Genomic DNA, 72,089 nt, shown 5'->3' on the forward strand with positions numbered 1-72,089 from the left:
AGTAAGTTGCTACCATTCTCTCACATATAGCTCCAAGTGGATATCAGGTTGTATGCATTTGTGTGAGGCTCATAGTGGTTTTGCGTCTTGATTCGATTTCTTGCTAAATGCTGATGATCCGGATGATTAGATCGTATATTATAATTCTATGGATGCGTATGAATGTAATGATGCGTTTAGATTGTGGTTTGGTGAAAATCTTTCAAGTTAGGATTTATGATTTGAATTCGGTTAGGGTGATAGAAGAAGAATCAATGAGAATTAATGCCATATTCATAATCTACACGAGAAATCGAGTGGAAAGGTGTGATCTTTTTAAATTTCTGGAAAACTTGAAGAAATCTCCGGCGAGAGTAGCCCGGAGAAGACGACCGGTTTCCGGCGTCTGAATCTGAGTTTTGTTCCCTTCTCAGATGGCACGTGTCCTGCATGTACCAGTTCTTTACTTGCATGGCTTGGTTTTGTCGTTATGTACATGATTGGGCCGTGTAGTGTCATCTCGTGATTGGCCAGTATAGGGTTTTGTCTTGTTGTGACTTAAATATGGCTTGACCAATTGATCACATGTGTATGACTATGTTACTCCATAATAATCACGTATCACATAATAGACACAATGCTGAATGATGATAATCAAATAAAAATGAAAATAGGATGAATATAGGTGAATAAAATAGAAGTGAGCGTTGGGCCGCATATGGCTGGGCCTGGAAGTTTTTCTGAATCACACCTCTGTTTTGCTAATGCACCACTTGTTATTGGACCAGGCCTGGACGCCTTGCTATTCCCACACCCCATTTTTAGGCCCTGTTTTACCTTTAACTAATTTTCTAGTTCAAATGAAAATGCTTTCACACCCCATGCTGTTAATCAAAAACTAAAAATAATAAAAATTGATTTTCTTTTATTTCTTTTGCATATCAATTCATTTTTCTTTTAAATAAAAAGTAACAAAAAACATTTTTCATTCAATTAGACTTTCAGAATTCTATTTTCTTTTAATTGAATTTTAATTGTTGTTTTCCTTGATTTTTGATTAGTTAATAAACCATAGAAAATAAATAGATTTTGTTCCTTTCTATTAGAATTAGAATAACATAGATTTAGAAATTAGGAATAGTTTCCTCTTTTCATCCTTTTTCTTTTCAACACTAAAACATCTAAAAATATTCAAATAAAATCCCCTTTAAAAAATACAAAGAAAATACTTAAAACATTAATAATCAAAGTGAAAATTCTTAAAAAGGGAATGGAAGCTTGAACATCCCTTGCTTAAGGGAATGTTCGAGTGCTTGGATCTCCCTTGCTTAAGGGTACCATTCAGGCGTAAGTTCCCAACTTCTAAAAAGCACCAACCAAAGAGTAACTCGAGTTTCCCTTGCTTAAGGGATTTCCTCGAAACGCTCAAAATCATTCTCTCACCTCCTTTCTTAAGGGCATTGTTATCTCCGCTCCATTGCATCCTAGGCTGTCCCCTTATGCAAGAGCGCGAGCGTTAACTCCGCCCAACTAAAAAACACAAAAACAAACAGAAAATCGTGAGCCAAACTACGGCGCTCTGATTCCTGAAAAGGATACGTAGGCATCAAGTCGCGGGGCTTGAACGAGCACACTTGTAAATAATTCCTTCTTTTCCCCGTATTTCTTTTGCATTCATTCATATATAGACATAGACATAGTACACACCCTTTAGATAGAAACAAACATAGGTGGATACCATCGAGTACGATGGGCGTGAGGGGTGCTAATACCTTCCCCTCGCGTAACCGACTCCCGTACCTTGATTCTCTGGTCGCAAGACCCTGTTCCTTCCTTTGTTAGGTTTCCTGATATTCCTTTCCCTTATGGGATAAATATATTGGTGGCGACTCTGTTCATTTTTCGCGAGCGTGCGACACATTCCACTCGTCACATCAAACAACATATCCATGAGCATAAGCATTATCCCATGCATCAAAGCACCCAATTCATTACTCTGGTGCTAAACTACATTGTCCGCCTGCTTCTCGGTAACCTTACCGATGACAGTAACCTTGCTGTTGGTTTATTTCCAATCACCTGATTGACGTATCCCGGTAACCTTACCGATAACAGTAACCTTATTGTTTGTTTATTTCCAATCACTTGATTGACGTATCCCGGTAACCTTACCGATGACAATAACCTTGCTGTTTGTTTATTTCTAATCACCCGTTTGATGTATCCCGGTAACCTTACCGATGACAATAACCTTGCTGTTTGTTTATTTCCGATCACCCGATTGACGTATCCCGGTAATCTTACCGATGACAATATCCTTATTGTTTCTTTATTTCCATTCTCCTGATTGATGTATCGCGGTAACCTTACCGATGATAGCAACCTTGCTGTTCATTTCACTCATAAAACATATACATACGCATTAGCATATCCATATCATCTAGCGCATTCACATACTACAAAAAGCCCAGTTTCCAACCCTCGTGTTGTGATAGGTTTGTTTTCCGACCCTCGAGTCGTGAGTTTCCAACCCTCTTGTTGTGATAGGTTTATTTTCCGACCCTCGAGTCATGAGTTTCCAACCCTCGTATTGTGATTGGTTTATTTTCCGACCCTCGAGTCGTGAATGTCTGACCTTCGAGTCGTGAGTTTCTAAACATATCGTTTCCTTTCCGACCCTCGAGTCGTGAATATTTGACATGCTTTTTCTCCGACCCTCGAGTCGTGAGTCTCCAAGCAAGTGAATCTTTTTCATACAAGCAAGCAATCTTCTATGCAGGTAAACTTGTCCGAACCGGGGCAAGTGGATCCCATTGATGCAGGTGAGCTTGCTAGAGCTATAGCAAGTGATCTTTTTGGGGATTAATCATAACTACGATAGTAAGTAGGTGTGACCAACTGCGACGACTTACCAGAGCTATGGTAAGTTGGACACACCATCTACGATAAACTTACTTCAACTACGATAGTAAGCAGGTATAGCTAACTGCGACGACTTACTAGAACTATAGTAAGTGGGTCATACCATCTATGATAAGCTTACTCCAACTACGATAGCAAGTAGGTATGGCGAACTGCGACGACTGACTAGAACTATAGTAAGTGGGTCATACCATCTACGATAAACTTGCTGAAACTATGATAGTAAGTAGGTACAACCGACCGCGACGAATTACTAGTACTATAGTAAGTGGGTCCTACCATCTACGATAAGCTTACTCCAACTACGATAGCAATTAGGTATGGCTAACTGCGACGACTTACTAGAACCATAGTAAGTGGGTCATACCATCTACGATAAACTTGCTGAAACTACGATAGTAAGTAGGTACGGCCGACCGCGACGACTTACTAGAACTATAGTAAGTGGGCCCTACCATCTACGATAATCTTACTCCAACTACGATAGCAAGTAGGTGTGGCTAACTGCGACGACTTACTAGAACCATAGTAAGTGGGTCATACCATCTACGATAAAATTGCTGAAACTACGATAGTAAGTAGATATGGCCAACTGCGACGACTTACTAGAACTATAGTAAGTGGGTTATACCATCTACGATAAACTTACTCAAACTACGATAGCAAGGAGGTATGGCTAACTGTGACGACTTACTAGAGCTATAGTAAGTGGGCCACACCATCTACGATAAACTTGCTGAAACTACGATAGTAAGCAGGTATGGCTAACTGCGACGACTTACCAGAGCTATGGTAAGTGGACCACTCCATCTACGATAAGCTTACTCCAACTACGATAGTAAATAGGTATGGCTAACTGTGACGACTTACTAGAACTATAGTAAGTGGGTCATACCATCTACGATAAGCTTACTCCATCTACGATAGCAAGGAGGTATGGCTAACTGCGACGACTCACTAGAGATATAGTAAATGGGCCACACCATCTACGATAAACTTGCTGAAACTACGATAGTAAACAGGTACGGCCGACTGCGACGACTTACTAGAACTATAGTAAGTGGGCTCTACCATCTACGATAAGCTTACTCAAACTACGATAGGGATTGGGTATACCAACCGCGACGACTTACTAGGACTATAGTAAGTGGGTTACCTACAAAATGCAAAAGCTTACTAGCGCTATAGCAAGCTGATTATCTTCTACACGGCAAACGGCGAATCCTCGCTATTGCTAGTTACGTTCATGCATCACGTTAGTTCCTCGGCAGTGATATCTTCAAAATTTAACCAACAACACACAAAGGTTTTATTTTCCATACTTCAAATAACATAACTAACAGCCATGCATCATTCAATTACATACCTCATTCATACATTGCTCTCATTTATTTTGAGAAGCTCACTGCATCATACATTACATGCATCATGACATTGCATAAGATTAAGGTTGCCTTTTTAGGCCATGCTACAATCAAAACACGTGATTCCTTCCAAAAAGCATCTGCTTCACACTCAAAGAAAGAGGGGTATTTACCTTGGATGGCATCTTTAAGCCCATCTCCCACAGAACTTTTTCCCAATAAAAGCAAATTTCAGGGCATTTCAGTGTTCAATCATCTTCTACTTTTAGATCACGATAGGTAGACGTGCATATCTGACTCTTCAGGTTTAATAGGATTGAACAGGGGCAGCTGTCATACCCCAAAATTTGCCCATCTCATTTCATCTTCAAGGGTTCAAGGTTCAAGGGTTTATTCAAGCAACATTCTCCTAATCGAGGGTCTCCTAAATTAGGGTTTGCATTTTATCAAAAGAGTTTGAATTTCCAAGGCCTCAAATGGATCTCAAGGTATCTTATATGTCTCAAGGCATCTCCATGTCAAAAGTCAAGCTTCTATTCCAAGGATTGCTCACTCAATGGCTCAGATGATCAATAATCGACCATGTTGATCTAAAAGTCAACTATAGTCAAAATACAGTCAAACTTCAAGATTTTTGGTCAACATCAAGTATGTGAGGTTATATCCATCATTTGATCAAAGGTTGATCATGATCCATTAATAAAAACTCAGAAATGAACAAATTAAAAAGGTTCAAATTAGGGTTTTTTATAGGAGAAAGTCAACTCAACTTTGACTGGCCATAACTTCCACATGGAGCATCCGAAATTTCTCACTCAAAGCCTATTTTGAAGGAAATTTAATCCTCTACAACTTTTTCTCTCACAAGCCAAGGCCAGAAATGCTTCATTTGGGAGATATGGTACAAAAGATTATAGGTCCTTTTCAAAGGTCAACCGAAAGCTGTTTTTTGTCAAAGGGCATATCATCAAGATAAAATCTCCAAATGAAAAATATGTCCCAAACTGGCTTGTAGAGGACATCCTGAGGTTTCCAAAAAGTCCTAGAACTCTCTCATATCTTAAATATTGAGGGAGATATGCTTTGTCTAAGTTGGTCGATTTTGGATGGAAAGTGTGAAGCAAATAAAGGTTAAAATTGAATTTCTTCCAAATGGGCCTAGCTTTTTATGCTTGAAACCTGTTCCTAATATGGTCCACGACCCCCAAGCCCATCCTTGCATTTTTCCATTATGTATTTTATTTATTTTGGATTTTATTCGTTAAAAGTCAAATTAAATCAAGAGTAAATCAAGTAAAAATCAATTAAGGAGAATGAAGGGCTTGATTTGATCAAAATCAATCAAATATGAATCTTAAAAACCAAAAGAAATATTGGATTATGATTGATTAAATTGGACGCAAATATAGAAGGTTTTGATATGGTTTAGAAATCTCTTTCAATCACATGCCAATCTTCATAATTTGGAAGATTTGAATAATAATTGAAAACCTAATTCATAGTGCTATAAAAACAGAAGTAATCCAAGGCATTAGGGGGATATTTTTGGACAGGAATTCGGCCTCCAAGACATACACAAAAGCTTCAAAAAAGTGAAGAAATTTGATTCTCGGATTTAAGGATTAAGACCAATTCCAGAAATTCTATTGATCCAAACACGGTCCTGGGCGTTCTAGGAAACTATTCCAATCATCCTCAGGCCTTGAAGTATCCAAAAGCACGTACCCCACGTATATGGTTTGCCGTCCCCAATCCAACTTCGTTTTCTTGCTTTTGATTATTATAATTTGATTTTTATGGCATATTGGTGTTATTCATGGTGTTTGCAACATTTCTGATTGGTTTAATTCGAGTTTTAGAGCACGAATCGTAAGGTGCCATGGCTAGGGTTTAGAGCTCAGGAAATTGGGGACGTTGCTTTTCAGTGAAAATTAGCCCAAATTAAGGGCTCCATCGAATTCAGGAGATGATTTTACCTTGATCTAGGTCATTGTCTGGAATTTATTTGTATTATTTTCTTAGTTTGATTCATGAAGGTTTATAGCTACGCATAAAAACCGTGGCAATAAGTTGTACCAACAACACTTGTCTGTAGGTAAAGCCCTGGTAAAGAAAAAAGAGGAAATTAACGAAGAAGGTGACTATGAACAGTACAACGCGCTTCTTGTGTTTTTGAATTTCAAATATGAGTTTGTTTTAGACTTATAGTTATGGGCGTGTCATCACATCAGCATGGAAAGGTAGCGCAGGTGGCTAAGGTGTATTGTTGGTAAGCTAAAAGACCTGGGTTTGATCCCCAGGTCATGTGTGTTTTCTTATTTAGTTTCTTAACTTGTTTTGCTATAACAAGCTCAAAAATCCTGCGCTGCGCATCTCCTGGGGACTATCATGCACCTTAATGTCTCACCATCAGATCTCGTCAAAATCAGATCTAACGCCCTAGAATTGCAAGGTGTACCATGGAACTCCAAAGGGCAGCTGCACAGGATTACTTCCAGGTTCTTTTATTTAATTTTATTTACTTTATTATTTAAATTGTTTAGGTTAAATATTAATTAATATTGCTTGATTTAGTTAAACTATTCAATTAGAATTAGGTTAGTAAATTAGGGTTAGGCTAAAGACTAGGATTAGAATATTTTCCCGATTATTTCGATTTGCCGATTTAATTTATTTAATCACTTTAATTATTAAAAATCATAAAAACCCAAGATAGTTTTATCAAGGTATTAGGGTTTGCTCAATCCCACTGGCCATTGGCCACAGTATTAAGATTAAGGTTTTCTAACCAACTTAGGTTTTATCCAAACAATCTTAGAATTTTATTCGCTTCGATTAAATCAATTAATCGCGGTGGGTAATAATCAATTATTTAATTAATAATTAATTAATAATTAATTAATTAAATATAAATAAAAATAACATTTATTTGGCTAAAGGGTTCCAACCATCTTATTGGTTGCGATGATTAGCCTATTTTTCTCTAAAAATTCATTTTTATTTGTAATCGAATCTATCGATTACGAGGGATAATGATAAAAATTAAATAATTAATTCTATAAAACATATTCATTTGTTATTAGTGATAATTGAACCTATCAATTAGAACTGGTAACAATACCCTTCAATCCGTTAACTATGGTGATCAAACCTATTGATCATCGCAACTAACGGTAACATATTAAAAACCAGGGTTGTACGCCCAACCTTAAAACACTTTCCAAAACCTTTTCAAAACTACGATTTATCATAACTACGATAAGGCAACTCAAAAAGCCTTCAAACCATATCAGATCAAATTCAAAGGGCGTACAACCCTTAGCCCAAACTACGTTGACTCTGATTCTCCCTAAGGAGATACGTAGGCACTTGGCAACAAGGCGAGTCCTCCTCCTCCAAACTCAAATCATGTTCAAATAATTAGCCTTTAACTCTATTAACTGTCTGTCATTTTTCTTTATTTTAGCCATAAAACTGTTACCTTAGATTCAAAGCCATAGGAAAGGGTTAAGGGTGCCTAACAACTTCCCTTGACCTGATTATAATAATCTTACTCAGATCTTTAAAACTGCGTAGGGTTTCCTATTCGCCCTGATAGAATAGGTGGCGACTCTAAAAACATTAATTTTTAGGGCAGGTTGCTACATTAATCTCAGGGGGAGACATATTCACACACTCTGATTATATGCTTATGATATATCTGTGTAATTGTCTTTGTTCATCTAATATTCTGGACACAAATTCATATCAATTTATATGTTTTTTTCATCATCAAAAAGGGGGAGATTGTTAGAACAAGAAATGTTCTGATCAATATTATGTGTTTTGATGATAACATTTTGTATGAATTTTGTATAAGACAATTTGGTACTCCAATCCTTTGCATTTTCCATTTCAGGAAATATATAAAGAGTATGCACAAATCAGCACTCAGAAGCACCTGACTCAGAAAGTTCTGGATGGCTTCATCAAAACATGCTCTGGAAAGACATCAGAAGATGGTCATGCAGAATCATAACATGAACTAAAAAGCATCAGAAGAACGGAAGTCAGAAGAACAAGCTCTGAAGTTCTGATGATATCACGCTCAAGCTCATCAAAGTCAGAAGACAGAAGATGCTCTGCACCAAGCTGATTGACTCTGATATTCAAACGTTGTTATCTACAAAATATGAGTCCAGAAGAAAGTACAAGATGAAAGGCTGATACGTCTAAACTCTGACTGACAAAAGGAACGTTAGAAGCTTCAAAAGGAAAAGTCAGTAAAAGCAGCAAAAGCAAGGCTCGAGGTAGTTGACAAAAGGAACGTTAGAAGCTTCATTCCTTTTGTTCTTACTTATTTTCTTCTTTCTTTTCTTCTTTCTTTTCTTATTTCTTCTCCTTCTTATCTTTCCTTATTGCTGGGAGATCTAACTTTCTTTTCGTTCTTCTTTCTTTCTCTTGCACTAACTCTGGAAATTGATTAGAAGTAGTGGCAAGTTTTTGCTTGCTTATCCATATAGGATCATAGCCAGAACCTTCCGCCTTGTGCATAGCTATGTAACAAACAACAACATCTGGATGTTCATTTCTGAAGAACAGCTCAAAGTCTGCCAGAGCAGTAGCTTTTCTGGTCAGAACTTCAGTGTCCACTTGGGGAGTAGCACTAATGGTCTCAATTAAGCCCATCTTCTTCAGATTGGTAGCGTTCATGGTGCTTCCAATTGATGTATAAGGATCCTTGATAATGCTAGCTTTCTCCAGATCCTCAACTATCTTTGTTTGAACCTGAAGATCTGTGATGATCCTTCCAAAGGGAATAATGTTTCTCTTGTACTTAGGGTTCTTCAATCTGGATTCATCTCTAGATCCCTTCACATGATTCCACATGTGGTTGAAGATGATGAAGGGAAGATCCACTTTTATCTGTTTACCAATACAATACAAAATGTATTATTGATCCTTGTTGACATAGTCGGGGAAAACAATTGCCTTTCTATGATAGATGCAACCCAGAAGAATCTTAGCCCAGATTCTGTAAGGAGTCTTCAGTTCCTTGATTTCTGTAGACTCTTTCCCAGACTTGTAGATTTCTTCATACACATAATTCCACTATGTTCTTCCTACAACTGCTCCAGAAACACCTTCAACGGTTTCCAACCCAAACAGTTTCCTTAGAAGATTTTCAGTGATGGAGAACAGTTCACCATGAACAATAGACAAAATAGCTTTAGGCATGACAGTTGCATGTGAAGGATAGAATAACACTTAGAAAGGGGGGGGGGGTTGAATAAGTGTGACTTTAAAAACTCTTAAGATAAAAACAATTGCACAATGATTTTTATCCTGGTTCGTTGTTAACGAAACTACTCCAGTCCAACCCGTTAGAGTGATTTACCTCACCTGAAGATTTAATCCACTAATAAACCTTGATTACAATGGTTTTCCACTTAGATACCTTCTAAGTCTTCTAGAGTATTCTGATCACACCTTGATCACTCTAGGAAATACACTACTTAGAAACTTCTAAGTCTTCTAAAGTCTACTGATCACAACTTGATCACTCTAGGAACCTTTTACAAATCAATGTAATATAAATGTTTACAAGAGTATACAAATGCTTCTTAAAAAGCTATAATCACAACTGTGATATTTCTCTTAAGTTCTAAGCTTAAATCTCACTAAGATATTACAAGAGTAGTGAGGTTGAAGATGAAGTTTGAGAGCTTTTGAATTTGACAGTGTTGCAAGAGTTGTGTATTCAACTTCTCATCAAAACTTCTATTTATAGGCGTTATGAGAAGATGACCGTTGGGAGCATTTAATGTGCTGCGTGATCCATACAGCTTTGCATTTAATGTTTCACTCTTTTGTCAACTACCTCGAGCCTTGCTTTTCCTGCTTTAAGTGACTTTGCCTTTAATAGCTTCTAACGTTCCTTTTGTCAGTCAGCGTAGCCTGTCACCTTGTACTTGCTTCTGATATGATCTTTGTAGATACAACGTTTAAATATCAGAGTCATTCAGCTTGGTGCAGAGCATCTTCTTGTCTTCTGACTTTGAAGTGCTTCTAGCGTGATACCATAAGAACTTCAGTGCTTCTGCTTCTGAACTCAAGTTCTTCTGATGCTTCATAGACCATGTTCTTATTCTGCTTGACCATCTTCTGATGTCTTGAGAGAGCATGTTCTGATGTTGCATACAGGAACCTTCTCAGTCAGTGCTTCTTATGCTGAATTGTGCATACTCTTTATATATTTCCTGAAATGGAAAATGCATAGGATTAAAGTACCACATTGTCTTATACAAAATTCATATATAATGTTATCATCAACACTAAGAATATTAATCAGAACAATTCTTGTTCTAACAATCTCCCCCTTTTTGATGATGACAAAAACATATATAATTGATATGAATTTGCAATCAGAATATCAGATGACTAAAGACAATTACACAGTTATAGCATAAGCATATAAACATAGTGTGTGAATATGTCTCCCCCTGAGATTAACAATCTCCCCCTGAAATAAATACTAGAAGAATTTATAAATAAAAGACTTCCCTGAGTATTTTCAATTTCAGTCGAGACGTTCACATCTGCCTAGAACTTCAGAACATTCAGAGCTTTTGCTTCTTGCTTCCATAGGACAGCTTCAGAGCTTCTAATTTCTTCTTGAATTATATCATGCTTGATTGTATCAGAACATTCTTGAATGCATTAGAGCATCATCAGGGCATCTTTACATCCTGAAATGTTTCAGAACAAACTAGACAACAAAAGTCAGAGCATGAATGAATCAGCACATTCTTTTAAGAAATAACATTTATCAGAGCAAACTTTGGTAATTTCTTAAAAAGAATATGTATCAGAACATATGAGAGATAAGAATGTATTAGAGCATATTCTGCCACGAGAATATCAGAATATTCTTTCTTCTTGCTTCTGATCTTGAAGCTTCATAGCACTAAGCTTGCTTCAATTCCAAGAACATGCTTCTTTATAGAATTGCATTTCCCCATGTATTTGCTTCTTATGTTGAGATTTTTCAGAATGTCTTCAATCCTGCAAAAAATCTCAAAGACATAGAACTCGCAAATAATGTTAGGAATGTTGAGACTTAATCCCAACAACTGATATAGTAAACCAAATCAATTATCATGTTTATCCCCCTTTTTGTCATAACATCAAAAAGCATTTAAAAGATTCAGATGAAAAACAATATGAGAGAAGAAGATAATATTTCATTGATTCAATAAAATATCAGAAGATACAAAAAGATAGAAGCAGATGCAAGAAACAGATGCAAGAAACAAGAAAACAACTAAGACCAAGACACAATACGACTAGCCTAGCTTAGAAACTATTTTGGCCAGAAGGTTTTGAATCTTAGAAGTGCTTTCAGTCTGCGTCTTCATGAATGAGCGAAACTCATTGTGAGTATCCTCATGCTTATCCAAACGAGAAGCAAAATCAGCTTGATTCTTTTGAAGAGCCTTCATGGCGTTCACCAGAACAGAAGGTTCAGCAGAAGAAGCTTCACATCTATCGTTCAAAGGAGTAGCATGCTCAACATCAGCATCAATCATCAGAATATCATCTTGATTTTCCTGAACAGGAAGTTTCTCAGCAGGATGATTCTCAGCAACGTGATTCTCAGCATCAGCTTCTGACATAGAAGCATCTTCAGCATATTCTGGAGCAGGGATATCAAAATCAAAATTTGCAAGAGCCTGAAGGATCTCAGCCATATTCCTTGGAGGTGTAGGAGCAGCAACTTCTGATGGGTATTCAACAGCTGGATATACCATATCTGGGTCTTTCTCAGAGGGATTCTCCCTTTGCCAGTTGAATAATGACTGAAAGTCTCCAGTCAGAACATGAAACTGAGGCTTCCATACAACCATAGCAAGAGGCTGCACTTCCTCAAGTTCATCGACAAATTCTTTCTCTTCAAGAGATCTCCAATTTCTGATTGGATGATAGTACCTACCATCATCAACTTCTAAGAAACAACTAGGAGAACCAGATGCCTCAGCCAAGCATCTCTTCTGGATGTTCAGAGCATCAATCTGAAAGTCCTTCTTAAAGATATTCCATAAGCTTCGAAAAACAACATGATTTAACTTGGAGTCATGAGCAGCTTTCAAAGTTTCCATCCTTGTTCTGAATTTAAGCTTTAGCAGGTAAAAGCAGATATCAATAGTGAAACGATAATCAGGGTACAGAAGGCAATAGGGTTTAGATTTTCTTGACAACAAAGCAGGGGTTAAAGAAGGTGGAGAATCTGAGAAAACGGAGGATGAAGATGTGTTTTCAGAAGGTGTTGGGGGAATGGCATTTAGTGGTTGAGAGTTCAAAATTTGTATAGAAGGAGGTGGTTGGTTACTATTTGAAATGGTGAAAGAATTGTGGGGTTCAGAAGGAGGAGGCTTTTTCTGAGAGGAACAGGAAGAAGAATCTGCACGAAAAGCTTTATGAATATGCTCAACAAGAGATAGCTTTCTATGATAGAGAGATCCCTGAATAATCTGAGCCCAAAATCTATAGGAAGGCTTCAAAGAAGTAGTGAGATGAGATGCAGATCCAGAGGAAAACAATTATCTATCAACTTTCTCCCAATCAACGCTTCCAGGAAGAGCACCTATGATTCCATCTATGTCATCAAGACCATACAGCTTCCTAATCATCTTCTCAGTCACAACAACTTCATGCCCTAATACGAAGGAGATGATAGCAGTTGGAGTAATTGTTGCATGAGTCCAGAAATCCTTAACCAAGAGAGGATAAACTGGTCCAACCAATCTTTCAAAGTAGTTTGACCAACTTTGTACCAGCATTGCAGCCTTGTTTTTGAAATCATGTTCCAAAAGATTTTCAAAATCCACCATAGTTTCGCAGAGAACTGTTAGAACAAGATTTGTTCTAATCAATATTCTTAGTTTTGATGATAACAATGTATATGAATTTTGCTTGAGATAATGTGGTACTCTAATCCTATGCAATTTCCATTTCAGGAAATATATAAAGAGTATGCACAAAATCAGCGCAAGAAGCACTGACTCAGAAGGTTCAAGTATGCAACATCAGAACATGATCTCGCAAGACATCAGAAGATGGTCAAGCAGAATCAGAACATGGTCTATTGAAGCATCAGAAGAACTTGAGATCAGAAGCAGAAGCACTGAAGTTCTCATGGTATCATGCTAGAAGCACTTCAAGGTCAGAAGACAAGAAGATGCTTTGCACCAAGCTGTTTGAATCTGATTATATTCAAACGTTGTTTATACAAACATCAGATCAGAAGCAAGTACAAGATGGCAGGCTACGCTGACTGACAAAAGGAATGTTAAAAGCTATTAAAGGCAACGTCAGTTAAAGCAGGAAAAGCAAGGCTCGAGGGAGTTGACAAAAGAGTGAAACATTAAATGCAATGCTGTACGGATCATGCAACACATTAAATGCTCCCAACGGTCATCTTCTCAAACGCCTATAAATAGAAGTTCTGATGAGAATATGAATACAACACTTTGCGCAAACATACAGAAACGCTGTCAAATTCAAAAAGCTCTCAAACTTCATCTTCAACCTCACTTCATTACTGTTGTAATATCTTAGTGAGATTAAGCTTAAACTTTAAGAGAAATATCACAATTGTGATTATAGCTTTTAAGAAGCATTGTAACACTCTTGTAAGAATTTGTTTACATTCATTTGTAAAGAACTAGAGGAGATCAAGTTGTGATCGGATTCTCTAGAAAGTCTTAGAGGGTATCTAAGCATTGTGTTCCTAGAGTGATCAGGTTATGATCAGAATACTCTAGAATACTTAGAGGTTATCTAAGTGGAAAACCATTGTAATCTTGTGTGATTAGTGGATTAAATCCTCGGGTGAGGTAAATTACTCCAAGGGGGTGGACTAGAGTAGTTTAGTTAACAACGAACCAGGATAAAAATCATTGAGCAAATTGTTTTTATCTTAAAAGTTTTAAAGCTACACTTATTCAACCCCCCCCCCTTTCTAAGTGTTTTTCTATCCTTCAAGAACTTCCAGTTCATCATAAGGGATAGAACAAGTCTTCAAGGGAAGATAAGCATATTTTTGTTGAACAAGATGTGCCAGAGACATTTTGTGTTGAAAACTTGAGGATGAAATCAAGAATGCACTCTGAGATTCGGTTTAGAAACTAGGGTTTATGCAAAAACGAGAAAGAGAGAGATGAACGAAAGAGACAATGAATGAAGAGAGAGAATGTAAAGAGATGAAATGTTATGGAGATGTGTTTATATAGAGACGGATTTGAAATGAAATGCAATATGTGTTTGAATGAACAAGGTTACAGAACAAAAAAGAAATGCATTTAATGAAAAGTGACGTTAGGAGAGATAACGTAATATTTGAAATGATTTGCACAGTTACCTAGGGCGGCGTCTCATCAACTACACGCATGCTTGTCCAAATAGAGTGAACACGTGTTCATATTCTGGAATAGCCGTGACAGCTGTTTTGCTTTAAAAGAGATTCTGAATCAACTTAGATAATGAAACGTTAGTAATAACAGAATCAGAACTTCTAATTGATCAATATCAGAACTTCTTATAAGAAGATAAGACAAAATCATTTCAGAACTAATCCATACATCAGAACTTCTCATCTTCTCATTTTGGGCCTAAATCCATACTGATATTCTTTAGGAAAGATCTTGTTCTGATAGGATCTTCTTTCTTTCCAGGAATGACATCTTCTGAGTGAGCAGAGTTGAGTCTAGAAGATCTTCTGACAGTTGGCTCTTCAGAAATTCTGAGATTCTCTAAAGAAGCAGCAACTTGATCTTCTGATACTTTTCTTCTGGGTTCTTCAGCTTCTGAAATTGAGATATCTATATCTGCAAAATTCTCAAACTGCTTTGGCTTTTCAAGACCAAGCTTATCATCAAATCTAATATTGATTGATTCTTCAACAATCAATGTTTCAGTATTGTATACTATGTAGCCTTTAGAGCGTTCAGAATATCCAAGAAGGAAACACTGCTGTGCCTTAGAATCAAACTTACTCAGATGATCTTTTGTATTCAAAATAAAACAAACACATCCAAAAGGATGAAAATATGAAATGTTAGACTTTCTGTTCTTCCACAATTCATAAGGAGTCTTATTAAGAATAGGTCTGATAGAGATTCTATTCTGAATATAGCATGCAATGTTTATTGCTTCCGCCCAGAAATGCTTAGCCATATTGGTTTCATTGATCATGGTTCTGGCCATTTCTTGTATAGTCCTATTCTTTCGCTCTACAACTCCATTTTGCTGTGGAGTTCTAGGGCAAGAGAAATCATGGGCAATACCATTTTCTTTGAAGTAAACCTCAAAGAATCTATTCTGAAATTCGCCACCATGATCACTTCTGACCTTTATGATTTTACACTCTTTCTCAGATTGGATTTGAGTGCAGAATTCAAAGAACACTGAATGAGACTCGTCCTTGTGTTTCAAGAACTTTACCCATGTCCATCGACTATAATCATCTACGATGACTAATCCATATTTCTTCCCTCTGACAGATCAATGTGCAGAAGTTCTAGCGACCTAGAGGAAGAAGCAACATTCTTAGATTTGAATGCAGGTTTGGAAAACTTCCCTTTCTTGACATGCTTCGTAAAGAGCATCTGATTTATATTTCAGATTAGGGAGTCCTCTAACCAGATTTAGTTTGTTAATCTGAGAAATCTTTCTAAAACTAGCATGGCCTAATCCTTTGTGCCAGACTCATTGCTCTTCGCTAACAGACATAAGAAAAGTTACCTTCTGATTCTTGGAACATAGACTTTTTTCCCGTCATGTGCCGCGAGCACCCAGAGTCCAGGTACCATGACATGTTTTGCTTTGTCTTCTTTGCTGCCAAGGATATCTGCAACAGAAATTATCTTCTCCTTAGGTACCCACATTTTCTTGGGTCCTTTCTTGTTAGTTTTCCTCAAGTTCTGATTGAACTTTGGTTTAGCATGGTAAACAACAGGAGGTACAACATGATATTCCTTAGGTTGAGCAACATGATATTTTCTATTTTGTGTCTCATGCTTCTTAGTGTGTGTAACTTGAAAGCTTTTAGCATGTGAGGTGAGCCTAATATCATGGGAGTGGCCATACTTGAACTGATCATACAATGGCTTGTATGTGATTTTCATATCATCTACAGGTTCAAGTTTGTATGGGGTATCACCCTCATAGCCTATGCCAACTCTCTTGTTTCCACTTACAACATATATCATGGAGGCAAGTTGACTTCTACCAATACCTCTAGATAAGAATTTCCTGAAACTCAAGTCATATTCTTTAAGAATATTGTTCAATCTTGGAATAGATTTTTCTGAACCAGAAGATGACTCAACATCTTTGGATAGTTTTAAAACTTTTTCTTTGAGTTCAGAATTTTCTAATTCAAGCTTCTTAGTTTCAGATACAAAGAGCTTTCTCAGCTTTTTGTATTTGATACTAAGCTTAGCCTTGATTTCAAGAGTTTCAGCTAAACTGGAAGCTAGTTCATCTCTAGATAGATCAAAAAATACCTCTTCAAAGTCAGAGTCTGATTCTGATGTAGATTCTGAATCAACATCCACAGTAGCCATCAGCACAATGTTTGCCTGCTCGCCTTCAGAGTTTGATTCTGATTCTGATGAATCTTAATCATCCCAAGTTGCCATAAGAACTTTCTTCTTATGAAACTTCTTCTTGGGCTTCTCCTTCTGAAGCTTTGGACACTCACTCTTGTAATGTCCTGGCTCATTGCATTCAAAGCACGTGACCTTCTTCTTGTCATTTCTTCTACTTCTAGAAGATTCTCCTCTTTCAGGCTTTTTGGAACTTCTGAAGTTCTTGAACTTCCTTTGCTTACTTTTCCAGAGTTGGTTTACCCTTCTGGAGATCATGGACAGTTCATCTTCTTCTTCTTCTGATTCTGATTCTTCAGAATCTTCTTCTTCAGCCTGAAAAGCGTTAGTGCATTTTTTATTTAAAGATTTTAATGCAATAGACTTACCTTTCTTTTGAGGTTCATTAGCATCCAGCTCTATTTCATGACTCCTCAAGGCGCGGATCATCTCTTCCAAAGAGACTTCATTCAGATTCTTTGCTATCTTGAATGCAGTCACCATTGGGCCCCATCTTCTGGGCAAGCTTCTGATGATCTTCTTGACGTGATCAGCCTTTGTATATCCCTTGTCAAGCAGTCTTAATCCAGCAGTTAGAGTTTGAAATCTTGAGAACATTGTTTCAATGTTTTCATCATCCTCCATCTTAAAGGCTTCATACTTCTGGATTTATGCAAGAGATTTAGTCTCCTTGACTTGGGCATTTCCTTCATGAGTCATTTTCAATGATTCATAGATGTCATGGGCAGTTTCTCTGTTTGATATCTTCTCATATTCAGCATGAGAAATAGCATTCAGCAGAATAGTCCTACACTTGTGATGATTTTTGAATTGTTTCTTTTAATCATCACTCATTTCTTGTCTTAACATCTTTGCTCCTCTAGCATTTACCGGATGTTTGTAACCATCCACAAGCAAGTCCCATAAATCACCATCTAGACCAAGAAAGTAACTTTCCAATCTATCTTTCCAGTATTCAAAGTTTTCACCATCAAATACTGGTGGTCTAGTATATCCATTTCCATTTCCATTGTTGTGTTGATCATTTGAAGTAGATGTAGAAGGAGGAGGAATAACATCACCCATATTGACTTAGTGTTTTTCTCACCCTGAATATTTTTCTAACACGGTTAAGTGCTTGCACCTAGAACCGGCGCTCTGATGCCAATTGAAGGATAGAAAAACACTTAGAAGGGGGGGGGGGGGTTGAATATGTGACTTTAAAAACTCTTAAGATAAAAACAATAGCACAATTATTTTTATCCTGGTTCTTTGTTAACGAAACTACTCCAGTCCACCCCCTTAGAGTGATTTACCTCACCTAAGGATTTAATCCACTAATCAACCTTGATTACAATGGTTTTCCACTTAGATACCCTCTAAGTCTTCTAGAGTATTCTGATCACACCTTGATCACTCTAGGAAATACACTACTTAGAAATTTCTAAGTCTTCTAGAGTCTACTGATCACAACTTGATCACTCTAGGAACCTTTTACAAATCAATGTAAAATAAATGTTTACAAGAGTATACAAATGCTTCTTAAAAAGCTATAATCACAACTGTGATATTTCTCTTAAGTTCTAAGCTTAAATCTCACTAAGATATTACAAGTGTAGTGAGGTTGAAGATGAAGTTTGAGAGCTTTTGAATTTGACAGCGTTTCTGTATTTTGCGCAAGAGTTATGTATTCAGCTTCTCATTAGAACTTCTATTTATAGGCGTTATGAGAAGATGAACGTTGGGAGCATTTAATGCGTTGCGTGATCCGTATAGCTTTGCATTTAATGTTTCACTCTTTTGTCAACTACCTCGAGCCTTGCTTTTCCTGCTTTAACTGACTTTGCCTTTAATAGCTTCTAACGTTCCTTTTGCCAGTCAGCGTAGCCTGTCATCTTGTACTTGCTTCTGATCTGATCTTTGTAGATACAACGTTTGAATATCAGAGTCATTCAGCTTGGTGCAGAGCATCTTCTTGTCTTCTGACTTTGAAGTGCTTCTAGTGTGATACCATAAGAACTTCAGTGCTTCTGCTTCTGAACTCAAGTTCTTCTGATGCTTCATAGACCATGTTCTGATTCTCCTTGACCATCTTCTGATATCTTGCGAGACCATGTTCTGATGTTGCATACTTGAACCTTCTGAGTTAGTGCTTCTTGCGCTGAATTGTGCATACTCTTTATATATTTCCTGAAATGGAAAATTCATAGGATTAGAGTACCACATTGTCTTATACAAAATTCATATATAGTGTTATCATCAAAACCAAGAATATTGATCAGAACAATTCTTGTTCTAACAGCATGAACCCAGAATTCTTTCACCAAATCTGGATAAATTGGTCCACACAAATCATAGAAGAAAGCTTGCCATCCTTGAAAAATCATGTTATCCTTTAGATGAATGTCATGTTCTTCAAGATTGTTTAATTCGACCATCATTTCACCGATAACTTCTAACTCTTTTAACGGAATAAAACAAGTCTTCTATGGAACAAGTTGTTGTTGCTGTTGATCTTGATTTTGTGGTTGAGAAGACGAACCATCATTTTTCTTAGATGAAGAAGCCATTGAAGCACAAATGAGATTTCTAGGTTTCTTTTTAGGGTTTTTGAAAAGAGAGAATAAGAGGCAGAAATGCATAAAGAAAGAGATGATGAATGCATGAAAAGAGGGAAAATGAATGAGAGATGAGTTTAAATAGCCACGGACGCAAAACAAAATGCAATGAAATTCTTAGAATGAATAGTTACAGAATGCAGATAATCAATCACATTTAATGCTGAATGAAGTTAGGAGAGATAACGTGAGATTTGAAAAGATTTACACAGTTACCTAGGGCGGAGTCTCATCACTGCACGTATGCTTGTCCCTTCAGAATGAACCCGTGGTCATCATCTGGAATAGCTGGTGACAGCTGTTTTGCTTTAACAGATATTTTGGATCATACTTAGACATATGAAACGTTAGCAATAACAGAATCAGAGTATCTAAATGATCAACATATCCAGAACATCTGATAATAAAATAAATACACATTTTAAATCTAATCCATATATCAGATCTTCTCATCCTTTCATTCTGGGCATAAATCCATACTGATGTTCTTCAGAATGAACTTAAACCTATCTACAACAAGGGGTTTTGTAAAGATATCAGCCCACTGATGTTCTGTATCCACAAATTTTAAAGAAAGAACACCCTTCTGAACATAGTCCTCTCATATATCTGATAATCTTCTAGCTGACTTTTCATCCAGAGCATCTGTGTACTACATCTAGCAGCAGCAACATATTCTTCTTCTGTAGTTGAGAGTGCAATGGTAGCTTGCTTCTTGCAGTACCAGGAGATCAGGTGACTACCCAGAAACTGACAGCTTCCAGAAGTACTTTTCCTTTCAACTCTATCTCCAGCGTAATTAGCATCACAGTATCCTACTAAGTTGTATTCTTCAGATCTTCTGTAGACTAAACCAACATTAGTAGTACCTTTCAGATACCTAAGAATTCTCTTAACAGTTGTTAAGTGAGATTCTCTAGGATCTGATTGGAATCTAGCACACAAGCATACACTGAATAAAATATCAGGCCTAGAAGCAGTAAGATATAGAAGAGATCCTATCATACCTCTGTAGATCTTCTGATCTACCTTCTTGCTTACCTCATCCTTACCTAATACACACGTTGGATGCATTGGAGTCTTTGCTTCTTTACTTTCTAACAGATTAAACTTCTTCAAAAGTTCTTTCACATACTTGGTCTGATGAACATAAGTTCATTCAGAAGTTTGATTAATCTGAATGCCTAGGAAGTACTTGAGTTCTCCCATCATGCTCATCTCAAATTCTGCCTGCATAGACTTAGAAAACTCCTTTCCAAGTGTAGCATTAGATGTTCCAAATATAATATCATCAACATATATTTGACAAATTAAAATATCCTTTTTAAAGGTTTTACAAAAGAGAGTTGTAACCACTTTTCCTCTAGTGAAACCATTATCCAGAAGAAAAGAACTTAATCTATCATACCAAGCTCTGGGAGCTTGCTTCAGTCCGTATAATGATTTCTTAAGTTTAAAAACATGTTCTGGAGACTTAGAGTCTTCAAAACCAGGAGGTTGGTGGACATATACTTCTTCATCTATATAACCATTTAAAAAGGCACTCTTAACATCCATCTGATACAGAGTGATGTTATTATGAGTGGAAAAAGAAATTAATAAAAGAATACATTTTAACCTGGCCACTGGTGCAAAGGTTTCTGTATAGTTAATACCTTCTTTCTGACTATAGCCCTGAGCAACCAGTCTGGCTTTGTTTCTGATGACATCACCTTTCTCACTCGGCTTGTTTCTGAAGACCCACTTTGTTCCAATGACGTTAGATCCTTTAGGTCTTGGAACCAGATCCCAAACATCATTCCTTGTAAACTGATTTAACTCCTCTTGCATGGCAATTATCCAGTCAGCATCTTCCTAAGCTTGATCAACACAAGTTGGCTCAATCAAAGACACTAGACCAAATTGACATCCTGCATTGTTCTTCAGGAATGCTCTAGTTCTGATGGGATCATCTTTCTTTCCAATGATAACATCTTCTGGATGAGCAGAGTTGAGTCTAGAAGATCTTCTGAGTGTTGGCTCTTCAGATATTATGAGATTCTCTAAAGAAGCTGCAACTTGATCTTCTGAAACTTCTTTACTCTTGGTTTCTTCATGATCTGAGTTAGAGATATCTATATCTGCAATATTCTCAAACTGCTTTGGCTTTTCAAGACCAAGCTTATCATCAAATATGATATTGATTGATTCTTCAACTACCACCGTTTCAGTATTGTATACTCTGTAGCCTTTTGAGCATTCAGAATATCCACGTAGAAAGCACTTCTGAGCTTTAGAATCAAACTTATGCAGATGATCTTTAGTATTCAGAATATAGCATACACATCCAAATGGATGGAAATATGAAATGTTGGGCTTTCTGTTCTTCCACAATTCATAAGGAGTGTTATTTATAATAGGGCTTATAGAGATTATATTTTTTATATAACATGTTGTGTTAATTGCTTCTGCCCAGAAATGCTTAGCCATATTGGTTTCATTGATCATGGTTCTGGCCATTTCTTGTAGAGTCCTATTCTTTCGTTCTACAACTCCATTTTGCTGTGGAGTTATAGGACAAGAGAAATCATGGGCAATACCATTTTCTTTGAAATAAATTTCAAAGAATCTGTTCTCAAATTCACCACCATGATCACTTCTGACCTTTATGATTTTGCATTCCTTCTCAGATTGAATCTGAGTGCAGAAGTCAAAGAACACAGTATGTGACTCATCCTTGTGTTTCAAGAACTTTACCCATGTCCATCTGCTATAGTCATCTATGATGAATAATCCATATTTCTTCCCTCTTATTGATGCTGTTTTGACTGGGCAAAAAAGATCAATGTGCAAAAGTTCTAGCGGCCTAGAGGAAGAGACAACATTTTTAGACTTGAATGCAGGTTTTGAAAACTTCTCTTTCTGACATGCTTCGCAAAGAGCATCTGATTTATATTACAGATTAGGGAGTCCTCTGACAAGATTAAGTTTGTTAATCTGAGAAATCTTTCTCAAACTAGCATGACCCAATCTTCTGTGCCAGACCCACTGCTCTTCACTAACAGACATAAGGCAAGTAACCTTTTGATTCTTAAGATCTGAAAGATCAATCTTATAAATGTTGTTCTTTCTCTTGCCTGTAAATAGGATTGAGCCATCCTTCTAACTAATAGCTTTACAAGACTTTTGATTAAAGATTATGTCATAACCATTGTCACCTAATTGACTTATGGACAATAAGTTATGAGCTAATCCATCTACTAAAAGAACATTAGTTATAGAGGGAGAGTTACCAATGCATATGGTTCCAGAGCCAATGATTTTTCCCTTCTGGTTCCCTCCAAACTTTACTTCTCCAGCAGATTTAAGTTCCTGGTCTTGGAACATAGACCTTCTTCCCGTCATGTGTCGTGAGCACCCAAAGTCCAGGTACCATGACATGTTTGTATTTTGAGCTTTGAAGGAGATCTGCAGGAAATTATCTTATCCTTTAGGGTTAGTCCTTCTCAAGTACTGATTGAACTGAGATTTAGCATGTGGTTTAACATAAGATTTCCTATGGTGTGCAACAACATTTTTCTTTGTGTGTGTTATGTGGAAACTCTTAGAGTGTGATGTGTGTTTAATATCATGAGAATGTCCATACTTGAATTGTTCATACAAAGGTTTGTATGTGATAATCATCTCATCAATAGGTTTCAGTTTATATGGGGTTTCACTCTCAAAGCCTATGTCTATTCTCTTGTTTCCACTTACACCATATATCATAGAGGCTAGCTGACTTCTGCCTATACCTCTAGATAGAAACTTTCTGAAGCTCAAGTCATATTCTTTCAGAATATTGTTGATGCTTGGAATAGAATTTTCTGAACTTGAAGATGATTCAACATATTTAGTTAATTTTAAAACTTTTTCCTTAAGTTCATAATTTTCTATTTCAAGTCTCTTAGTTTCAGATTCAAAGAGCTTTTTCAGCTTTTTGTATTTGATACTAAGATGACTCTTGACTTCCTGAAATTCAGATAAGCTCGAAACTAAATCATCTCTAGTGAGTTCAGAAAATACCTCATCAGAGTCTGAATCAGAGGTAGACTCTTCACCAGCTTCAACTGTTGCCATAAGTGATATGTTTGCCTGCTCATCTTCAGAGTCTGACTCTTGATCAGAAGAGTCTGAGTCATCCCAAGTAGCCATTAAGCCTTTCTTCTTTTCAAATCTTTTCTTGGGTTTTTCTCTCTGAAGCTTTGGACATTCATTCTTATAGTGTCCAGGCTCTTTACATTCATAGCACGTCACCTTCTTCTTGCCAGATCTTCTGTGTCCAGAAGATTCTCCTTTTTCAGGCCTTTTGAAGTTCTTGAAGTTCTTGAACTTTCTCTGCTTGCTTTTCTAGAGTTGATTTACTCTTCTGGATATTAGAGACAATTCATCTTCTTCTTCTTCTGATTCTAACTCATCAGAATCTTCTTCTTCAGTCTGAAAAGCGTTAGTGCATTTTTTATTATTAGATTTTAATGCAATAGACTTACCTTTATTTTGAGGCTCATTTGCATCCAGCTCAATCTCATGACTCCTCATGGCACTGATCAGCTCCTCAAGAGAGACTTCATTCAGATTCTTGGCAATCTTGAATGCAGCCACCATGGGTCCCTATCTTTTGGGTAAGCTTCTGATGATCTTCTTTACATGATCAGCTTTAGTGTAGCCTTTATCAAGAACTCTCAATCCAGCAGTCAGAGTCTGGAACCTTGAAAACATTGCTTCAGTGTTCTCATCTTCCTCCATCTTGAATTCTTCATATTTCCTTTACTTGAGCATTACCCTCATGAGTCATCTTTAAGGATTCAAAGATATCATGAGTTGTTTCTCTGTTTGTTATCTTCTCATACTCAGCATGAGAGGTAGCATTTAACAATATGGTCCTTGACTTATGATGATTCTTTAATTCTTTCTTTTGGTCATCACTCATAGCTTGCCTTGTAATCTTGACTCCACGAGTGTTTACAGGATGTGTGTAACCATCCAACAATAAGTCCCATAAGTCACCATCTTGACAAAGAAAGTAACTTTCAAGTTTATCCTTCCAATACTCAAAATTTTCACCATCAAAGACTGGTGGTCTATTGTAACCATTGAAGCTACTGCCTCCATTGTTACCATTGTTGTTTTGTTCAGGAGTAGGAGTAGATGAAGTTGTTTCAACCATTTTGACTTTGTGTTTTTCTCCCTGAATCTTTTGTCTAACACGGTTAAGTGCTTGCACCTAGAACCGGTGCTCTGATACCAATTGAAGGAGTGAAAAACACTTAGAAATGGGGGGGATTGAATAAGTGTAACTCAAAAACTTGGGAGATAAAAACAATGAACACAATTATTTTTATCCTGGTTTGTTGTTAACCAAACTACTCCAGTCCACCCCTGACAAGGTGATTTACCTCAGTTGAGGATTTAATCCACTAATCCAACTGATTATAATGGTTTTCCACTTAGATACCCTCTAAGTCTTCTAGAGTCTACAGATCACAACTTGATCACTCTAGGAAATCTTTTACAATCAATGTAAAATAAATATTTACAAGAGTTTAGATTGCTTCTAATAAAGCTGTAATCACAACAGTGATATTTCTCTTAAGTTCTAATTCTTAAACACTCACTAAGATATTACAAATATGTGAGGTTGAAGATGAAGTTCTTTTTTGCTTTTCAGTTTGATAGCGTTTCTGTAAGTTTTGCGCAAGTGTTGTATTCTGCTTCTGAATGGAACTTCTATATATAGGCGCTTGAGAGTAAATGACCGTTGGGAGCATTTAATGCTTTTCATGAATAGTACAACGCTGCATTTAATGTTTCACACTTTTGTCAACTACCTCGAGCCATGCTTTTGCTGCTTTTACTGACTTTGTCTTTTGTAGCTTCTAACGTTCCTTTTGTGAGTCAGAGATTTGACGTTATAACTTTTTCATCTTGTACTTTCTTCTGGACTCAAAATGTGTTGAATAGACATTTGAATTTCAGAGTCTCTAGCTTTGGTGCAGAGCATCTTCTGTCTTCTGACTTTGAAGAGCTTTGAGCGTGATACCATCAGATCTTCAGAGCTTGTACTTCTGACTACCATCTTTTGATGCTTTCCAGTTCATGTTCTAATTCTGCAGGACCATCTTCTGATGTCTTGCCAGACCATGTTCTGATGAAGCCATCCAGAACTTTTGGGTCAGTGCTTCTGAATGCTGATTTGTGCATACTCTTTTATACTTTTCCTGAAATGGAAAACGTAAAGGATTAGAGTACCACATTGTCTTATACAAAATTCATACATAATGTTATCATCAAAACTAAGAATATTGATCAGAACATTTCTTGTTCTAACACATTTTTATAGTGTACTCACCATAACTTTTTTAGGTTTAAGGTGAAATCGAATTTTGAGTTGCAGGGACTTTCAAGCATATCTAAGCATCGCACTAGCTTCCCGGTGGTTTGCTGAAGCTAGCTGAGTCCTTGATACATTCCCAGGTCCTCTCAATCACTTTGCTCGACCCCATTTTCAGAGGTATGTGACTCAACTTTGAGCTCCCTCAAAAGTAGCTCAATTCATGTGCTTCTTGTTACCAAAAGGATCTATTTTACATGTTGATTAATAGCCCTAAGATTTTGATCATTGATTGCTCATATTAAGAGTTTAATTTTAAATTTCAATTTTAGGGTTCATCACTGAATCTCAGAAATTCTCATGATTAATTGTGTTTTAGTCATTATTAATTGCATGGGTGAGTTCGTGTTCAAAAATGGATCTGAATGCAATTTTACTTTGTTCAATTTGGTTAAGATTTGAGAAAGTTTGAAATTTGACCATGGATGTTGTTGTTGTGTTCGTTGCGAGGAAGAAGATGATGGTGTTGGCGCCATCTCTTCAGTTTAAAAAATAACTTCTCTTTATTTTTATTGAAAGGAGAAAAACCAACTGAATGCGTTCTCATATCACCCATAGCACGCTGGCCCAGTGGTAAGCTTTTGAGCTATTGGCTTTAGGGTCATGAGTTCAAGCCTTGTGAGGACAATTTCTAATTTTTTTTATCACTTGTTTATTTCCTTTTTTTTATAACTTTGAAAAATCATAAAAAAAAAGGGTCTTTTTAATACCTTATTTTTTGTGTGGTTTATTTATTTTGTGTATTTTAATACTATGTTAAAAAATCCCAAAAAATATTTTATTTATCATTATTAAAAAATTAATCAAAAAAATTTTCTTTTATGTTTAAAAAATCAACTAAAAAATTGTTTTATTTTGATTGTTTCTTTTATACAACTTTATGAAGGTTTTTGTTTAGGGTTAGGTTAGAGTGTCTTTCACTTATCTACGTACCCTTAGACCATTTCTCTTAAAGAAATTGGTATTTAACAATTAAAATCAATTAGGTTTAGGTGTATGTTTCAAAACCCTAATTTCTAAAACCCTAATTTGAAAACCCCTTAGGTTTAAAACCCTAACAAAAAATTTGCAACATGTTGACGTTTGTTTATCCATGTTTATCTTTGTACCTACTTGTTGATTTTCTAATCCATGCTTTGTACTTAAATGTTAAACCTTGTCTTGTATATAGTTGTTGATTTTATATCCATGTGATTTGGTACTTGCTATTATTTTGATTATCTAACCCAATGTTTAATCATCACATTAATCATTCATCATTCATACATGATTTGAATCCAAGGGCTTAGATACATTCATCTCTTGCTTGTTAATACTCACTTGTTTGTTCTTGTACATACATGAGGTATTTATTGTTAATTATTTAAGCTTGACGTCTTGTCCAAAAGGATGGGAATGATATTGACTAAATTGTCAAGGTACTTAAATTCTTTTCCAATCTCTTTTATGTTTGTGTTAATTATTTTAAAGCTTTTCACTTGTTTATGGTTTAGTATTGTTAAAGCTTAACCAAACCCTTTTGTTTTGAAACCTTGGTATTAAGAATAGAATTATTCCCGGTGAAACTATTCTTGATCCATTGATCTTGTTTTTAAACCTTGGTGTTAAGAGATGAATTATTCCCGATGAAACTTCTCTTAACCCATTGACCTTGTATTTTAAAGCTTGGTCCTTCTTTGATTTGTTTTAAAATTTGTTAAGTATTTTAAAGCTTGGTCCTTCTTTGATTTGTTTTAAAATTTGTTAAGTATTTTAAAGCTTAACCTTTTAAAACTTATTAGGTATTTTAAAGCCTAATTCCTTTTCCAAAATTGTTAAGTATTTTAAAGCTTAACCTTTTAAACTTATTAGGTATTTTAAAGCCTAATCCCCTTTTAAACTTGTTAAGTATTTTAAAGCTTAACCCTCTTTTAAAAACTTGTGAGTATTTTAAAGCTCACGCCCAAAAATATTTTGGCCCCTTTTTTTCCTTTTTTAAAAAAAAAAAAGAGGAACTGTAACACCCTTCTAAACCCCCGCGGAAAAAAATATAATATAATATAATCAGAGTAATAACACATCAAGGATGCTACAATTATTAAAAATAAATAAAAATACCAATGTCGTTTGTCATGCTTTATTAAGATTAAACCAAACTTCAAACATGTGTTCATTACAGCGGAAACTTATTTTAAACAATGTTAGGAACATATCCAAACAGATCCACAATACATAATCCATAATCAAAATAGCAACAAAGTATCTCAAGTAACGCTAAGACTAATCGATCCCAGTGTTACAATCAGAGCATGACTCGACACGAACTACGGGCTAGCCTACAAGCTATCTTCACCCAATCAAGACGCCGCTACATCCTTAATCTGAAATCATCAAAGTAAGGGTGAGTTTCATTCGAATTAACAACCATTATACAATCATAAGCAATAAAATATCATAGCAATTATCATCCACTCATCATACATAAAATCGGAATTTGTTATAACAACCAAACATCAGTACATAAGCATATTCTATCACTCCACACAATCATTCAGTCATATCATAATGTAATGCAATGAATGAACTGACACTAATGCATGTGGTACCATCCATGGGATAAACCCATCCAACCGATCTTTTTCATCACCAAGATACAGTTTTATCCAGCACAAATTCCACACAATGGGAATTATGCCCACCATTTTGATCCACTTTCATCACCGGGATCCATCACCAAAAATGTATGCCAATGAATGCAACATATAACATGCTTACAACATCACCAATCCGATGTAACACATCATCTCATTATCATCACCAAATCATCACCAATAAGCATGTATATATATATTCTTAGCATTCATACAAACATATCACACGCATACACGAAGTCATCACCCAATAAATAATATAATCACAAATAAACAACTTGGACTTTACGTCCATACCACCTATTCATCGTATAGGCCATTAACTCAGCTTCGCAATGCTCAAAACGGCGCATAAATCGGATACTCAGGTCAAAAGTTATGGGATTTTAAAGATAAAACATTTTTAGAAAAAATGCTGCAGAACCCGGGTTGTCCCTACATGGGAACCGGTTCCTGGCAGCTTCCCAAAACACGCCTCTGATTTTTACTATGGGGAACCGGGTTGTCCCTACATGGGAACCGGTTCCCAGCTACCCAGAATCCACACGCTCTGTTTTTTATAAGGGGGAACCGGTTCGTCCCACATGGGAACCGGTTCCTACGTACCTGCACAGCAAAAATCACCCTTCTTATCGTAATAACCCCATCCCATTTTTCCCAATTCATATACAAACGGACATAGCACACAATATCATCAATTTCCACATCATTACACATTTCAGACAAGTTTTATACATGTATCAACATCATATATCACAAGTATTAACAAAAATCATGTAATCCATACAATTCCATCAAAACCTAATCAAAATTCCCAAACCCGACACGTACGAATGAACTAAACGATAATCCTAATCAATCCTACTACCTACAACCGCATAAGGATCACTAACCCGAAGAATCCCCCCTTACCTCAGAGTCGAATCTTCGAAGTTCTCCTTCCCTTTAGGCTCTTCTCACTTTGACGTGTTCTTCAGTTCCAAAATCTGCTTCTTCTGCTTCTGCTTCTCTTTCCCCAATTCCTTTATTTTATGAAAAATAAAATAAAATATTCTTAATGGGCTTGCTTAGTTAACACCCCCCCCCCCCCTTCTACTAACTATCACACTCAGCCCAATACCATATTTTATCATTTTTCCAAATAATTCCCACAAATTATTAATTCTAATAATTTAATTAATAAAATAATTAAATTAATACACCAGAATTAACGGGGTGTTACAACTCTCCCCCACTAAAAGAGTTTTCGTCCTCGAAAACATACCTCAAACGAAGAGTTCGGGATAAGAGTCTTTCATCTGACTCTCCAGCTCCCACGTAACATTTCCACCTGCAGCTCCTCCCCAAGCTACTCGGACTAAAGCTATTTCTTTACCACGTAGTTGCTTTATCTTCCGATCTTCAATTCTCATAGGCAACGCCTCAACTGTCATATTATCTCTCACTTGCACATCATCTGCCTGGATTACATGAGACGGATCCGCTATATATTTCCTCAATTGAGATACATGGAATACGTCATGTAGGTTTGCAAGTGTTGTCGGTAAAGCAATACGATAAGCAACCTCTCCTACTCTTTCCGTAATCTGAAATGGACCAATGAAACGCGGCGTCAACTTCCTTGACTTTAATGCTCGACCAACACCCGTCGTAGGAGTTACTCTCAGAAACACATGATCTCCCTCTTGAAATTCAAGTGTTCTCCGCCTCTTATCATGATAGCTCTTTTGACGACTTTGAGAAGCCTTCATCTTCTCCTGAATCATCTTAATCTTTTCCGTCGTCTCTTGAACAATTTCTGGTCCAATCACTGCACTTTCACCAGATTCATATCAACACAGTGGTGTCCTACACCTTCTACCATACAAAGCTTCAAATGGAGCCATACCAATACTCGAATGGTAGCTGTTGTTGTAAGTAAATTCAATCAACGGCAAGTAACTATCCCATGTACCACATTTTTCCAATACACAAGCACGCAATAGATCTTCCAATGATTGAATCATCCTTTCAGTCTGACCATCAGTCTGTGGATGATAAGCAGAACTTAACCTCAATTTAGTACCCAAGGCCTTCTGTAACCCTTACCAAAATCTGGACGTAAATCTCGGATCTCTATCTGATACGATACTCGAAGGAATACCATGCAAACTTACTATTTTCTCAATGTACAACTGTGCCAACCTTTCCATCGAATAATCCATCCTCATCGGTATGAAGTGAGCAGACTTCGTCAGTCTATCCACAATAACCCAAATGGCTTCATAGTTCTTAGTTGTTCTTGGCAATCCAGATACAAAGTCCATGGATATGCTATCCCACTTCCATTCAGGAATAAATAAAGGCTGCATAGTCCCATACGGCTTCTGATGTTCGATCTTTGACTTCTGACAAGTCAAACAAAAATAAACAAATTCAGCTATTTCCTTTTTCATTCCCGGCCACCAAAATAACTTCTTCAAATCATGGTACATCTTAGTAGCACCAGGGTGAATACTCAATCCACTACGATGTCCTTCTTCCAAGATACTCTGCTTCAGTTCAGTAACGTCAGGAATACAAACACGGTCGCCAAATCTCATTATGCCATTCTCATCAATTCTGAACTCACCTCCTTTTCCTTGGTTAATCAAAGTCAATCTGTCAACTAGTCCCACATCTTCCTTCTGCCTATCTCTGATTTCATCAAGAATTCCACTTGTCAGCTTTAACATACCTAACTTGATACTATTCGAAGTGCCTTCACATACCAAACTTAAATCCCGGAATTGCTCAATCAAATCTAGTTCTCGCACCATCAACATCGACATATGCAAGGACTTCCTACTCAAAGCATCAGCAACAACATTCGCCTTACCCGGATGGTAATTCAGCTCAAAATCATAATCTTTAAGGAACTCTAACCACCTCCTTTGTCTCATATTAAGCTCTTTCTGATCAAATAAGTACTTCAAACTCTTATGATCACTAAACACCTCGAATCGTGAACCATAAAGATAATGTCTCCATAATTTCAACAAAAACACCACTGCTGCCAACTCTAAGTCATGAGTCGGGTAATTCTTCTCATGCACTTTAAGTTGTCTCGACGCATAAGCGACTACCTGTTGGTTCTGCATTAGTACACCTCCAAGTCCCATCAATGAAGCGTCACAATATACAACAAAAGATTCTGCCGGATTCGGCAAAATTAAAATAGGAGCACTAGTCAGCCTCTTCTTTAATTCTTGGAATCCTTCTTCGCATTTCGAGTCCCAAACGAATGCTTGACCCTTCCTAGTCAACTTCGTCAACGGTAGAGCTAACTTTGAAAATCCTTCTATAAACTTCCGATAGTAACCTGCAAGACCCATAAAGCTACGAATTTCAGTCACGGACTTCAGAGCTTCCCACTGAGACACGGCTTCTACCTTTGTTGGATATACGGCAATACCATTCTTGGAAATTACATGACCCAAGAAACTCACTTCACTTAACCAGAAGTCACATTTCGACAGTTTGGCATAAAGCTTCTTCTCTCTCAACACTCCCAGCACAATTCTGAGATGCTCTGCATGTTCTTCTTCACTTTTGGAATATATCAGAATGTCGTCAATGAACACCACGACAAATTTATCAAGATAAGGATGAAAAATTCTATTCATATATTCCATGAAAACACCAGGTGCGTTAGTAACTCCAAACGGCATCACAGTGTATTCATAATGACCATACCTCGTTCTGAACGCAGTCTTCTGAATATCATCCACCTTCACGCGAATCTAATGATACCCCGACCTCAAATCAATTTTACTGAATATATTAGCTCCGACCAACTAATCCATCAAATCATCAATCCTCGGCAGTGGATACCGATTATTGATAGTAACTTTATTCAGTTGTCTGTAGTCTACACACAACCTCATAGATCCTTCCTTCTTCTTTACCAATAACACCGGAGCACCCCACGGTGACACACTCGGACGAATGAACTCCTTCTCCAACAATTCTTCTAATTGAATCTTCAATTCGGTCAGTTCAGATGCTGACATTCTATAAGGTGCCATCGATATAGGACTGGTTCCAGGAACTAACTCAATGGCAAACTCTACTTCCCTTTCAGGTGGTAGCTCTCTAACATCTTCTGGAAAAACTTCTGGAAATTCTCGTACCACTGGTAGTTCATTACTCACTACCCTTCCTTTCACTTCCATCGACGCAAAAAGCATAAACACAGCTCCCGCGTCTTGAATCGCTTCACCTACTTGTCTTGCAGTCATTGCCAACTCCTCAACACTAACCTCTTCAGGAAATATGACTGTCTTCGTAAAACAATTAATATGAACTCGGTTAAATTGCAACCAGTTCATCCCCAAAATAATGTCAAGTTGTTTGAGTGGAAGGCACACTAAGTCCATTCCAAACTTCCTACCAAATATATCAATAGGACAGTTCAAACATGCAGATGAAGTGGTCACTGAACCCGACGCAGGAGTATCAATAACCATACTTCCACCAATCTGTGATATCTCTAAATTCAGCCTCTTAGCACAATCCAATGAAATAAACGAGTGAGTCGCACCAGTATCAATAATCGCAATTAAAGGTGTGTTATGTATGAAACACGTACCTTTAATCAGTCTATCCTCTGGAGTGGTTTCGAATCCAGACAAAGCAAAGACTTTCCCTCCGGACTGGTTCTTCTTCGGCTTGGTGCACTGTGTACTGATATGACCTTCTTCTCCACAGTTATAGCAAGTCACAGTTCTCATTTTACAGTCAGGAGCAACATGGCCTACTCTGCCACACTTAAAGCACTTCTTCTCTTCTTTCTTGCACTCATTCCTCTTATGTCCTGGTTCACCACAGTTGAAGCACCTAAAGGGAGCACCAGAATCTCCCCCACTAGGCCTTTTCCAGTTACTAGCTCTTGAGTTTCCCTTACCATATGGTGTACCTCTGTCCATAGGTTTCTTACCCTTCTTATCAACTAACTCACGAGAGTGAGATGATTTCAGCTTAAGACTGTCTTCCTCAAAGATTCTGCTACAGTCCACTAAATCAGCAAACCGGCGAATTCTTTGATACCTGATACCCTGCTAGATCTTATCACGAAGACCATTCTCAAACTTGATACACTTAGAGAATTCCCCAGCTGCATCGTTGGTGTAGTGTATGTAGTACTTAGCTAACTCCACAAATTTGGAAGCATATTCCGGCACTGTCATACTACCCTGTTTCAGCTCCAAAAACTCAATCTCCTTCCTTCCCCGTACATCTTCAGGAAAGTACTTCCTCAGAAATTCTCTCTTGAATATGGCCCAAGTAATCGCAATCCCATCTGAATCCAACTCAGTCCTAGTAGTAACCCACCAGTCATCAGCTTCTTCTGATAGCATGTGAGTACCGTACCTCACCTTCAGATTTTCTGCACAATCGATCACTCGGAAGATCCTCTCGATCTCTTTCAACCATTTCTGAGCACCATCAGGGTCATGGGTGCCTTTGAACAGTGAAGGGTTGTTCCTCTGAAAGCTGTTCAACTGCCTGTCAGCACCAATCGCAACTCCATTAGCATTCCCTCCCAGTACACCAGCAATCATGCCTAGAGCCTCTGCGATAGCGTCATCGTTCCTTCCACCTCTTCCAGCCATTGTTTTGCTAAATCACAAAACAATCTCATCAGAATAGAAGTATCGACAGTGTTTACCTTACACTGGTCGCATACAAGGGAACACCGACACTAAGACTCTGACTCTAACGACCGACTATGCTCTGATACCACTATTGTAACACCCTTCTAAACCCTCGCGGAAAAAAATATAATATAATATAATCAGAGTCATAACACATCAAGGATGCTGCAATTATTAAAAATAAATAAAAATACCAATGTCGTTTGTCATGCTTTATTAAGATTAAACCAAACTTCAAACATGTGTTCATTACAGCGGAAACTTATTTTAAACAATGTTAGGAACATATCCAAACAGATCCACAATACATAATCCATAATCAAAATAGCAACAAAGTATCTCAAGTAACGCTAAGACTAATCGATCCCAGTGTTACAATCAGAGCATGACTCGACACGAACTACGGGCTAGCCTACAAGCTATCTTCACCCAATCAAGACGCCGCTACATCCTTAATCTGAAATCATCAAAGTAAGGGTGAGTTTCATTCGAATTAACAACCATTATACAATCATAAGCAATAAAATATCATAGCAATTATCATCCACTCATCATACATAAAATCGGAATTTGTTATAACAACCAAACATCAGTACATAAGCATATTCTATCACTCTACACAATCATTCAGTCATATCATAATGTAATGCAATGAATGAACTGACACTAATGCATGTGGTACCATCCATGGGATAAACCCATCCAACCGATCTTTTTCATCACCAAGATACAATTTTATCCAGCACAAATTCCACACAATGGGAATTATGCCCACCATTTTGATCCACTTTCATCACCGGGATCCATCACCAAAAATGTATGCCAATGAATGCAACATATAACATGCTTACAACATCACCAATCCGATGTAACACATCATCTCATTATCATCACCAAATCATCACCAATAAACATGTATATATATATTCTTAGCATTCATACAAACATATCACACGCATACACGAAGTCATCACCCAATAAATAATATAATCACAAATAAACAACTTGGACTTTACGTCCATACCACCTATTCATCGTATAGGCCATTAACTCAGCTTCGCAATGCTCAAAACGGCGCATAAATCGGATACTCAGGTCAAAAGTTATGGGATTTTAAAGATAAAACATTTTTAGAAAAAATGCTGCAGAACCCGGGTTGTCCCTACATGAGAACCGGTTCCTGGCAGCTTCCCAAAACACGCCTCTGATTTTTACTATGGGGAACCAGGTTGTCCCTACATGGGAACCGGTTCCCAGCTACCCAGAATCCACACGCTCTGTTTTTTATAAGGGGGAACCGGTTCGTCCCACATGGGAACCGGTTCCTACGTACCTGCACAACAAAAATCACCCTTCTTATCGTAATAACCCCATCCCATTTTTCCCAATTCATATACAAACGGACATAGCACACAATATCATCAATTTCCACATCATTACACATTTCACACAAGTTTTATACATGTATCAACATCATATATCACAAGTATTAACAAAAATCATGTAATCCATACAATTCCATCAAAACCTAATCAAAATTCCCAAACCCGACACGTACGAATGAACTAAACGATAATCCTAATCAATCCTACTACCTACAATCGCATAAGGATCACTAACCCGAAGAATCCCCCCTTACCTCAGAGTCGAATCTTTGAAGTTCTCCTTCCCTTTAGGCTCTTCTCACTTTCACGTGTTCTTCAGTTCCAAAATCTGCTTCTTCTGCTTCTGCTTCTCTTTCCCCAATTCCTTTATTTTATGAAAAATAAAATAAAATATTCTTAATGGGCTTGCTTAGTTAACACCCCCCCCCCCCTTCTACTAACTATCACACTCAGCCCAATACCATATTTTATCATTTTTCCAAATAATTCCCACAAATTATTAATTCTAATAATTTAATTAATAAAATAATTTAATTAATACACCAGAATTAATGGGGTGTTACAGGAACTACAGAAGCTCTGACTTCCCTATTGCACTTAAGAGGTATGTAGGCCTAATATGCGATATCTTATCGAGCTCACTTTCAAAACATTCTTTTCCCATCCCCACCCTCTATTACAAACAAGTTTTTCACAAAAAAAAAGTATTTATAAACAAAAGATAATAACACAAAACAAAGAGGTTCCCATGGAGTACCATGGATATGAGGGGTGCTTAAAACCTTCCCCTTGTATAACAAATCCTCCGTAGCCAGAACTCTGATAATTTTATTAGTTTTGATTTTAAAAACTTCTCTGGGTTTTATTCGCTCTTTCACCCATTCCTTTTTGGAAACAATGAAGCGCGGTGGAGACTCTGTTTAAAATGAGTTAAGTCTTCCCATGACTCTAGTCTCACCAATTTCACCGCTACAGTTTCTTTATCGTGAATGATATCTCACCCCTTCTGTTTGAATGTTACCCTCAGTTGGTAACGTGCAGGTAACGACGTGGAGTAGCCGTTTACCTATTAGCTCGAGTCGGTGTGTCTATGCTCTGATACGTGACACTCAGGGGACGATTAGCTTGTTTTGATTATGTCATGTTGTCTTGTTTTTTCGTTGCTATATTTGGATATTGTTGTCTTTCAGTGGATTATGTTGTTATGTCCTACAGAGATATTTTGGATATTTTTTAGTTGCCCATGTGTGGCATGCATGACTTGATTATTGTTGTTGATATTGTTCCGCTGTGATATTATGCACCATTTGGTTTGAAAGTTTAATGAAGTATTATTCCTCCATAGTATGTGTTGTGTATCTATTATTATGAGCATGATTTGTGATTTGTTAAGTTGTTAATTTGTGACACCTCAAGTATGATGCATGTTTTTGAGATTTTTGAACTCTGATTTTTCTTGTTAATTGCGGGATAGATTTGGGGTGTTACAGGTCACAAGATGTATGATGTAAAAAAACAAAGGATTGTGATAAGTTGAAATGTGCTTTTCGACAAAATTAAAGAAGTGCGGCAGAGTGCAACCAGTTGCACAAATATGTCAACTGGTTACACTTGTAAAACGTTAGTTTCTCCAGTGTTGGAAAGTGTAGAACTATCCCCTGATGAAGCCTAAATAGAAGATAATGTGAGAAGATCAACCAGGAAAAGAGGTTTGCCTCCAAGACTCCAAGCTTGTGAGTTATTCCGAGATAACAAAATGAATGACGATGTTTATTTTTTGCATTTTGCACTTATGGCCAAATTCAAACCTGATAAAATGGAGGAGGCCTTTAGTGATCCAAAATGGATTTGTGCTATCAAGGAGGATCTGGAATCGATTAAGAAGAACAATACTTGGGAGTTAGGTTATCTACTAAAAGGAAAGAAGTCAGTTGGTGTAACATGGGTTTACAAAGTAAAGACAAATACCAAAGGTGAAATAATCAAGCATAAGTCTCGACTGGTTGAAAAGTGATTTTTGCAAAGAAAAGGCATATACTTTGAACAAGTTTTTGCAATGGTGGCTAGAATTGAAACCATCTCATTGGTTGTTGGTCTTGCAAGTAACAACAATTGGTCCATCTACTAAATGGATGTCAAATGTGTTTTTGTGAATTGACCGCTTGAAGAAGTATAAGTAGAATAGCCCCTGATTTGGTTTTGAAAAACCAAGAGTCTAAGTTCTATAAATTGAAGAAAGCGTTGTACGGTTTGAAACAAGCTCTAAGAGCTTGGAATAAGAGGTTAAATATTTTTCTAATGAGATTGGCTTCAAGAAGTATATATCAAATAAAGGGGTGATAATCTTTTACCCTACAAAGATGATTTGTTGATTACAAGTATCAATGAAGAATGCATTTCTAGGTTCAAAAGTGAGTTTATGAAAGAATTTGAGATGAACGACCTTGGCCTCATGACATACTTTCTTGGTATTGAGTTTTACACATCCAAGAAGGGACAACTAATGCACCAAAGAATGCATGCGTTTGATATTTTGAAGAAGTTTGAAATGGAGCATTAAAATGAGGTTGTTACTTCGACTGAACTGAGGTAGTAGTTGCCGAAGAATGAGGATGAGCAAGATGTCAATCCAAATTAGTATTGGATGCTAATTAGATCCTTGCATTACTTTGGCAGTAGTAAAGAGGATTGTAAAAGTGAAGACTAAGTGGTCGATTTGGTGACCAATGGAGTCAGAATTGAAGTGTTCAAGAGATTGAAGAAGAACATGGGCATGAAAGACTTGATGCACATGAATTAACGTGGCATGTTTAGTGAAATTCTAATTCATTTGCATGTAACCAGTTGCACCTTTATGTCAACCGATTACAACCCTTTAAAATTTTTTTAAAAAAAAAACTTACATTAGCAAAGTGCAACCATTTGACATAATATGTCAATCGGTTACACCTGCGTGTTTTTAGTTAAAAACTGACTCAATAGTGAAGTGCAACCATTTGACATAATATGTCAATCAGTTACACCTAGAGTGTTTCAGTTCGTATTTTGTTTGATGATTGTACCTCATCTTGTATTGTGTATCAAAATACTCTTAGAGTTTCTTGTGACTGAATTAATTCCATATTTTCACCCTTAGTTAAGAACAAGGCATTTTGTTGGTATAATTGTGTGTTAAGTGGAATCACCTATATAGTAAACAGGTGTAGCTAAGTTGAATCAAACAACTAATCACTTTAGAAAATATTTATTTACCAAATTCACACCACAACATGTATCATCTAATAAAACATGTTGTGGAAAATTCTATGCTACAAAAAATTGAATTTTCCCACAAAATAAAATTCCATCACTAGTTTTGTCGCTAATAGTTACCAATATTTAAAAAATATTTAAAATAATTCGCGCATTAAAAAATTAGATAAGTCAGTAACTAACCATCATTTTTATTAATTGAAGAATAAGGACAAAGTCCAAATGCATGCAAGTAGCGTGGTTGATTAATAAATAAATAAACAAATTGAAGAAATTTGAAGTTGACGTGGATAAAACAAGGACCAAAGATTTTGACTGCATGAAAAAAGTGAGAATTATAAAGTTTATAAATACCTAAACAATAGACAAGAATTTTTCAAAGGATACAATAAACAAAATACAAAAACAATATCATCTTTGGGTTAAGGTGTTCGAGACAGAAGAAAAACAAACAAAAATGGTTTCATGGCTTGATTTTTTTCATTCACTGACCTTTGGCTTCTTGCGTTGGAAAACTAGTAACGAAGCTAACGCAAAGCCTCAAGCTGCATCCATTGATTCTCGTATGTTTTATTCCTTTCAATCTTCCACTTTCATTGAATTTATATTTCAAATAGTATATACTTGATTATACGCATAATCGAGTCTTCTAGTTGGAATTCTCATTTTAACTAACATGCGTTTAGGTTTGAAATATTTTCATTTGTAGAGTTAAGTTGGATTGAAAGATAAATGTGTTCTAACTAACTTCTAACTCTGGATCAAATTGTGGTAGTTTTAACCAATTTCATCAAAAACTTAAATTTATTAATCATTTTTATTTTGATTATAATTTATTTCCATTCTAAGAGTGGGTACATAGATTAAAAAGAAGAAGAGAAGATAATAATTTGATCCTATTATTATAAATGGAAAAATATTTTTTTTAGCTTTATTCGTTTTTTTTAAGACAAATAAAATTTAATGTTATTGAATTTTATTACAAGATATAACCGAACTAGGAATCTATGAGAGAAATAACCAACGAAAGAGAAAAAAAAAAAGAGATGAATTAGAAGTTGGAATTCTCCATAATAGGACAAGTTAGATCTCGGCCAACAAAACCACCATCAATACAAAAAACAACCTCTAAAACTAACACCCAAAACTCACAATCATAAATCGAGAGATACTATACCCACTATCAGCTGAGACAAATAAGATTCTCAAGTCGAATTGAGACAACACAATAAAATTTCATATGCCTACTAAGATACTACTTCCAAATTAGGAATATACTCTTGTATAATCTTCAACATCTTTCATAGTAGTAAGAAGCCATAAAAATAATAATATTATCGTTCTCGAATTTCTAAATTGACAAAACCATAATGGCTGATCATAACCAAACCACCCCTCACGTTAGACCTTCCATTCAAAGATCTAATTACCAAATAAAAAAAAACTAAGATCTCTAGGAAGAACAAATCATCATCTCATCCACCAAAACATCACTTACCAAACGTTGTTAGGTCACAAGACCCAAACAAATAAGTAACTGACTCCGACTCCTTCCCACATAACAGGCTAAACACTTCTTTAAAATTCACCAGCGCCTTGCGCCTAAACAAGTGATCTCCAGTATGGACCTTTTCTTGTAGAAGTTGTTAGGAGAAGACAATTACTTTAGAGAGATCTCAACTTTCTCATATAAGAGGAAGAACTAAGTTCTTCAAATTGGATGGAGAAGTACTAAACATGTCACTCTAAAGGAAACTAGGGTAAATTTAAACAAAGGAAAAAAACATCACCTTCTGAGTAACGCCACCACCACTTAGTTTATATGAAGAGGATTACATCCTGAATGTCACAAAGCAGATTATTGACTGTCACCTCTTGATAGACAAAAATATATCTTTTCCACTTCAAATTCCAAGTTAAAATATCATCCACCAACACCCTACCTGACCTACGATTCAATCTTATTGGTCAGAAATAATAAGAGTCTAGAAATAGGATCCAATCCACACATCCTTCTAAAAGGATATTTGACCTTTATTCATTATAATTTCATTGATGTTTTTATTTTATAATTGTATACAATAAAAACTAAGTTTCAAAATACCATCATCATTTCCACCATGATCATTATATTTTATAGAGAAAATAAGTATAAGGAGTGCGAGTTTAGCATGTTAATATTTTGAATGATGATAAGTTGATTGAAATATTTGTTTGCTTGGTTTTTTTTTGCAGCATTTACAATTGTAGAACGAGACCTTCCACGAGGCCACAATTATTAATATATCGAAACATAAGCAACATAATGCCCACTTCTCCCTTAGTTGAATAATCAGTTATTACTATGTTGATCTTAGGATTATGTAATATATATATGTTTCTATGATCGTTTCATATATAGTTGTACAATATAATTTTTATAATTTTTGTAATTTTCTCTATTTTGAATTTTGTACTGTGTAATTAAATAAGTGTTATAGAAAATAGGGATGTCCATGATTCGGTTATGTCAGAAACAAAAGATCAAAAAATTGTACCATTCCAAATGCAATACATATCGAAGCATTTATTTCATAACAAAACCAAATGAGTCCACGTCATGATACATTCATAAATAACCATACAATTCAAGCCAAGAAATCAGTTAGCAATACACATTACCATACATTTTAAGCACATTTATACATGTATCTCATTCATAAACATCAACTTCCAGCAATGACATCATCTAAAACTATGCAAAAAAATGCATTAATTCCCAAACAAGTCACCATGGTCACATTGACATAAACAACTCAAGCACACATTGTAGTTCAAACAAAAGTGCAAAATTAATTCAAAACCAAGTTGCATCACCTCATACACTACAAAGTACATGCTACAAAAACCAGACGCATACATACATCAAGAAACCAAAACAAACATAGGCATATCAAAGTTTTAGCAAAGAGCTTGAGTGTTTGGAGTTAGTAGAAGTTCGAATTTTGAAACTAAAGTTTTAACGGTTCAGTTCAGAATTAAATTCAAAGTAATTTCTTATCGGTTCGGTTCTAGAAGCATTAAAAAAATATAAGTCTGGTTCACTAACCATCAATAATGGTTCACTTAATTTAAATCCAGTTCGGTTCGGTTCGACGATTTTTTTAACAACCCTAATAGTAAGTAATTATCCATTAGGCGTGCTCTTGTTTCTCCAGCCCGTAATAACAATTAATTAGTTAATTCCTCAGTTTTTCAACATTACTTTGAGATTTTATTAAAAGAAATTGTATGGGCATAAGAAATTGTGAATGATTATATAATTGTATTCTTTATTTAAGATACATAAAAGAGAAATTAAAAGAATAAATAAAATATAAATTAATCATTAATTAAAGACATGCTAAAAAAAATAGTATTTTATTTGTAATAATTCCAATTAAGGATATCGATTTGCATATGTTAATGGAGATCCATGTAGAAATTAATTGTTGGAGCTCCAAAGTCGGGATTTTTTTTCCGTGGGGGCGTGATTGTCATTGCAAATCCTCGTCTTCTTTCATCGTAAAGAAAAATACCAAAGATGAAATAATCAAGCATAAGTCTTGATTGGTTGCAAAGTGATTTTTGCAAAGAGAAGGCATATACTTTGAAGAAGTTTTTGCAATGGTGGCTAGAATTGAAACCATCTTATTGGTTGTTGGTATTGCAAGTAACAACAATTGATCCATCTACTAAATAGATGTCAAATAAGTTTTTGTGAATTGACCGTTTGAAGAAGAGGTATAAGTAGAATAGCCCCTGATATGGTTGTGAAAAACCAAGAGTCTAAGTTCCATAAATTGAAGAAAGCGTTGTACGGTTTGAAACAAGCTTTAAGAGCTTGGAATAAGAGGATAAATATTTATTTTAATAAGATTGGCTTCAAGAAGTATGTATCTGATGAAGGGGTGATAATCTTTTTCCCTGCAAAGAAGTTTTGTTGTTTACAGGTATCGGTAAATAATGCATTTCTAGGTTCAGGTGAGTTTATGAAAGAATTTGAGATGAGCGACCTTGGCCTCATGACATAATTTCTTGGTATTGATTTTTACACGTCCAAGAAGGGACAGCTAATGCACCAAACAAGGCATGCGTTTGATATTTTGAAGAAGTTTGAAATGGAGCATTACAATGAGGTAGTTACTCCGACTGAACTGAGGTAGTAGTTGCCAAAGAATGAGGATGAGCAATATGTCAATCCAAATTAGTATTGGATGTTGATTAGATCCTTGCATTACTTTGGCAGTAGTAAAGAGGATTGTAAAAGTGAAGACTAAGTGGTCGATTTGCTGACCAATGGAGTCAGAATTGAAGTGTTCAAGAGATTGAAGAAGAACATGGGCATGAAAGACTTGATGCACATGAATTAACGTGGCATGTTTTGTGAAAAAATTCTAATTAATTTGCATGTAACCAGTTGCACTTTTATGTCAACCGATTACAACCCTTTAAAACTTACATTAGCAAAGTGCAACCATTTGACATAATATGTCAATTGGTTACACTTGTGTGTTTTTAGTTAAAAACTGACTCAGTAGTGAAGTACAACCAATTGACATAATATAGCAATCAGTTACACCTAGAGTGTTTCAGTTTGTATTTTGTTTGATGATTGTACCTCATCTTGTATTGTGTATCAAAATACTCTTAGAGTTTCTTGCAAATGAAATAATTCCATATTTTCACCCTTAATCTCTCTCTCTCTCTCTCTCTCTCTCTCTCTCTCTATCTCTCTCTCTCTCTCTCTCTCTCTCTCTCTCTCCCTCTCTCTCTCTCCAATCAATTACTTAATTATTCAACAAACTTGTAGTTTCAAGTTCTGACAAACCACTAATCATAAATTTACCTTCAAATCTTAAAAGCAAAAATAAAAGTAATAAAAATCAATAAAAATTAATCTATTTTAATGTTAATTCTAGAAGTTGCCCCTGTTCTAAACCTCTTCAAAATGGCTTTTGAAAACAACTTTATTTAATAGTGATTACTAAAATTCTGTAAAATTAGGGGTTTCTCAATTTCTTCATTATGTTTTGCGGCACTTTTGAACTGTCACAATGTTACTTCATGACATAGGAATTTTACGACAATTTATAAACCGTTGCAGATCGTGTTTTTAATTATTGTGTATAGTTCAAGTGAAATGTTTAAGTTAGCTAATTAAGTTAGTGTTTGTAAGCATAACTCGGGTTGTATATATAGCTATTGGTTCATTAGTAAATATAACACAATCACAAGTGTATTTTAAAATGCAATACACTGAAATTATTTTTCCTTTTTCTCTTTTATGCATGTGTAGCTATTATCATAACGATTACAAGTGCAACATACAAACATATTTATGACATTTCTTATAAATTTTGATCTTTACTTTTTTTTCAATGGTAATTTTATTTTACAAACTTTATAAACCAAATACTCTCGGTAGTAGTATATAAATTCATAGTTAAGACTGAAAAAATATTAAAGAAAAAGCATCTCATACGTTCAACTCCACATATAACATCTCATGATGCACCTCCTCACGTGACATCTCATGATGCACCTCCACATATGACATCTCATGATGCACTTGCTCATATGACATCTCATGATGAACCTCCTCTTGTTGAACCTTCTCATAGAACATTGAATGTTACACTTCCTCCTAAGACATTGAATTTTACATCTCCTCATAATACATCTCATGTTGCACCCTCTTCAAGCACGTCTCGTGTTGCACCTCTTTCTAGGACACCTATTACTAGAAAATCTAATGGATTGTCTCATACTATGACATTTGCTACTAGGACATCTAATGGCCCACATCCTCATGTTGCACCTCCTATAAGGGAATGTGTTACTAGGACATCTAATGTCCCTCCTTCTCACGTTGCATATGCTACTAGGACATCTAATGTCCTTCCTTCTCATATTGCATCTGTTGTTAGGACACCAAATGTCCCACTTCCTCATGTTGCATGTACTACTAGGACATCTAATGTCACACTTCCTCATGTTGTATCTACTTTTAGGACATCGATGTCACATTTCCTTATGCTGCTTCTGTTATTAGGACATCTAATGTCACACTTCCCCATGATGCATCTGCTACTAGGACATTTAATGTATCGATTCCTCGTGATGCATCTACTACTAGGACATCTAATGTCACACCTCCATCTTCAATAAGAGGGGTAACATCACCATCTATTTCACAACCTTATAATTCTGATGGAGCACAAACTCCAAATTCAAGTCAAAACTGTCGTTCTATCTGTGACGCAAAGTACTAGGGAGAGCAAACTTTATACCTTGACTTACAAGGGTGTATATATATATATAATGTAATTTCTTTTCATACACTATATAAATTTCTTAACTATTAATATATTTATTGTTTGTAGATTTTTGCCTTCGTATATTGCAGCTAGTGGGATTGTTGATATCATTAGGAGTAATTATACTATGTCATGGAATTCATGGAAAAAGATAGACCTTGATACAAGAGACTTGTGGTTTGGAGGGTTTAAGGTATTTTTATGATATTATTATTATTCTCCTTATTTTACTAGTCATTCTGTTTATGCTTGCTATTTGTCCAACCATATGTTTGTTTATATATATGTATACAGAAAAAGTATAATTTTGTTCCACCGGATAATGCATGGGCTAGAAAGAACTTTGAAAATCAAGGTGCAACAATAATGAAATATAACTTAAACAAGATCTGTGTCACAGGGAAACAACCATGTTGGATTGATTTGAATATGTGGAATACATTATGTGAGCATTGGGGAACTTTAGGATATAAAAAGAAGAGTATCTAGGGGAAAACAAATCGATTGTCTGACTGTGGAGGTTTTGGAATGCCCCTTCACACTTGTGGATCTATTACCATATCCCAACATATAGCTAATTTTGTAAAGTTTATTTTATTTATATAAATATGGTGCATATGTGACTGGTTTTGTCTGCTGTTAACTCTCTATTTCTGCTGCACATGCACTACAAGAAAATTGACATGTACCAACGGCAAAAAACTGTTGGTAAAGATACAAAAACCGATGGTAAAAGGAAAAAAACCTATACCAGCGGACGTTTGCTTCCGTCAACTATAATTTCCTATACCAACGGAAAATTTCCGTCCCAAAATCTTACACCAACGGAAATTTTGAGGGGTTGGTCAAAATTTCGGAGCTATAGCAACGGTTAAGTACACTATTTAATAACTTCATCCACCATGCAGTGTTGTTGGTATAGGACAAAAATAACTGTTGGTATAGTGTTTTTTTAATTTTTTTTACAAATATTTCCTTACTGTAATTAATATTTTTTAATAATCAAATTTATTTTTGTATGAACCACTTAAAATTTAAAGCAATATCAAGAAAATTTCAATTATATCGTCAAAATTGCGAGTCTTACAAACATATCAAAATAATGTCAATTAACAAAAAACACAAACATATCTAATATAAAACTAATTTCTAATCTTCCTCTCTTCCATCTTCATCCGGGCATGGACTTTTAGAATTTGTCTAGGTTGGGGCACTAGAAGCATCTGTAGCCTATTGAAAATAAAATAAAATAAGTTACAAACTCAACTTAATGAATGTTTTCATACAATTTGAAATATGAACTCGAAGAGTAAAATATAATATACTTGTCTTGCAGCTTGTAAAATAATATTCAAATCATCTTGAGATAAACGATTTTGTATCACTGACATCATATTTTCCATAAACACATTTGTCCTCTCTTGACTTTCTCGCATTTTCTTAAGTTCATCCCTCAACTCTTGATTTTCGGACAAAAAAGCTTTTGATTTTTTAGGTTTCGAAATATTGCCTATACAACGCACATGTCCCCTCTTTTCAGGTCCTTTTACTTGGGAGTAAATGTCATCCTTCCAAGGCATATGACTTTGTGTCTTTTGGACCGATTGAGAAGTTTCAGCCTCATTATTATGTTTGTTTAGTTCTTCCTAAAATATTATAATAAATAGAATAAGATAAAATGCCACATGGGAAGAACTAAATAAGAACACCAATACTTGCCAAATAGCAAAGAGAATATCAGCCAAGAAATAGCAGAGAGGTTGAACCCAATTGTTAATTTAAAACATAAACAATAACATTACAAATCCATAAAAGAAACCACTGTAGAATTCAAAATTAAGTCCAACATATTCTACAATAACAATCAATAGATTGTGTAGTTACAATAATCATCATATCAAGTTATTAATCCATAATTTCACAAAAACCAATTCCAAGAAATTCATATTGGCATTGGACATATTGATTACCATTTCTTTAAGAACATTCTAAGTTTTCTAATCACTGTTGAATATTCCAAGTCACTGTTGAAATTATATGGTTTTAATATTAATAGTGCCTGAAAAACAGTTTACTAATCCATAATTACTAATCCATATTTACTCATCAAGCCAAGTTTACTACTCCGCAATTTCACAAAAAACAGTGCCTAAAAATTCATGCTAAAATTCCTAATCCATTAAAGAGATGAACCATAATTAGAAATCCAATAGCTAGAAAATCCAAATAAAAAACCAACAGCACGTTCCATTAATTTCAAACATCGGTTCAGTACAAGTCTGAAAATAAAAAAGGCATGAATGAAAGAAAATCTTACAATAAATCTTGCAGCCTTTTCATTAACAACAGAACCATCTTTACGAGTACGAGTATCAATGTAAATCTCTTTGCGTGTGGGCGACACTCCTTTAGCCTTTTTTTTCTAATATCAATCAAACAATTTATAAGTAATTTGTTTTATAAATACAATTTTATTCAATTAAAAGTTCAAATATTAACAAACCTTTTCATTGATTAGTTTTGGGAGACTTTTGGTACCCATACAATGAATATCTTCATATTTAGCACGATTCTGATTATTAATTTTACTTACTTTCTACAATTGATACAACATAAAGTTAGTTAAGAGAAGAAACCAAGTTCGAATATTTTTATAATATGACAGAATCAATTTTCAATTTGACTAACTTGGGCTTTGTCAGAAAACCAATGATGAACCAATTCGCGATATTGATCGAGGTCAACTCGACAATCTGGTACATTGGATGCAACTTCTTCTTCGTCTTACTTGGGTCAAATGCCATTGATTTTAAATCACACTTCCATTGTTTCCACTTAATATTCATCTTAAATTTCAACATTTGTCTTGTAGTGTCATTCATAGGAGGATTGAACTCAAATATAGTCTATAGAAAAAGCAATGTGTTAAGTAAATACAACATTAGTGATAAAAAATTTGGTTCATCATGATTTAAATATAGATTTGTAAATATAATACCTCTATTTGTGCCAACATGACATCTTTTTCCTTGTCAGACATATCTTTCCAAGACTTGTATTTAATGGAAGCATATTGTTTCCTTCGAATCAAACTCCCTATGAAACGAGTAAGAGTCGTACCTTCGGGACCAATGGGTCGACCATACTTGTCCAAATTAACAATTATGCAACTGTCAGTGTCTATTGCCCATACATCTAACATTCTTGTAGGACCTCTTTTTTTTAGGTTGAACATCTACAAGTAAAACATAAGACATTAAAACATAATTATAACCTCTTTTAATTTGTAGGACTTCTACATAAGAATATCTATATATAATTCAAACCTTTATCAATTTGTAGGTCTTCTTCTGCTTCTACATCAGAAGGAATAGAGTAGGAATCTTCAGACTCATGTATGCCAACTTCCACATGACTTGGATTGGGCATTGTTTCTTTAGCATTACTTCCTTGGGCGTGAGATGAGGTTGAACGAGTTTCTTTAGCATTACTTCCTTGGGCATGAGATGAGATTGGATGAGTTTCTTCAGCATTACTTCCTTGGCATGAGATAAGGTTTGAGTATTTTGACCTACGACTCCTAATATTCAATTTTCTCTTTGTTGTCATTGTTGTAATACATTCAATTAACAAGTTGACAACAACAATATAGAATCAAAATATAATAATAAGAATAAACTAACAAGCTGATATGCAAACGCAATAGAGCAATACCAAAAATAAATATTTCAGTATTTACTAAGAAAAATAAATATTTCATCACACATATTCTACTAATAAATATAGCGGCCACATGTGAGTTTTTTTTTGTATATTCTGCAATTTCTAACACACCTAATAAACATGACAATGGATATGTATGTTCTGCAATTTATAACACACCTAATAAAAAACACAAACAAGAAAGCAGAAACAATGTAGACTAGAGTCACATTCAAAATATGAACATACCCTTAACAAAAACTAAACTCAAATATACCTATCTCTAGAACCGCATGGCTAAAAAACAAAAGAAAACAGCATACCATGAACCACAATTAAACCCAAAAAAGGTATAAAATCAATCAAAATTAAAACATATTCTCTCAATCTTCCTCTTCTTCCTCAATTTGATTATTAACATCAACTTCAAAGAAATCATTTTCATTAACTGAAACAACAATTAAAGCATCAACATTTTGAGTAGCTTCGCTTGTGTTGTATATTGGCTGCTCATTGATTTCTTCATCCTCATTGGAATCTTCACCACCCATATCATAGACATCCCTCACCTTTGCATCTAGGGCAACACAACAATCCTTGTTTCTCTCATCATATACTTAAAACACCTTTTTTGCTTGTGTTGCAAAAACAAACGGGCCATCCCAAAGATTTTTTCAAGTATGTTTCAAAAATTTGAAATTCACAAGTGTCATCCCAAACTTATCTTTCTTGACGCCTTTCTTGATATCAATCCAATCACATTTGAATAGCACAACTTTTTATTTTCCAGAGTAATCCAATTGTATTATATCAGTTATTGCTCCATAGTAATTAATCTCATTGTTTGAGGTCTTTGTCCTTACAACTACTCCAGAATTTTGTGTCCTCAAGTATCTCTCTCTTTTCCTAGTGTGAAACCTAAAACCATTTATGGTATAACCAGTGTGTCTCTATACTACCTCAATTGGTCCACGCGCTAGCCATCTAAGTTCTTGAGTAATTTCTTTGTTCCCTTGTTCATCCATGTGATGAATCTATAATAATTTAATAAAAATAGTTAGCTACACGAAATAAGCAACAACTAGATCTTAAAGATTTCAATTCTTTCACGCTCACCCTCTTTGGAAACCAATCACTAAATTTTTTGCTATGTTGTTTATCGAATTCAAGTTGTGACATCCGATGTGGACGGGCCTGTCTCTTAAGAAGTCCAATGTGTTCTCTAAAAATAATGATAACATAATTAGAAGAGTAAAAACAATAGAAACACATGTATGAAAGTGAAATATGATTGGTGTCTTACTCTATAAATGGAGAGACTGCATCACAGTTAGAAAGAATATATCTGTGAGCTTGCATTAACTCTTTTTCATCAAGCTTAATTCTTTTCACTCTCTTGAGCTTCCCTAACTCGAACTTTTGTTGTTTTTTCCTTCCTAGTGGTCTTCCAACAGGATGTAGAAAGGTCGCACCATCTTTCAATGTAGAATTATCATCATTCCTGCTTGGTCTATTAAACCTCGTTTCCACACCAGCTAGATATTGTGAACAAAAGGTCAAGCAATCATTGGCCAAAAAACCTTCTGCAATTGATCCTTTCGGATGTGCTCTATTCCGTACAAATGACTTAAGAGTGAGCAGAAATCTAAAAGTAAATTTTGTTTTAGCATCAATAATAACTTCTTTAGAGACTTAACTAAAATGATGTGTTAAGAACCCATACCTCTCAATAGGATACATCCATCGATATTGTACTGGACGATCAACCTTGGCTTCAGATGCCAAATGAATTACCAGATGCATCATAATGGTAAAAAAAGATGGAGGAAAGATTGTTTCCAGTTGACAAAGTGTTAAAGCTATTCGATACTCTAACTGTGCAAGAAAATCCACATTAATTACCTTAGAGCATATTTGCTTGAAGAAATCGCAAAGGTCGATAATAATAGAAGTGACTCTATCCGACAATGAACCCCTTAATGCCACCAGAAGAAGTTGTTGCATTAGAACATGACAATCATAACTTTTTAAGCCGAATATCTTTCGTTGCTTGAGATGCACACAACGTGAGATGTTTGATGAACATTCATCCGGAGCTTTTACATTCTCTAGGACACTCAGAAAAGCATCTTTGTCTTTGTTAGTCATTTGATAACATGCTCTAGGTAGAAGCTTTGTACTACTATTGGTACTTGGTTGTGGATGAAGCATACTTCTTATGCCCATATGTACAAGGTCAGCGCGTGCCTTATAATTATCTTTGGATTTTCCCTCTTGGTTAAGCAATGTACCAATTATATTATCACAAACTTTTTTTCAATGTGCATCACATCTAGATTGTGACGCAATACATTGTATTCCCAGTAAGGAAAATCAAAGAAAATACTCTTCTTTTTCCAAGGTTGCGCCCCGTTCTCTAAACCCTCTTCTCTAATTTCATTTATTTGCCTTAAAATTCCAATCCCATCATGTCTTTTAGGAGGACCTCTTGACTCCTTTGTTCCATCAAAATCCCTACTGTTCAACCTCCACTTGTGGTTAGGCACTAACCAACATCGGTGACACATGTATCAAAATTTTCCACCGTGCTTTAACCACCGCGAAGAAGTTTCAATACCACAACAGGCACAGGCGTATTGACCTTTAGTACTCCATCCAGATAAGTTTGCATATGCTGGAAAATCATTAATAGTCCATATTACAGCAGCATGGAGTTGTAAAGTCTCTTTCTTGTAGGCATCAAATGTTTCTACTCCATCAAACCATAACTCCTGCAGCTCTTGTATTAATGGTTGTAGATAAACATCAATATTATTTCCAGGGCTTTTAGGGCCTGGAATTAGTAGAGATAACATGAAGATTGATTGTTTCATGCACGTCCAAGGAGGAAGATTATAGGGAATTAGTATGACAGGCCAGGTGCTATGGGTTATACTCATTGTTTTAAAAGGATTGAAGCCATCAGAAGCAACCCCTAATCGAACATTACGTGCACCTGACGAAAATGTTTTGTATTGAGAGTCAAACTCCTTCCAAGCAAGTGAGTCGGCGGGATGCCTAAGAGACCCATCATTCACTCTACCATCATGATGCCATCTCACTGATTCAGAAATTTTAGATGACATGAATAACCTTTGCAGCCTCGGTTTCAAAGGAAACCAACGAAGGATCTTTGCGGGTAACTTTTTACGCTTTTCAGAAGTTTCTTTTCCATTAGCTTGTACATCCTTATTTGTTATTTTCCATCTTGAAGTACCACACTTTGGACATACATGATCTTTTATATATTTATCCCAATAAAATATGTAGTCCTTAGGACAAGCATGGATATTTTCATACCCCAAACCTAACCGTGAAATCATCTTCTTTGTTTCATAGTATGACTTTGGCAAAACATTCCCTTCTGGTAGAGCATCTCTCAATAAATCTAATATCATAGAGAAGGACTTGTCACTCCACCCATGAAGACACTTTAAATGATACAAATGCACCGTAAAGGATAGTTTGCTATACTTCTTACAGTTTGGATAAAGAACTTGTTCATTCTCTTTCATCAATTTGTAAAACTTGACATTTTCTCCTACTTCTTGATTCCTTTCTCCTTCACCAGAAATTGTCTCTTCTAAAGGAGGCATCGCAAAAGCACCACGAAGTAACCCGTCCATGTCATGCTCCATTTCAGAATGTTGTTCAGTTGTGCCAGTTAAAGTTATGGGTCTCTCACCATGAAATACCCACTACGTATAACGTTTAAGGAATCCACAACGCAGATCAGTCAAGTGTTCATAAACACTTGAGCGACAATGTGAATCACAATTAGCACATTTTACACAAGGACACAATATTTTTCCATTTTCTGCTGAGTTTTGAAAAGCAAATTCAAGAAATTCATTAACCCCTCGAATATATTCATCACCTTCTTTTGTTGGATCACGTTTCCACCCTCTATTCTCCATTCGAAAAATTTAACTGAAATATTTTAACTAAATTATCTAAAATAAATGCAAGAGAATTGGAACAAAAAGCACACAAAACAATATTAAACCATAAACGCACACAAGAAAATACAACACTAATTCAGTGATAAACTCACCGTAGTTCAAATTGAAGAAAAGTGCAAGAACTGATGAAAGGATGAAACTTCAAGACTTTTTAGCCTTCATGAAATGGAACAAGAGTTGTCAAGTTAGATGTCAACATAGTAAGTCACATTGGTGATATCTAATATAAAAGTAAATTTGAAATATCCACTGAAAATTAGGCTCGGAAATATAAAACAAGCAATCATATATTTCAATTTTAAATGTTAGTTAATATTCTCTAGTCAATGACACTCCAAAAATTCAATACATTTTGTTCCTATAGTAGAATAATAAACACTTATATGTGATATTATCCTATAATAATGATCCTCCTTTATGAATAATTTTCTCTTCATCAACAAACACACTACGTTAGTATTCTCAAATATTTGTCCTCCATGGCATTTAAGGTACAAACTTTATTCTCTTTACAATTTTTTCAAACTACAAGTGTTCTTAGTTATCAAATGCAAGAGATAATGAGTATAATATCAAGCAAAAATGTCTCACACAAATTAGGACATGGAACCAATTGGAAAGAAATGCAAGAGATAATAAGTACAATTTGATTTTACCACACAAGCTAATGTAACAAAAGACCAATTTGACTCAACATACCCATTTTATTTCCTAAAGTCTCTTTTTATATATATAAATGATGAAGTTTGGGAATATAACTAATGCATCAGAATCCTTACAATAGGAAATGTAACAGAATCCATCATAGACATTGCTAAATGCTCACCCTTAAATAGATAAAAGCATAGAAAAAACTCCACATATTGATTGATCGGAAAAATAGCAAGTGTACTATTTTTGCCTCTGTAGTAATAATAGGGGAAATTCCCCGAATGTCGATCTCAAGGACTGCGTAGAAAATACAGATTCATAAAATATGATTCAATTGAACAAAAGATTAATGTTTTGGTTATGGGGTAGTAAATCCTTGCAAAGTAAAATAATGAGAAAAATAAATTAATTTTTGTTATCAAATATATGAGATGCTAGGGTGAGTGGTTGATTTGGCATGCAACACTCAGAATTAAGATCTCTTCGACAAGTTCATAAAATTCAGTTACCACATCCTTAGGGTGTTTCCTCCTAAGTCCTTAGTGAGAAAACCTTTGGACTTCCAACCTAAATCCTAAGTCCTTAGGAACCTAAATTGAAACCAAGCTTTTGTATAATCAAGATTATGTGGTAATTATAGGGTATCCCTAGTCCTAGGTGACATCTACTATAATCAAATTATGCACAAACCCTAACAACTACAGTCCTGTATTTGTTAGCCATGGATTAATCCTTAATTGACCGATAAAGAAAACATGAAGAACATTGCATAATTTAACTGAATAATATAAACCAATGTATTGACGAAATCACAAATTCATCGTTATTATAAAAACCAAATCAGGACCACCCCCCTAGCATTGGGGGGTTTAGCCTCTCATAATATTCAAGAAAGACATAATAAAGAATGTAGACATTACTCAAAAATAATGGTGACTTTGATCTTCAATGGTGGAAACCCTTGAATCCCTCCGTCTCCAAAACTCTTGATGAAGCTATCTTCTCTCTTCAGTGATTTTCTATCGTATGATGCAAAAGTCTCAAAATTATTCTCTCAAACTCAACTAAATAGTCTAGGTACAAATCTCATCCAAATGAAATGTCCAAAGTGCCCTCAAGGTGGAGATTTAGTGAAAAAGCCCTAAAATTGGAAGTTTTCACGCTCACTGCAGCACTGGCCGTGCCTGGACGCACGGGCGGCCGTGTTGCTCTTTATTTTTATTTTTGCTCCCAGCCATCCTGACACGGGCCGTGCGTGGAAGCACGGGCGGTCGTGTGTCGTCCCTGGATTTTGTATGGAGAGTGCCATTCTCCTGACACGGGCCGTGCGTGGAAGCACGGGCGGCCGTGTTAGACCCCAGAACCTTGAATTTTCATCTTTCTCTTGCCACTCCTTCCTTCATAGTTGCTTTGACACTTAAGATGACTTGTTCAAACCTGAAATTCGTACACAACTAACCAAACGACATCAAAAGAATCTAAATAACTTAAATTAAAACATAATGCAAAGTAAACATAAAAACAATCAAACATGGAATACTTAAACAAAAGCAATAAAACATTGATCAAATTGTTACCGAATCGACCGATTTAGACCGAATACATGATAGAAATTAGGTAGAAATGGTGACCGATCACAACCCCAAACTTATCTCATTGCTTGTCCTCAAGTGATGCAAGAGACCAAACAGAGGTCATCCTGGATTTTTCTTTCCATAATACTGCCGATGTTATTCGCAACTTGCGTCTACCTTTCTAATAGAACCTCTGGCTTGCCGAACCAAACTTTCTACCACACTTCCACATCAAAGTACCTTTTTAACCTGCAAGCTTTTTCACACTTCTCACCAAATCTCTCAGGGTTAAAGTGTTGTGCACTCACGAAATAAAGATATGCAATATCAACTCTTAATTTTGAATAAATTCTACCTTCACTACACTAACAAAGTTCACACACTTTTCGAGGTCTTCTAGGTTGTAATGGGGTTTAGGTACGGTGGGATACACAAGGAAATCGATAAACAATCGGTTTTGGGTTCGACATTCATGTTGTGTTTCTCGTAATTGTGCTCAACTTGTTACACTGGGAATTTATTCGACTTAGACTCTTTTGCTTCACTCATTCTTCCGTGAGTGCTTAATGTAACTGAGTCTTTCATTCGGGCAAGTTTTTCTCTTTCTTTTTTTTTATGGGACATACATTCATGTCTCAAAATTTTAATTTTAATTTTTTTTACTTGCCCTCTTCTTTGATGATTACTACCCCAAACTTAGATTTTAGCACAACTCTGAAAACCACAACATTTATGCCGAGCAAGGGTTGGAAGTGTTTGGCTGCGGGTTACATATATGGTTATACCAAACAAAAGGATATGGCTCAACTGGGGTAACAACGGATAAACATATAATTTCGGATGGCTAGAAAGGCTCAGCTGGTAAAACAAACAAATGCCTCAGTGTGTGTCCTCATATTATGCTGTGTCAGTAGAACATACGCAAAATCAGAATGATAAAGTCATATGATCAGTGGTTTTCACACATATATTTACCGTTGTTTTTAAGTATGTTTAAGTTATGTTATTGAGTGTTTTATTTCTTTATTCTACATTTTATGCTTTGGTTGTGTATTTTACTGTTTGCAGGCTTAAAGGAATAAATCGAGACAAATCAATGCCAAAAAGTACAAAAAGGGGAGTTTCGAAGGAAGTGAAAAGTCAAGCTACATGAGGTCTGACACGACCACCTGTGTCACCTGAAACTGGCTGTGTTAGGATGAAGCGTGGCCAAGAAAATGCAAAAGAGATGAAAGTCACGGGGCTGACACGACTCGTGTTAGCAAGTGTGAGATCTGGAAATTTTCAGCATGTTTCTCATCGTGACAGGTGTGTAGTATTTTGATCATAACTAGAGCTTCGTAACTCCGATTGACGCGGTTCCGGTGGCAAAATTTTGCTAACGAAAAGGGCTACAACTTTGATGAAGAACACAAAGACAAATTATGAAGTTAAGGTCTCACACGGACCGTATTAATCAACACGGCCACCCGTGTTGAAATGTGGCTGGAAATGCGAGTTTGAACCAAAGTCAGAGGATCAACACGGGCGCCCGTGTTGATGAGCGCGGGCTGAATATGTGTTTCTAAGCTTCCTTACTCAAATGGGATCATGAAGGGTATTCTTGGCATTTGGTTTCAACCGGAATGGAAGGTTGATTATAAAAACAACTTTAGGGCAAGAGAGAGGGGACTTTTTAGCTAGGAGAAGACACGATTGAAGATTGGAGAAAACAAGGGTTTGGGAGAGAAGAAGGTCTTCATGAACGGAAGCGATTTAAGATCAACTTTCATCTCAATTCTTGTAATGTATCTATTTTATAATTTGTTTTCTTTGAACAATATGAGTAACTAAACCCTAATGCTAGGGGGTGTCCCTAATTTGACTCTAATGATTTTGAATTCCTGAGTTCATCAATAGATTTGTTTTCTTATTTAATTTAATTGTACAAGGTTTTTATGCTTTCTTTGTCGGACCAACAAGATTGATTTACGGTTAACAACCAGCTGGACAGCGGTTGTTAAGGTTTTTGTACGATTAGACTATAGTAGATATCACCTAGGACTAGGGATACCCTATAGTTACCGGTTAACTCTTGATAACATAAAGGCTTGATTTCATCATAATTCTCTAAGGACTTAGGAGTTAGGATGAATGTTCAAAGGTTTTCCCACTAAGGACTTAGGGGAAAATAATCTAAAGGGCGGTAATTAAAGGTTATGAACTTGTTGAAGAGATCTAAATCCAAGGTTATTACAAGGAACAATCACACACTATACCCCTAGCATAATACTCATATTTGTCAAAAAGTCAATTTACTTTTCTGCTTATTTTAATTATTGTTTAGTGACAATTTGCAAACAAAACCCCAATATTAGTTTTTGTTTAATTGATCTATAATTTGAACTCGATATTACTACGCAGTCCTTGAGATCGACATTTGGGGAATTTCCCTATTATTACTACAGAGGCAAAATAGTACACTTGCTATTTTACCGATCAAGTTTTTGGCGCCGTTGCCGGGGACTGTCAAAATATAGAGTTTTAATTTTAGTTCAATTGAAATTTTGTTGCTCGTCAACTAAAATTTTGTTTTGAGTTTTTGTTTATTTGAATTTGATGTTATTATAAAAAAAAGTCTGATTATTTTTGCTTCATGAATTCTTCTCTACTTTGCTACTAACAAATTGTCTGAGTTTTGTAGCTATGTATTGTTTTGATACATTGCCACCTGTATCTCCTGCATGTTGGTCGCCTGATTCAGGAGTGACCTTGGAAGAGGCGACTAAAATTTTCAAAGCATATAAGAGGGAGGTAAGAATCCTTATGAATGAATGTAAGGAAGCTAACTTTTATCCAGATAGGTTTATTTGGAGAAAGTTACAGTTGGAAGAAGAGTATGTGGAACCAGAAGAAAAATGCTTAACATCAGATGAAGAGGATGCAGTAAGAATAGAAGAATTTGAGGTAAAAAAGAAATATGGGGAAGAAGAAATAAGGAAACTTGAAGATGATCGAGTTTTGGATAAAACCACAAATTTAACAATTTGTGAAGATGTGGACATCCAACAAGAAAATTTTCAACAAAAGAGTATCCCCAAAAACTATTTTTACAATAAGGCAGATGAAAGACAAGAAATTGACAAAGTATTGGAAGACATTTATGCCTTGTTCAATAAAATCAAGCTGAAAAAGATTTGGGAGCAACATCATCGATACTTTAAGTTCATGGGATTGCTACCAAACAAAAGAAAGAAAAAAGATGATGTGTTCTTTGTGTCATATATGCCACCCTAACAAGGGGAATGGATCGTCGAGCCATGCGACGTTAAACGAAGCACTTCGTGGGAGGCAACCCACGGTTTTAATAATTAATTTTTCTGTTTGTTTTTGTTATTTTCAGGAAATAAAAGAGGATGTCTCTGGTGAAAGCTTGGAAGTGATTATTAGAGTGCATTACCCTCTGTGAGTCACCTCTCTCAGGCTCGTTCTGAAACATTGAGGCCAATGTTTAGTTCAAGTTTGGGGGAGGCTCTTCCCTTTGCATTTTATTTTTATGTTATTTTTATGTTATTGGTATGATGTGAAACCATAAAGTGAATTCTGCCCAAATTTTGACCGAAATTTTAATTTTTGTTGAAGAAGTTTTGATCCTAAAGAGTGATCAGGAATAGTATATAGAGATGAAACGAGGTTTATTTGAGGACACGAAGTGCGGAATAATGTGACAAGAAGAGGTTTGTTTAAACACCATTGGTTCCCTAAAAGAAATACGAGTCTAACGTGTAGATTTGCACCATAGTACTTGTCTCCTGAGAAGTACTTCTCGAGTAGTTTATTGATACAGTCGGGCATAATTCAGATTCACTTGCATGGTGACTGGTTGAAAAAAAAAGAGATATAAAGTTGGCACCAAATGATGAAAAGGCGGTAAAAGGCAATCGGCTCGCTAAGTTGGGTAACCCTCACCCGGTTATTCAGCCCAAAGGAGATTGATCCCCAAACGTCGTCCAAAAGGACAATATATAACTGCAAAGTTTGAAAATTTCATCGGTAATAAAAAGTAGCCAATGCTGCTAGTTTGGTGCCACGAAAAGAAAATAAGAAGCCTTGATTCGTCTCATACAGGTGATGAGTATTATAAGAAATGCAGTGCCTTAATATGATTGTCCGAATGAAAGAGGAGGAAAATCGGAAAGAGACTTAAGTGCAAAGCATAGTTGGAGAGGTATCCGAAACGGGAGCTCGAGGTTTAATGTGGTAACAAAACTCGTCGCGTCATGTGAATTCCGAACCAACTGTTTCTTGATCAATACAGATGGATATCTCACGTATGAACACCGTGTGCTTTGAGGGTCATTAACTTTTGTAATTGTCGCTTGAGGTCAAGCAACGGTTTAAGTTTGGGGGAGTTTGATCAGTGGTTTTCACACATATATTTACCGTTGTTTTTAAGTATGTTTAAGTTATGTTATTGAGTGTTTTATTTCTTTATTCTACATTTTATGCTTTGGTTGTGTATTTTACTGTTTGCAGGCTTAAAGGAATAAATCGAGACAAATCAATGCCAAAGAGTACAAAAAGGGGAGTTTCGAAGGAAGTGAAAAGTCAAGCTACATGAGGTCTGACACGACCACCTGTGTCACCTGAAACTGGCCGTGTTAGGATGAAGCGTGGCCAAGAAAATGCAAAAGAGATGAAAGTCACGGGGCTGACACGACTCGTGTTAGCAAGTGTGAGATCTGGAAATTTTCAGCATGTTTCTCATCGTGACAGGTGTGTAGTATTTTGATCATAACTAGAGCTTCGTAACTCCGATTGACGCGGTTCCGGTGGCAAAATTTTGCTAACGAAAAGGGCTACAACTTTGATGAAGAACACAAAGACAAATTATGAAGTTAAGGTCTCACACGGACCGTGTTAATCAACACGGCCACCCGTGTTGAAATGTGGCTGGAAATGCGAGTTTGAACCAAAGTCAGAGGATCAACACGGGCGCCCATGTGCAGGAACACGGCCCGTGTTGATGATCGCGGGCTGAATATGTGTTTCTAAGCTTCCTTACTCAAATGGGATCATGAAGGGTATTCTTGGCATTTGGTTTCAACCGGAATGGAAGATTGATTATAAAATCAACTTTAGGGCAAGAGAGAGGGGACTTTTTGGCTAGGAGAAGACACGATTGAAGATTGGAGAAAACAAGGGTTTGGGAGAGAAGAAGGTCTTCATGAACGGAAGCGATTGAAGATCAACTTTCATCTCAATTCTTGTAATGTATCTATTTTATAATTTGTTTTCTTTGAACAATATGAGTAACTAAACCCTAATGCTAGGGGGTGTTCCTGATTTGACTCTGTAATGATTTTGAATTCCTGAGTTCATCAATAGATTTGTTTTCTTATTTAATTTAATTGTACAAGGTTTTTATGCTTTCTTTGTCGGACCAACAAGATTGATTTACGGTTAACAACCAGCTGGACAGCGGTTGTTAAGGTTTTTGTACGATTAGACTATAGTAGATATCACCTAGGACTAGGGATACCCTATAGTTACCGGTTAAATCTTGATAACATAAAGGCTTGATTTCATCATAATTCTTTAAGAACTTAGGAGTTAGGATGAATGTTCAAAGGTTTTCCCATCAAGGACTTAGGGGAAAATAATCTAAAGGGCGGTAATTAAAGGTTATGAACTTGTTGAAGAGATCTAAATCCAAGGTTATTACAGGAACAATCACACACTATACCCCTAGCATAATACTCATATTTGTCAAAAAAGCCAATTTACTTTTCTGCTTATTTTAATTATTGTTTAGTGACAATTTGCAAACAAAACCCCAATATTAGTTTTTGTTTAATTGATCTATAATTTGAACTCGATATTACTACGCAGTCCTTGAGATCGACATTCGGGGAATTTCCCTATTATTACTACAGAGGCAAAATAGTACACTTGCTATTTTACCGATCATCATACCTGAATGAACTCTCATGATGATAATCTGTTGTGTTTGGCTTTTTATAACCTCACCATGTTGGGTAAGCTTACAGGTTCCAAAGCACTCCTCGTGTCATGTGGCTTCTTTCTGGCGTAGGTACACCATACAATCCTCTTTGTCCAGTATCACCAAGTTGCGTCCAACAGTTATTTTTCTTTCGGCTGCATCAACTTCTAGGGTGCCTCGGGGAAATAGGTTCAGGTTGCACCTTTCATCCACTAACTACCATTCATCATTCATTCGGAATCCATAAGTCAATCTATAACATAATGTCAACATAACACACAAACAAAAACAAAAATGGAGAACAACTAAAAGCAAATGAAGAGAAGAACCCCTCCCACACTTGAACTAAACATTGTCCTCAATGTTTTAGAACAAGCATTTGAGAGGTTACTTACAGAGGGTAACCTCCAATGTTCACTTCCGAGCTTTCACTAGAGATGCCCTCTTTTATTTCCTGAAAATAAAACAAACAAACAGAGAAATTAATTATTAAAAACCGTGGGTTTCCTCCCACGAAGCGCTTCGTTTAACGTCGCATGGCTCGACGGTCCATTACCCTTTATTATGGAGGGTATTTCCTTCTCCAAACCTTGTTGCTTGTTACTTTCTCCACCAAGAACTCATGAAGATGAAAAGCATGGACCACTTTTCTCTTTAACTCACTTTCAACCTTCATCTTCTCACCTTGGTTTTCTTCTTTCTTTTTCTTCTTAAATTCTATAGCGACCTTAGGACTTTTGATAGAAACATGAGCTAGTTCCACCTGAGAAGCTATGCTTGAAACTTTTTCTTGGAGATGTTTAAGGCTTTTGTATTCTCCCTCACTTTCGATCATACCAACAGATGCTTGATCATGTATACCTTCACTTTGTTTCTTGACTTCTAGCATCTTTAAGGTTAATTCTTCATTAAAGGCTTTCACCGTCAGAGTCCCTTTCTCAATGTCAAAGTTGCAACGGCTTGTCAACAAAAATGGTCTCCCAAGAAGGATAGGAGTTTCTTCATCTTCAGGAATGTCCATGATGTGGAAGTTAACAGGGAATACAAACTTGTCAATCTCCACTAGTACGTCTTCAGCTATCCCATATGATTTCTTGATGGTGTGATCAGCGAACTTCAACTTTGTCTCACTTTCACTTATCTTTCCCAATTCAAGCTTTTTAAAGATAGATAGTGGCATTAAACTCACACTAGAACCCGAATCAATGAGTACCTTTTTAAACATTCTGTTCTTGATGGTGCATGGTATCGCCGCCGCTCCAGGGTCTTTCTTCTTGATGGGGATCTTCTTTGCTGGAGAGACTATACTACACTTTTCTATTGCAATTTCTGGTTCTCCCCCCATTGGCCTCTTTTTACCGATAACCTCCTTCATAAACTTCTTGTACAAAGGCATTTGCTCAAGTGCTTCAAAGAAAGGTAGATTAACCTCCAATTTTTTAAACAAGGATGCAAACTTCTCAAAATCCTTTTCTGTTGAATTCTTCTTTGTCACTCTAGAAGGAAAAGGAAGTTTGATTGCCGATTTAGAATCTTTCTTATTTTTCTCTTCAAGTTGCGTAACCGGTGGTGTCACAATTTCGGGCTCTTTCACATTCTCTCTTATCTCCAAATCTACCTCAATCACCAAGGGATCATCTATTTCCTCTTTTTCTTTTTCCGGTTCTGCCACTTTCTTACTCCTTGTAGTAATAGCATTAATCTTCTCTTCGTCTTTCGGATTTTTCACAGTTGAACTCGGAAAGGTACCTTGTGCCTATAGAGTGAGATGATGTGCTATTTGACCCACTTGAACTTCCAGATTTTTTATCGAAGCTGTGGTGTTCCTATGGTTGTTTCTGGTTTCTTCTTGAAACAGAGAGCATTGTCCAGCCAATCTCTCAATAGCTACTTCCCACTCCGCCTTTTGAGGAATTTGTTGTTGATCTTTCCAAGCAAAGTTGGGATGATTCTTCCACCCTGGATTATAGGTGTTAGAATACGGGTTATTTTGCCTCAAGAATTTGATTTCTTCAATTTGCTTGGGAGTAGCAACACAACACACAGTTTGGTGAGGACCTTGGCAAATTTCACAGATTACAGGTTGAGCTTGTTGGACTTGAGCAACTTGTTGAGTACCTATATTCATAGCCTTTAATCTCTTTTCTACCTCTGCAGCTATAGCATCTTCAACCCGAATTTTGTTGGTGTTTAGCTTCAAATCAATGACTCCTTCAGGTTTGCTCGTATACCTGTCATACAACTCCAAATGCTCATTTGCAGCTATTGCTTCAATGATCTTGATGATACCAGAGGCTGTTGTGAAATTTGTTGAGCCTCCAGCTGCTGTATCGATCAACTGCTTTGTCTTGATTCTGAGCCCGTTAACAAACATTTGCATCTGTTGAGTTTTGTCCATATTGTGTGTTGGACATGCCACTAGAGTCCTCTTGAACCTTTTATAAGCGTCGCCCAAAGACTCACCCTCCTTTTGCTTGAAGTTCAGAATTTCATACCTTTTTCGTAGAAAGACTGACACTGGAAAATATTCATTCAGGAAAGCCTTTTCCATCTCTTCCCACGATGTGATACTACCCGCTGGTAGAGAATAGAACCACTCTTCTGCCTCTTCCGCTAGAGTGAAAGGAAACATCCTAAGCCTCTTTGCTTCTTCCGTGTGACCGTCAATTTTTAGAGTGGTGCTCATGGTCAAAAATCTCTGCAGATGCTTGTTTGCGTCTTCGTTAACCTTTCCGGTGAAAGGTTTTCTTTCAAGCTGATTTATGGTACTTGGGTGCAGTTGAAAGTTGGCAGCATTTACCGGTTGGTTGACAATTGTTTGTCTTCCCCCCGGTGTATTTGCAATACCGTAGTCACCAAGGAGCCTCTCAGGAGGAGGAGGATTTTCACCCATGACTTCTTCACTTTCAGAACCTGAAACTGAATGAACTGTAACAATTTCTTCTTCAGATTCTAGCTTTGACACCCGAGCTTGTCTACGCCTTGTGTGCAAAGTTCTTTCAATTTCTGCGTCAAAAAGAAATTTAGCTGAGGTCTTACCTCGCATACACAGATTAGATAGATATGAGGATTAGAAAATAAAATTAAAAAGTGCAGAAAATAAAATTTTTGTTGCAGAGCAACAAAATTTCAATTGAACTTAAATTAAAAATCTGTATTTTGGCAGTCCCCGGCAACGGCGCCAAAAACATGATCGGAAAAATAGCAAGTGTACTATTTTTGCCTCTGTAGTAATAATAGGGGAAATTCCCCGAATGTCGATCTCAAGGACTGCGTAGGAAATACAGATTCATAAAATATGATTCAATTGAACAAAAGATTAATGTTTTGGTTATGGGTGAGTAAATCCTTGCAAAGTAAAATAATGAGAAAAATAAATTGATTTTTGTTATCAAATATATGAGATGCTAGGGTGAGTGGTTGATTTGGCATGCAACACTCAGAATTAAGATCTCTTCAACAAGTTCATAACATTCAGTTACCACATCCTTAGGGTGTTTCCTCCTAAGTCCTTAGTGAGAAAACCTTTGGTCTTCCAACCTAAATCCTAAGTCCTTAGGAACCTAAATTGAAACCAAGCTTTTGTATAATCAAGATTATGTGGTAATTATAGGGTATCCCTAGTCCTAGGTGACATCTACTATAATCAAATTATGCACAAACCCTAACAACTACAGTCCTGTATTTGTTAGCTATGGATTAATCCTTATTTGACCGATAAAGAAAACATGAAGAACATTGCATAATTTAACTGAATAATATAAACCAATGTATTGACGAAATCACAAATTCATCATTATTACAAAAACCAAATCAGGACCACCCCCTAGCATTGGGGGGTTTAGCCTCTCATAATATTCAAGAAAGACATAATAAAGAATGTAGACATTACTCAAAAATAATGGTGACTTTGATCTTCAATGGTGGAAACCCTTGAATCCCTCCGTCTCCAAAACTCTTGATGAAACTATCTTCTCTCTTCAGTGATTTTCTATCGTATGATGCAAAAGTCTCAAAATTATTCTCTCAAACTCAACTAAATAGTCTAGGTACAAATCTCATCCAAATGAAATGTCCAAAGTGCCCTCAAGGTGGAGATTTAGTGAAAAAGCCCTAAAATTGGAAGTTTTCACGCTCACAGCAGCACTGGCCGTGCTTGGACGCACGGGCGGCCGTGTTGCTCTTTATTTTTATTTTTGCTCCCAGCCATCCTGACACGGGCCGTGTGTGGAAGCACGGGCGGTCGTGTGTCGTCCCTGGATTTTGTATGGAGAGTGCCATTCTCCTGACACGGGCCGTGCGTGGAAGCACGGGCGGCCATGTTAGACCCCAGAACCTTGAATTTTCATCTTTCTCTTGCCACTCCTTCCTTCATAGTTGCTTTGACACTTAAGATGACTTGTTCAAACCTGAAATTTGTACACAACTAACCAAACGGCATCAAAAGAATCTAAATAATTTAAATTAAAACATAATGCAAAGTAAACATAAAAACAATCAAACATGGAATACTTAAACAAAAGCAATAAAACATTGATCAAGTTGTTACCGAATCGACCGATTTAGACCGAATACATGATAGAAATTAGGTAGAAATGGTGACCGATCATTGATCAATCTCCATTTGTTTCAAATACCTCCAATTTTCCAACACTTCATCTAAATCTCTTCCTACAACCAATAAGGATATTCATGAACCCTCCAAAACTTAACTTTTCTCATCACTCATCTCCTAAACAACCATCTCTTTTCCAAACCTTGAGGATTTTCTTACAAAGTCTATTACTAATAAAATTTAAAGTTTATTACCTCTCACCTCTTTAAACACCAACACTCAAACTAACCCCAACATTTCATGCTAAGCCAATACATTTACAGTTAACTCAATCATGTAATTATTATTATTAGTATAACTTATCCCTAACTTTTCCAATATACCATAAAAATAAACATGATTTATCCCTAACTTTCCTAATAAACATGACTTTCAATGAACATGACTATGAAACAGAGAGATTGGATATTTTAATTTAAATACATTTCTATCAATCTTATATATTCCACAGATTCGAAATCTAAAATATGTTAAGAAACCGACCAATCCGACAATGGAAGAGTCGCAACAACCACAGTAAGTTTCGCTCATCAATGACGATAGACGGTGCGACCGAACACGAAGAAATTCTAACTCAATTTTGACCCATCGATTCCGTATAGTGAAACAACTCACTCACAGTTATAGGCGATTAAAACCTCAATTAAACATCTGGGTAAAAATAAGAGAAGTTGATTAGTAAAAGAATATACTTGAAACCCTAGAGCACCATGAGTGAACGAGAGAGATGAAGAGACGTGAATGGAATGATAGAAGAGGAGGCGAATGGCATCACATAGAAGGAGACGTGAATGTCGTTGATTGAGCTTCAGATTTTAGGTTTGCGCAGTAGATGAAAATTTGGGGATTATTGAAACAAGTGAATTTGTTGCTGAGCTAGGTTAGCGCCTTGGATGAAATTTTGGGAGGGAGAATTCCCTCTTTTGTTTGTCAAAAAATTGTAAGTGGAATTTCATTTGTTAAACTATTTGATTGGAAGAATTCTACAATATATATTTTAATATTACAACATATATTATATTAATATATATAATTCCTCTTAATGACAATGACGTTAATCATTAATAATCAATTTTATAAGTAAGGTCTATACCAACGGTTTATTATATTTATACCTACATTGGTTTTATCCGTTAGTAAAAACCTCCATTGGTATATGGCAATTTTCTTGTAGTGATGTTTGTGCTTTTGACTAGTTTTGTGTGTTGTTAACTATGAGTTTCTGTTGCATATGATTGTGCTTTTTATTGGTTTTGTGTGCTATTAATTCTATGTTTATGCTGCCTATGTTCTGTTTGTATAAAGGTAAATGAAAATCTCATATTCGAATTTCTCGACCAATACATTCCAAACTTATGTGTAATATCAATATGTTTATGCTATCTGTATCATAACAGTTTTCAGCTTGTTGGAACACCTATCTCTAGGTTTCTTACATATGTGATTATATACTATATGTGGCTATGTATCAAGTATGAACACAACAGACCATGTGCATGTGTTAAGTATATGTATCATATCAAAGCTTGTCCAATGTAACATATGAAATAAGAGATACATTGATTGGAATAATTTGCTTGATGTATCTATTTTATGACATATTAATGTAGTGTTGAAGAGCTTAGTGAAGCATCATTGGTTAACTATCATCTTGCTTCTATGCATGTGTATGCATATAAAATAAACCCCAGCAGGAGTCTTTTCAATTTCACTTTATTTTGTTTTGTGCCCTTCACTGTTGACTTCTCCTGTGAAGTTAATTCATCCCTGAAGTTAATTCATCCTATTAATAGGACCAAGGTATTAACTAGTAGGGTCAAATGAATTCATATAAAGAGAGTGAGTGATTTTATGTGCTATTAATTCTTTGTTTTTTATGTTGTATATATTTTGTTAGTATAACGATAAGTGAAAATCTCAAATTCTTAATGACTAGTTTGAGTTTGATAGGATTTAGAATTTTATAGGATTAAGAATTATTTGCCGCATATGTATGATATTACTTTCTTTGTGAAAATTTAGTTTTTTGTTTTTTGCATATGTGTCATTACTTTCTTTTCTTCTATATGATTAAGAACTTTTATAGAAAATAATACAATTTTACATTGAGAGTTTTAAGAAATTATTAGCGTTATTAAGCATTGAACTTTATTTATGATCAAGTTTAGTAGCTAAAATAGCTTGAACAGATAAAACAACATTCCAATATTGAGATTAACTAGTAGCACTAAAATAATGTTTAATACCTATATATGTTTTACCAGACCAAGAGATTAATCATTACAGTCAAATGAATTCATAGATTAGTATTTTTAAGTCATTATAATAACTTAGGAAGAATGGCTACTAGTATCATGGGTTTGGATGGCATTCTATTGAACACTGCATCTGTTATAGATGTGAGCCAAAAGCAGTATTGTGATTAGTATTCATTATAGAGTTGTTAGCATATAATGGCTTCCACTGATTCTATTAGTTTTTTACTCCCAGTATAGAAATTTGCAAATATATTTATTTTACTTGGCTTGATTTAGTTTTGTAAAATTTTGTCTCCATAACTGTTGTGTATATTTCTAAAATATGCAATTCTTTGTTTTGTTATAGAGGGAATTGAATGGCACTCCTCTGACTCCTTCAGATTTGTTTGTTCACACACCAACAACACAAGAATAAGACTCGGGTTGATCGAAGATCAGAACATGTTTATGTAATGAGTTCTCAAATAGTTTTATTTTTTACTTTTCATGTTGATTTCATTTTATTTTACTAAATTTTAAAATATTAATTTGTCTTATATCTGTGTCAATAGAAAAAGTATAAACGTATATGAGAAGAATTGACCCAACAACATTCTCTGCAAGGAACTCCGCCACCAAAAGAAATCGATGTGTGTATTGAGGTTGCAGGAATAAGAAAAGGACATGTATATGGTCTTGGGAGTGAATCTTCTTTATTTGCAAGTAGGAGAAATTAGCATGGTTCAAGTTCCTCGTCAACTGAATGGGGGCAAAGACGTGAATTTGAAGAACTAAAAAACGAAAGGGAAGAAATGAGAATTGAAAGGGAATAAATGAGAAAGGAAAGGGATGATTTTCGTGATATGGTAAAACAATTGATGGAAAGCTTAAACTTTCGGCCCAAGCCATATATGAGAGATCAAGTCCATGCAGATGGCATGGTTGATGATAATGATGATGTGGCTAGCGATAATGATGATGTGCCTGATGTTAATGATGATATGTCTAATTATGGTGACGAAATGGATCAAGAATGACAAATATAGTAGTGTGGCTTACTTTTGTACGTTTTGTGTTTGTTTTTTGAGTTAGGACATTGACTTTTTGTATGCAAGAATTGAAAGGGATTTATTCCCCCTTTTGTATGTGTACGATTAGAGCTGTCAATATGGGCTATCCGACCCTAAACGGGCCGGCCCTAGAGGGCCTTGGGCTTTTCAGGGCTGCGCCAAAAAGGCCCTGTAGAATATGGGCTCGAGATTTACTACCCGAGCCCGGCCCTAGATGGGCTTCGGGCTACCCGGCTCTAAATGAGTTTTTTTTATTTAAAAAAATTAAAATAAAAACTCCATAATATTTATTATAAATAAAATTAAAAATTATGTTATTTTAAACATAATACATTTTAAAGTATTATATTATCTCTTATAAATACTATAATGTGTTTTTAAATACAATATATGTCTAAATTGTATAAAATAATACTTGAACATTTATTATAAGAGAAAAACTAATATAATATGATGAAAAAAATGTTGATTATATTAATGTATAATATTTAAAAGAGAAAGATTGAATAAAATAGAGATAAAATTTAGTGAAGTGAGAAAAATCAATATGCTATTTTAGACTAAGATAATATAAATATTAATATATTTTTTTAAAATTTAAAATTATGCGGGCCTAATGGGCTACTAACGGCCCATATGGGCTAGCCCTAATGGGTAGCGGGCTTTTCAGGGCTGGGCTAAAAAGGCCCTGAAAAATATGGGCTCTAATTTTAAGGCCCAAGCCCTATGATTTTTCGGGCCTGGCGGACCGGTTCATATGGGCTAGCCCATTTTGACAGCTCTATGTACGATGACGGTGAAGATCAATTCACTTAATTTTGGATATGTTTTGGATTGATTTATGTATTTTTTGATAAGTATTTGGTAATACTTAAATATATTATGTTCTTCTTGTGGTGTGCTTGTTTATTTATTTGGTCTATATGAAATAATTTTAGAGATATTAAATTTGATAAAAAAAATTCTTTTAGAGGTTGTAAATTATTAATAATAATTACAAATATTCAGACAATAGAGCCTGAAATGGAGACCGATTTTATCATATAATGTCTCCTCTTCGATCACAAACTCGGTTACAACGGACATATAAATTAACTCCAACAAGATCACAAAAACGGTCTCTGCATTTGATTTTTGATACCAGTGTCTAAAATCGGTCTCTGATTCGGTCACTGAAAATCAATCTCTAAAATGGTCGGTAAGGGAGAGTGACCAAGGGTTTCACTTCTGCATATATTTGGTCACGGATTTAATTGTTATTTAATATTGCGACAATTTTTTAGGAATTCAGTTGCTAAATAGGTCTGTAAAGACGAGTTTTCTAGTAATGTGGTTTAGTGAAATCAAACAACTAATCGATCACTTGAGAATATATTTAATGAAGTAACAAAATTCACACCACAACATGTATTATCTAAAAAAACATGGTATGGACAATTCTTACTACAAAAAAGTTGAATTATCTCATACAAAAATAAATTCAATCCCTAATTTTGTCGCTAGTGGTTACCAATACTTAAAGAACATTTAAAATTATTTTTGGCACATTAAAAAAATATTAGATAAACCTGTAAATAACCATTTATAATGGGAAAAGCTAACATGTGCCCCCAAGGGCACAAGATAAAAAAATATTTATATAAATATTTTTTTGGAACGCGTGTATTCAATGTATCGAAACTTTAAATATGACTTTATTGCATTTAATTAAATTTAATTTTTTCTAAATATAGTAGCCTTAACATGTGCCCTTAGGGCACATGTTAGGATGACCCTATTTTTATTAACTGAATAAGACAAAGTCCAAATGCATGCAAGTAGAATGGTTGATTAATAAATAAAAATTAGACCAAAGATTTTGACTCCATGAAAAGGTGAGAATTATAAACTTTATAACTACCTAATCAATAGACAAGCATTTTTCAAGGTATACAGTAAAGACAAAATCATCATGGGTTGAAGTGTTCAAGAATGAAGAAAAACACACAAAATGGTTTCTTGATTTTTTTTCTTTCACTGACTGTTGGCACCTTGGGGAAGCGTTTTGTTTGGAGGACTGGTGATAAGGCTAACCCTAAGAAGTCTCAACCTGCATCCGATATGTCTAGTAGGTTTTATTCCTTTCAATTCTTCCACTTTCAATTTATATTTCAATTCTCTACTTGCTTTACTATAAGTTTACACATATAGTCAAGTTCTACTTGCAACTATCATTTTAATGTAAGCGTTTTGGCTCGAAAATATTCTCATTTGAGAGTTAAGTTGGACTGAAAGATAAATACAATTGCTCTAACTTCTAGCTAAGCACCAAACTAGGGTATTTTTAATCAATTTCATCTTAACTCATATTTATTAACCAAGAACTCAATACTACCAGGCGAGAAACATTCTTCCTTCTATTAGCTCAAATAAAGAATGGAAGGTAAAATGAGAAATCATAGGGGTTTCTCGCATGTCTAATAAAATACCACTTGCACCATAGCTATGAAGCACGGATACTTCAAAAACTAGGCCGTATCGTATCCGATACGCTCCGATACGCCGATACGCTCCGATACGGCGCCGATACGTATCGAAGGAGTATCCGGATTTATTTATTTTAAAAAATAAGTAAATAAATTCCGATACGGCAGCGATACGTCTCCGATACGTCAGGATACGTGACTTCTCAATTTTAAGAGTTTTTTTTATTTATATTAATGACTCTTCATTCTTTTTAATAGTCATTTTTAACTCTAATTCCTTCCAGAAACCTGCCATTTTTCAAGAATGGTTTAATTTCTCATGATTTATTATTACCAATTTTCAACATTTTAAATTTAATTCATATTAATTATAACTTCCTCTTTTTTCTTATGTATCATTTCTTTTAATTTTTACAAGAAAGTTCTACTTTTAATATTATACCTTGCAACCTCTTTCTCTGCAACGATTAATTTCTTCTTCATAATGCCTTCACATTTTTTCATTAAGAACATCTTCTTACTAAAATATTGGTATCACTTTAATATTTTCCAGCAATATAGTAATGTATTTAAAATTTCATTGAGTTTGGTTT

At 35.7% G+C, this 72,089-nt stretch overlaps 2 long non-coding RNA genes across 2 annotated transcripts; one reads left to right on the forward strand and one right to left on the reverse strand.

Annotated features, from left to right (window-relative positions):
• Positions 1-34,404: 34,404 nt before the first annotated feature.
• LOC131634331 (uncharacterized) lies at positions 34,405-39,581 on the reverse strand. Its single transcript, XR_009293523.1, has 2 exons — positions 39,353-39,581; positions 34,405-34,680 (listed from the first exon to the last, which is right to left on the reverse strand). It is a non-coding gene; the product is annotated as an uncharacterized LOC131634331 (long non-coding RNA).
• On the forward strand, positions 39,237-41,300 carry LOC131634330 (uncharacterized). The gene is made up of 2 exons (XR_009293522.1): positions 39,237-39,423; positions 41,096-41,300. It is a non-coding gene; the product is annotated as an uncharacterized LOC131634330 (long non-coding RNA).
• Positions 41,301-72,089: the final 30,789 nt, after the last annotated feature.

Source organism: Vicia villosa, unplaced genomic scaffold (genome assembly GCF_029867415.1).
Source record: "Vicia villosa cultivar HV-30 ecotype Madison, WI unplaced genomic scaffold, Vvil1.0 ctg.001281F_1_1, whole genome shotgun sequence".
Classification (NCBI taxonomy): domain Eukaryota; kingdom Viridiplantae; phylum Streptophyta; class Magnoliopsida; order Fabales; family Fabaceae; genus Vicia; species Vicia villosa.